The following is a 72,089-nucleotide window of genomic DNA, read 5'->3' as shown; positions in this document are numbered from 1 at the left end:
TCACTGCACGGTCATATATTTTTACCTCTCGTATAAACGATGATGTATTTTGACAAGAGACGGAGAAAATATACTCCTCGTTGTCTCCTTTTTGATCCGAAACCTGATTGACGTTTGAGCGGCGATTATGTTTTTGTTGGTTTTGTGACTTTTGCTTTTTTGTTTTGGTTATGCATGCTCTCTCTATGTTCCCCATTTTCTTACAGAAATAACATTCTTCGTTTTTGAAACGGCATTTATCAGCAGAATGTCTACCATGACATCTAAAACATTTGTTTGTATCTTTTGCGATTTTGCTATGTATTAAGTTCACAGCTTGTACGTTGTTAGTACCTTTCAGCGTTGTTAAATTTTTCTGTGCTTCTTCATTGGCTATTGCTTCATTCTCCGCAATTTCTAATGTCAGCTTTTCGTTAGCTAACAGCCTTTTCTGAACATTCGTGTCTCTCATTCCACAAACCAATCTGTCTCTCAGCATTTCATCCAAATCTTTAAAATCACAGCTTTGACATAATTTTCGAAGAGCTGCTAAATACTCTGGAATCGATTCACCTTCAAGCTGGTCTCTTCTGTAAAACTGAAATCGCTGGATTATTATATTTGCATGTGGGCAAAAATGTTTTCTCAATAGCGTTACTGCTTTTTCGAACGTGAAAGATGTATCAATGATGTTTTCTGGTGTCGCAATCCACTTGAGCAGAGCATATGTCTCTGTTCCGCACGATGACAGAAATATAGCCTTTTTCACTTTATCATCGACCATCCCATTGGCCATGAAGAAAAACTGCATTTGTTCCTCATAAGCCTGCCATTTACCGCCAGTGACATTAAAAGAACACAAATCGCCAAATTTTGTAGCCATCCTTTTTGTTTCTGGTACAGATGCTCTCTCCTCTTCCTGCATTTGACCCTCGTCGCCAATTAATATGATTATTTCATATGTAATTCATTTATTTATTTAGAAAATTAAAAGTATATTTTTTATTACAACGTGTGCTTACATCGATCACTAATTTAAGTAGAAAGAGTCAGATGCAACTTGACAGCTAATGATACTTTTGCATAGTTGCAATTTTTAGTACCGGCATATTTACACTATACTACAGATAACAAGTTTTTTTCTTGCCTAGATTTGAAGAAATAAATGCGGAGGGCAACGATTCTTGCATAGAATTGAGGAAATGAATGTGGAGGTCATGTGTTTCAACAAGACGGCGCCATATGTCCTACAGTAGTGCTGTGCAAGCATGGCAATTGGTGCCCTTGTTTACATGTATCAATAAGCTCGTTCTCTACGTTTTCTTTTAGTAAGTCATTTCTTATGCCGGTTTCTTGTTTACTCTGAGCATTTTCTCTCTGTACACCTCTGTCATACGACCCATGATGCAATAATAAGACGATGTATCAAAACAAAAACCTTTGTTTTTGTCTCGATTATCTTTCAAATTTTTCCTTATAATATTTCACATGGTTGGCAACACTATACAATTCAAGTAGAAATTACGCACTTTGACAGTTAATCGAGACATCAGCTGCTTTAAATGGACTACCTACTTATTGTACCATGATACAGCCATTGAAACAATTCAATTGCTGCATCAGTCATTTCCCGGTCTTGTTATTTCGCCTATTGGAGACCAGAATTGACAGCTAATATCGTGTGACCTAAACCCCTTAGATTTTTTTCTTTGGATTTTTTAAATTCGAAAAAACGTGGAAATTGGACGATACATTAAAGAAATACCGCTACATTTATGAAAAATGGTCATTGAAATTTTTATTAAAAGATCGTGCGTATGCCAACAAAGCCACTGCGGCCATCTGCACGATATCTTATTTCATACATAACCTCATTCTGTCAACTTTACGATATAATAAAGTTTCAATTTTTTTTTTTTAATTTTCTGCGATTTATATAATTTTTAAAATAATCGTTCTACTTGGGACACCCTTTATATATAGTTAGTCACAGTCAAAAGTAACCACTTGGCATTTTCATTATAAAAATGGCATAAGTGCGTGTTAATTACACTGTGCTACAAAATAACAAAAATTTTTTTCATGGGTTCTATTGTACCAATTCAGTTTAGTTGGAGTCCCTGGATCACGAAAATACCTTTGGTTTTTCTGGGTCACTTCGAAAATTAATTTTATAACGGTAAATATGGAGAAAAACGTAGTTTCATGGATTTTCCATTTGAAAATTGAATAACTTATTTACTTTATAACGGATTTATACTATTTTGTATTGATTCTATGCATATTCTTTTGTATTGATTCTATGCATATTCTCTAAAGGAAATATGGGTCTGTATCGTTTCCTGTTACAAACCGTTATGTTTGCAACAGGCAAAGGGAAACGAGATAGACCCATATTTCCTTTAGAGAATGCATAGAATCAATACAAAAATGTGTATAAGTCATTCATTTTTTAACCGATTTTTTTGATTTTTAACATTTTCGAAAGCTAATTTAATTTTCTTCCCCGTAATATAATAAAACTTATATGGCTTGATATCATAATTTCATCGTACAGTCCGAAGAAAAATAAATTTTGTCATTTTATGCGTATTTTTCCACATTTCAACCGCTGTAACTCAGCCAATCCTCAACCGATTTACCAAATATATATCTTGTTAAAAAGGAAAAATTGTACTCTTCGAAAGAATAGTATAAATCCGTTATAAAGTAAAGAAGTTATTTAAGTTTCAAATGGAAAATCCATGAAACCGCGTTTTTCTCTATATTTACCGTTATAAAATTAATTTTCGAAGTGACCCAGAAAAACCAAAGGTATTTTCGTGGTCCAGGGGCTTCAACTAAACAGAATTGGTACATTAGAACCCCTGAAAAATTTTCGTGTCGCACAGTGTTATTGAATACAATTTCATTATTTTTTATATACTCACATAACCTAAAATTGAAATAAAAATAGACAATATTTTTATAAATTCAAAATAAAAAAGTAATTATAAATAAAATTGTTAAACAAAAGAAATTATTTACAACTTCGAATTTTGCACTTTATGCGGAGTTTACTTATTTGGATAGCCATCGTGAGAATTTGAGACCATGGGACACCACACAATGATTGCCGAGACGAAATAAGTTCTTCACCATGCTGAACTAGGAAAATCTCAGCGGAAAATAGCGGAAATACTCAATATTACTCGATCTGCTGATCAAAAAAGTCATATTGAGGCACAAAACCGGGATTCGCATTTTCAACAACCGAAAAAAATATTCAATATAAGGGTTCTCCGACAAGTGGCGATAATCCAAAGCTAAGTGCACCTAAACGTGCTGAAAACGCAGTGAAATATCTAGAAATGAAATGTAACCCAAAAACAATTTGAAGAATTTTCCATAAGCATGGTAGAGAAATACTGCAAAAGCCATACATAAACCCCATAAGTCGGAAAGTCTAATAGAAGTTCGTTCAAGAGCATGAAAAAAATGTTTAGTTTGAATCGGATGGGTCAGTTAAGGTATGGTGCAGGGTGAATAAAGACGTGGACCCTAAGCAAACAATACGACTGTATAATATAAAATTTAGAGCTGAAAATTTGGTATCGGGGACAACATTTCAATTTTATAAAGATAATGACTCCAAACACAGGTTCCAGGTCGTTCGAGAATGGATGATTTATAAGTTAAGATGTTCATGTTCACTTATAAAAAAATTAATAAAATTTAATTCATTGCCTAAAATGAAAATGAACCAAGAACTTGAAATGTTAAATTACAAACTCATCAGACGAAGAAATAACAATCTATATGGGCATTTTGAAACAATTATTTTAAATCTGGCGATCTCTTTAGTAATTTTAACAGGCTGGCATTGCTTTCTTCATAGAATAGTGGATAATGCAGCCACACGATCTAATAGTGGTAATAAGGGATTTCATAGAAGTCCACACACACACACTCACAAATATTGGTGCGCTCATTTGTTGATGTAAAGAAATTGACGCACTTATCTGCAGCGACAAAACCAACCTCCATGGAGTAATACTTGAGGAAAATATTTTATAATAGAATTAGTATTGAAATTACAATCAAATAATTGGAACAACCTTACAAATATACACTACACCTTATGATATACAGCATATACAGTAGACCACGGATGTGAGAACATCCAAAAAATGTTTGGGGATGTTATACAAATCCGATATAATATTCTTTGCATACGATATCACTTTAAAATATCACTACTACAATTTATAATTACCACGATCGGCCAATGAACTTCTACGTCCCAAAATCACACGCACTGTCTCCAAAGAACAATAAGCCACAATCATAACCATGTCACGTATCAATATTTCTGAAGGATATGTTAAATTTATAGCCTTCAGCAGACTCATGGCCAGTTCGCAGAATGCGAACATCCCAAAATAGAATGAATTCAAATAGATGAGCACTTCGTAGACCATGCTGGGGTTTGGTTTCTTTGGTACCAATGGTGGTGGACGTTTTGGTGGCATTTTTTCTTCTTCTTCTTTTTCTTTAGTTCAACATCAAAATGGTGACAGATCAATTATTTCCGCTCCGTTCCTTTTGCATTGACAATTTTACATTTTGTATTTTCAATATTAATTAATTTATTTGAATTGGATTTTGTGTAGAATGCGTTTCACATTTTCATAGTTTTTGCCTTTAAAAATAGCCCCCGATTGCACTCGACTAGAAAGCGTTGACTTGTTTGTTGCGTTCGACTTGTATTTTTAGACTGATCAGCGGAATGCGAATCTCATTTGCGAATCTCCGTCTTGTGTAGCAATTAAATTCAATTCAATTGTGCTCGTCATATTATGCTAAGGAAGATATAATGGCAAAAACAATAACAACAACAACATTATGAAAATGTTGTCTTTTTCGTGTGAAAACCTTTGTTGTGGTCACAACTTGTTAAGAGAAAAAAAGAGCTGGTCTTCTTTGCTCATGATCGTGTCTAATATATTTGTGCTGAATGTATTAGAGTACAACGAACTTTCAGATGAATTTTTAAGAATTTTTTTAAAAATGCCAAAGTTATTAAGAGATTTCATGAACAAACCATGCAAGCAGATCCATTGAATCTTCCACAGTCTAACATAGCAGGATTTCCGGATTTTATTTATTGTTTAGCTTTTTTGTGGCTAAGGCACTGATTATTGGGTACTCAAACTTTTCGATATCTATTTTGTATGTATCGAATGTCCATAAAGACGAATATTTTTTTGAGGTAGCTTGGGACCAGATCGGAAAATACGATGAATCATGCAGCACATATTTTTACCCTCTGCATTTTATACAATGAAAATATCGGTTTTAGGTCTCAAGTGTCTTTGGGCAAATTCGTTTCAGACCATTTGTTGTCGATTAGTCGAGGAGCATGGCTATATTTTAGCAGATTATTTAGAAGTCAAGTGTCAAGTATGTATTGGGCATATTTGTAGATTTCAAAGGTGCGTTTGACTTTCTATCCTGAGAAGTTAGTTGCCGTGATCTAGGGCTTTGACGTAGTTATTCTAATAACAGAAAAGCATATGTTGTAGCTGCCAGTGCTACAGTTTGGCGTGATATTGCCCGTGGCTGTTCTCAGGGTTCTATCTGTGGTCCATATATATGGTCCAACGGCATCGTTCCAAGTGTGTGCATATGCGGATGACCTTCTAATTCTGGTCGAAGGCGAATCTCGTCTTGAGTTGGAGACTAGAATTAAGGAGGCCATGCGCATAACGGCTGAGTGGCGTAGTCGAGTTGGTGTGGAGGTGGCGTTCGACAGGACTTCGACAATGCATCTCAAGGGAACTTTGTCACGTAGGCGTCCACATATTCATTATCTTAGAGATAAGCTATTAGCGATTGCAGGGAATGATAGACGTATACTTAGAAGTGATTGGGGCCTTAGCATACGGAAAATAATGGAAATACTCAATCTTACTCGATCTGCTGTCCAAAAAATAATATTGAGGCACAATACCAAGAATCGAAATTTTGCAACAACCCGAAAACTAGTGAGAAAAAAATTCAAATAATAGCCGAAAAGTTGTTGCTTCGACATGTGGCCGATAAGCTAAGTGCACCTAAACTTACTGAGATCGCACAGAAATATCTTGAAAGAGATGTAACCTAGAACCAATTCGAAGAATTTTTGGCAAACATATCTTTAATGATAGAGTTGCACTGAGAAAACCATTCATAAACCCCAATAACCGAAAGAATCCGATAGGACTTACTTCAGGAACATGAAAAAAGGATTTTGTGACTATAGAAATCTGTTATTTTTGGTGATAAAAGAAAATTTAACTTGTTTGGGTAAGGACGAATAAAGCCGTGGTCCCTAAGCACACAACTCCGACCGTAAAGCAGGAGGCTCTGTAATGGTATGTCGAAGTAGGAAGTTTCGTTTTTGTTGAAGGCATTATGGATAAAATTTATTATTTAAACATTCTATAAGATAATTGGAAATGTAGTGCTAATTCGGATTGAGGACAAATTTTGAAAATTTCAAAATAATGACCCCATACACAACCCCCACATCGTTCGGGAATGGATTCTTTATAATTGTCAAAAAGCGATTCAAACATCTCCCCAATCACCGGATTTGAATCCTATGGGGAACCATGTGGATGCTTTTGACTGTGACTCACTGTACGTATAAGATATTTCAAAATACCTGAGACCAGTGTCAAAACATGAACATTGTAAATTTTCTTCCGGGATATTTATATGCTATTTCCTGCCAACAAGTTGTTTTCCCTTCAACAGCCTTTAAATGGGTCGTATTCCATCTTCAAAATTTAATTTATTACATTAAATAAATTTTATTTTTACACTTATAAAGACTCTACTGTATGTAAATTTAATATTAAATTAAAATTAGCATCGTATTAGTGTTATCGGTGTCGACATGAATCATACGACGCACGGGTACTACATCAATAATTCACCAACACGTCGCTGAAGAAGAAAAAAATTACGACGATATCATGAAAAGCGCTACATTTCTTTGTAGAATAAACTTAAATCGACACATCATTTACACACTATTCTTCTTAAATACTAGCCACCAAAACACTCCGAAGGAGGTCTATTGTTTTGTGTTTAGTTTCTTTATTTCATTCACCCCTCTCCCGCAAATGCAACATCGAATTGCAAGTCGTAAATTTATGATTTACACCAAATTTAAATCCAGACATTGCCAATAAAAAAATTTAATTTACGAACTGTGAATGGCGTCACAAATTCGTATGCAGTGTACTGCGAGCACAACGATACAAACAAAGCCAAAACAAAAGAAATGAATTTGGAATGATGTGCCGTTACATTTCAAATTAAATATAAATTTAATTAGCGCTCATTAACTCACTATGCCAGTCAATGGGAAGGTGGGAAGGTACTAGAGACGATGAAACTATATAGCCAATGATTGCAGTAATTTTTATTTAGTATCAATATGTAGGTCTGTCGCGTAAATTACAGTCGAAATCGCTTATAATATTTGATATCGTTAATAACAATATCAAATAAAGGACACTGCTTTTCTCGTGCCTTTGGGATAAGTAGTTATAAATGGTATCGTAATAAACGATTTCGATTGTATATATTTTTATGAAAGAGTTGATCATGTGGATTTATCATCTTCGGATATAATGTAGATTTATAAGATTTAAACATTTTCAAAACTCTTTGTGGGGGAGGTACTAGAAGGAGTGCACCGATAATATTTATCCAACATTATACAGGCTTGGTTAAGATATTAGCTTGTGCCAAATTTGGCTTAAATCGGACAATACGTTCGCATAATATTAAAAAACCACAACTACTGCTGTAGTTTAACTATGCGGAGCTAAATCCAGAGCCTGGGCAACATTTCCCGATATTTACATTCCCCGTTGTAGTAATGACAGTATTTAGCCATAAAAGAATGCGTATAGGCTTTTGAAAATTTCTGTATATCCGCATATCCGTCCTCTGGCATCAATAGATTTGATATCAGATTTTTTTTTGGGATCACGCCTTGAGCTCTGCGCACCAGCAAACCAGACGGAGCAGCTAATGAGGGTCGGATTAAATACATATATTTCATCCTGGCCTTGATCGGCCAAAAAAATTTCAGAGCCTGAATTGATTTGATAATGAAAATTGATTGATAATGAAAAGAAAAAAAATCCTTGCGAATTTTGTATTCATAAATGGGCTGATTATGTTTTCACCGAAAACTGCATATGTCAAAACTACCTCCAAATCTCGACACTAGACACCAATTTTGGCCGCAACAGAAATCATAACTAAATTGGTACCTTTTATTAACTTTTGTACTCTTGTAGTACTTATTTGCAAAACTAATTCCAAATTTCATGATTCGAACTCCATTGGTTTACCTAAATCCAATTTTTACCAAATGTAGTATCTTTTAGCACATAATATAAATTTCCATAAGTACCACCCACAACAATTTAACAGAAATTATAATTCCCAATTTCAAAATGCCAGCCTTATCGGTTCATACATCAATTCTATAGTGTAGTAGTAATCTTATTTCCAAATTCCAGTTCAATCGGATTACCCAAATCCAAATTGTAGCAAAGTTAGTACCATATAGTATTTTTCGTATACATAAATACAAATATCTAAAACTACCTACATATGCCAATCCTGCACTATTACTCCACTTGGGGCGCTGACAAAGAAACCTTGTTGACCTCTTATAAAGCAATAGGTCGGTCAGTGGTAAGGTATGCGGTGCAAGTGTGGTTCATGAATGTAAGTGATACGCAGTGGAAGAATATCCAGACCTGCCAGAATGCTGTCCTGGAACTGCAACATGGTGTCTCCTCATGACTCCTGTGGACCATCTTCATGAGGAGACGAAGATCTTACCAGTCCATCGACACAATTACATGTTGTCGATGCAGTACTTGCTTGGGTGCTATCGTCAGGAACACCCCTGTCATAGTCTTATGGACAGGACTCCCCCTCCCAGGCACTTCAGGAAAGATCTTCATGATCTAGAGAGAGAGATCCAAAGATATAAGACTGAACCCCTAGATCAAGAAGACTATCGAACAGGTCTGAATTGTATTCACACGGGCTCAGTCGCTTAGGCAGTGAACCTCCCATCCATCGCAGCAGAGGAGAAGCAGCTGCCCAGGCATACTTGCACAAATTTTGCTGTCATACTTGCACAACCTATTGTCTTTCCCAAGCCTAGATAAAGTCCGAAGATGGGGCCCATTGGCCCTATCCTTCTGCTATCTCCTCCACAAATGGTCAACATTTTCAATATTTATAAATAAAATATCAGGTGAATGGAATGTCCGATTTGAACCAAACTTTGAACAATCTTTATCCTGCCTGTATCCAGCCTGAATATGGGACCCTTTAGTCCATTCCTTCTGGTAAATGTCCCACAAATGGTTAACATTTTCAATATTTATAAATCCAATATCAAGCGGAAGGAATGTCCAATTTGGACCAAACTTTGCACAACCTAATACATTTACCTAGCCTAGATCAAGTCCGAAGATGGGACCATTGGTCCACTCCTTCTGGTACATCCTCTACAAATGGTAGACATTTTCAATATTTATAAATCAAATATCAGGTGAATCTTGTACGTCAACCACATAGCACCAATATTTTATAAACTTGTATATTTAATATGCGGCGAATTGCCTCAACATTAAATCCGAAACCTTTTTCATAAAAACATACCTTATATAAAGCCAATAATAAAACATGTGTGTAATTCCGATGTCATCCTCAAACCATAGGATCAGGATAGATCAAACCATATCTGACTTGTTAGTATCTAATTTGCCCTGAATATTCTATCGCACGATTTTCGCATTATTTTCACACTATTAGAATTCGTTCTTTTCCTCCAACCAATGCATCCATCAGCTCCCGCTGCTTATGGCATATTCACTTTTAATTAAGTGCAAATGCATCTGCAGCAGCGGCGGCGGCACCTTTTGGCCTACCTTCAGATAGACAGACAAAGATTTTTGCGCGCTTTCTTGTTTGGCCTCTGTACAGTCCCATTCTAGAGATGTTAATTTAAGAAAAAATCTATTTTTAAAAATGCATTACCATACCCACAATCCGATGCAGAAAAATATACAACATGCACAAATGTACAGTATGTATGTATGTACGTGTGTTTCAATGTGTCTGAGTGTAAATTAAAAAATACTATACTTAAGTAGCAAAATATGTAAATTAGCTATTCTTTATTCTATCCATCTATGCATTCATTCGCTTTACTCATAACATTGCATCTTGAAACGCATTTAACAAAACTTGGGCAATGTCCGAACTCGAACATTAGTCTTTAACAAAACGTTGTCGGGTCATGATGAAAAGTTAAAGTCGTGCCGACATATTTTTTAAGACACGGGTCAATGGTTAAGTGGAAAGGCCTCGTAAACGACCTCTCTAAACAAATTTAGAAAGTGGCGCTACAATTAAAAAATGGAATAAGAAATCTACTTACCTTTAAAATCCTACCGATAATTACTGTACACATGGTGTGTTTTGTTTCTATATATGGAATCTTTTTTCGCGATCCTTCAATTTAATTACAATGAAAAATGAAATTTTCAACTGACAGCCACAGCCACTCTTCAACTTGTGGGCTTAACATCCTTTGATGTCCTGCTACTGCTATGGGCGCTGTTGCAGGTGTTTTGGAAAACTTGGTAATTGTTTGGTACAAAATATTGGCATACGTTGTTGTGGTTATTGGTGTTATATATGGTGTTGTTGTTCTGTGTTTCATTGTTAACTATATTACAAAATGTACGTTGCTGCTTTTGCTGTTGTTGTTTCTGTTTTTGCTTTGGTATACAATGGATACGTGGACTTTCTTCACCACACATCGTTGGAGTCACAGATAATGTGGATGTGGTCGTTTGCAGCAAATACAAATCCATACGTGTATACGAAGGTGTAGTTAATGTTAGTGTTGTTGTAGGTGTTGATGTCTCCGTTATGGTCAGGGTAATGTAAACTACTACACTACTAAAATTGTTTGATTTGGTTTGTCGCGCTCCACATAGTGTCGGTGTCGTCATTGCCATCGGGACAGCCAACATCAACTGCTAGGTATAGGTCACCGGTCGACACATCGTACAAATGAACATGCTGGCGTACACAATTTCAGCTACGTGTAGGGCTATCATTAAGGCACTCATGATTACTTCAAGTTTGAGAACAGCCGTTTGGAAAAAACATAAATATATAACAAGAACGAGGCTGGGCAGTGTTAATACTACAGATGCTATCGCCTGCCATGCTGTAATGAAATTACAAAGAAAACAAGAAGAGAAGTCTAATTAAAAATTTGAATGATAGGATAGATTTAAAAATAGTATACTAAAAATACATCCACGAGTATGACAAATATAGAAGTGCTGCACTTCACAGAAGATGGTCCTTTGATGTCCCCATACCCACTGTTTTGTAGAACTTTTATTTCCGCAAAATATTTACGAATTTTAAAGAAAATCTGAATCAGCATTGAAACCAATACGCATTCATGGTTAATTTTATATATTAGTCGGGCAATTAAGTTGTGATATTGGACTTCCGTTCGATAAATTCAAAATATAATGTTGATTGTTCGCAATGAGGTTAGATATTTATCTATATAAATAAAGGAGTAAAGCGATTGACTGACGTACTGACTGACTTAACGATTTATCAACGCCCAGACGAAAAGGCTCACTTGTAAAGGGCCCCATACACTATACATCATGCCGTACAGCATTTATCATAGTATGTGTTATTTTTTGAAAGTTTATTTATGTATGTGTGACACACACAATGCATGAAGAAAATCAAAATAGTTTTGATTTTGAAAATGAAACCCTTTCAATCTGGTGAATTTTATTCATTTTCAAAGTTGACAGTAAATAATTTTGAGTGTACAAATAATAAAATTGTGACGAAATAAAAAAGAACTGAATTTACGATTCAAAATGTGATTTTTTTTGGACAAAAATCAATTTTTTGGAATAGTGATTGAAGAGTTTGCCATACACTAGTCAATCTCACATATACAAAAAGGGGTTCATCGGCATGACGGCATGATGTATAGTGTATGGGGCCCTTAAAGGGCCCCACACACCATAGGGCATGTATGACAGCATTTGAAGTAGTATTAGTAATTTTGTGTCACTTTCAGAATGTGTGTGTGAGAATTTCATGCAGTACGAAAATCAAAATAGTTTTGATTTTCAATCCGAAGAATTTGGTTTTTTTATCAAAGTTGTCAGAAAAAATATTTGAAATAAAAAGTGTATGTGTGTGTTGAAATAAAATAAATAGAAATTTAATTCTGTATGTGTGACACATACAATGCATGAAGAAAATCAAAATAGTTTTGATTTTGAAAATGAACCCCTATCAATCTGGTGAATAACATTCATTTTGAAAGTTGTCAGTAAATAATTTTGTGTACAAAAATAATAAAATTGTGACGGAATAAAAAAACAACTGAATTACGTCTCAAAATGCAATTTTTGGGACAAAAATCGATTTTTTGGAATAGTGATTGAAGAGTTTGCCATACACTAGTCAATCTCACATATACAAAAAGGGGTTCATCGGAATGACGGCATGATTTATAGTGTATGGGGCCCTTAATTCATAATTTCGTTTTTTGTGAAATTAAAAACAATTTTTTGTAATTTTGATTGTAATTGATATTCAAGTACACACGTACACAGGGGTTCATCGGCAGTAGCAGTACGGCAATATAGTGTGTGGGGGCCATAAGGAGAAAACAAATATGAGGATTCAGGCCTGGCCTCTTAAGTTGGCTTTGTATGAAATGTCAATTTATAGAGTAATATCAGAGTTAAACTTGAATTCCCGTATATTATTTTACAATAAAACAAGTAAAAAATGCCAGTCGGTGTTGCCGACCTCAGCCTATGTGTTGCGGAGGTCTTCGGAATTACACACAAATTTTATTATTAGCTTTATATAAGATATATGTCGGACGGACGGACATTTCTAAATTGACTCCAAATTTTCTGAAACGAATTTGGTCCAAAGAAACATGGGTTCTAAAACCAATATTTCGATGAGACACATTTTCAACGTATCAAAGTGTATATACCCTCATTAGTCATAAGGCTGAGGGTATAAAAGCCAATTTAACGAGCCATGCCTGAAATTTTTTGTGTTTCCTCTTTACTCCGATGGTGTCAGATAAGGCTGGGTTTTTGGAAATTCAAACTAGAATGACACGAAAAGTACCATTTGTATGGTACTGTATTGGTAACTGAAATCTTGAAATTGGAAATTAAGATTACTGTTGGAGTGTAGGATTGGGGTATGTCTGTAGTTTTGGAATATCGTAATTATGTGAACTAAATTTGGTGCAATTTGAATTTTTTAGTGGACCGATAGAGCTTGTAGAAGTTGATTCGATAGTGCTGGAATTAAGATTACTGTTGGAGTCTAGGAGTGGAATATGGATATCGTTTTGGAAATGTGTACTTATGGTTTTGGAAATAAGAACTAAACTAGCAAAAAGAGTTATAAATGGTACCAATTTTAGTATATTTTAGTATTTCTGTTGTGATCAGAATTTGTGTGTAGTTTTGAGATGTGGAGGTAGTTTTGGAAATAATTACTATGAGAGAACCAATGTACTCAAATTTTAATTATGGTCGATATTGGTGTGAAGGTAGATTAACCCTTTTGAAATATGGACAGTTCAGGCAAAAGGTAAACCAAAGTCGAAGAATTTCTTTCTTTAATTTTTATTAAATATGTTAAGTAATGGCAAAAAGTACAAAGAAAGACCACATTACCATTTTAGCATAAAAACTAATTTAATGACTATAAATGCAGATACTGCAGAAATAATAACTGCAAAATCACAAAGTCGGGTGAGTGACCCAAAAAAGTCTTTCGCAAAAAAGGACAGGTCAGATTTTGAAAGTGTAATAATAATGCTAGATATTACTTATTTATGTAAGGGATATTTAAAGCTCAAAATGTTCACACAATTCACAGAGTTTTCCCATTATCAGCAATGATGTCTAAAGACATGTATATTTGAAGTCGTGTGAGTGACCGCTCTTTTTTGTGGATTTTATCTCAAAAGATTCTCAATTTTTAACCACTGATAGAACTCCTAAAGTACTACAAAAAAGTATTAAGGATGAATTGTAAAAATTGTAATTGTGTTTGATTTATTTAACATTTAAAGTTTTATTTTGCCTCCAAAAGTCGTGTAATTTCAATACCAAACAACCTAGGGTACTACCAATGTATGTGTGTACAAAATTCCAGAGTTCTATCTAAATATTGCAAGCTCTCGAATATTAAAAAAGAAATATATATAAGAACGCGAATAATATACAAGGAATATTTACTATTCCTTGAACAAAAACAAATTAAGGGAATCCGAGTGAAACAGGGACGAACTAATCGTGGTGTTGCATTCGAATGACAAAACTTACATCCATCTACTATAAGATGGAAGGTATAGATTTGACCATTTGAATCGTTATTATAAAAGCGTAGCTTTCTATACCGCACATAAGCACTCGCAGCTTTACTTAGTCGGAACCAAAAATCTTCACAAAAAGCTTTTTGGACAATATAGGAAGATGAGTGATTTTGGAAATCAAAATATTTTCATTGGTATGTATACCGGCCCATGAAGCGTATACGTTACATTTCTGTTATCATAATAAAATAATGATTATACGTCCGGTGATCATCATTATATTGACAAAAAGAGTAAACGCAAGTTACTATACTTTTTGTTTTGATACTTATCGGGATATTCCAACGGATTATGAAAAAGGGACCAAAAGATAAGACGTGTGGATTTGTGTTAAGAAAGTTTACCTTGGCAGGTGGCCCAAAAAAGCGGAGACAATATTCCCCCTTTTAAAGATATTTGAAATTCTTGGGGTCTTTGGTAACATTACATATGTTAACCACCAATCTTCTACGAAAATGTTTGTTTTTAAGGAGGGGAAACATGTCTGGCTCTCGTATGAACTAGGATTATTAGCTTCGCTCAAAAATCAACAAAATGGCGGATCTTTAAAAAATATTTTTCAAAAATCGCCTATTTTTTATCACAAACCAAGTTAAAAAATAAGGAAGATCTCGACCGATTGGTTTTAGTTTATACGATAGCTATACACTCACAGAGAAACGGTCCAAAATTTGGAATCGATCGGATTATTAGGTTTTGAGTTATCGTGCCCGCCATTCGTAAAGCATTGATTCGGGAAAAATACATTGCATAAAACTATAATACCCCGACAACATAATTGTGTAGGGTATAAATATTGAAAAAAAAAAAACAATTCAATTGTTTACGAAAATAGTGTGTTGTGAACAATTTGAGTTGTGCGCGCTTAAAAATGTGGAAAATAAACAATAATTTCCAAGTAGGATTTTCACTCCAAGTACAACCTTTGACAATTGATATGGGTTGCAGTTTTGTACTTTTGAACTAATTCGCACATTGCATAACCTGATATTTGGCCCCTTATTTTAGGATGAAAATCGAGCTTTTTCCGACTTTGTACCAATTATCCCCCCAAGCTATCGTGTAAGATGGATGGTGTAAAGGACAAAAATATTGTCCATCAAATGTTAGTACAAGTCACTGAATAAGAGAAATCTGCATAGATATTAGGTTGGGGAAAAAGAAATCCATCCATGTTAGCAGTCGTAACGTCGCCCATGAGCTAAAAATCGACCATAAAACTGTATTAAACACTTACACAAAGCTAGATTCAAATAGAAGCTCAATGTTTAGGTGTCACACCAATTAACAGAACAAAGTAGGATGGATCGAATTTCCATCTGCGAAGCCTTGGCCAAACGGAATGAAATAGACCCATTTCTTAAATGGATGGTGACTGGAGATGAGAAATGGATTACATACGATAACCCTATGCGAAAACGATCGTGGTCAATACAATACATTTGGTGGGACTCGAAGGGGATTATTTTATTATGAGTTGCTTCCATATGGCCAAACGTTAATTCTGATCTCTACTGTCAACAACTGAACCGTTTCAAGATAGCAATTGACCAGAAACGACCAGAATTGACCATTTTCAAAAAAATCGACTTTTTTGTTTTCGTACAACAATAATGATTTTTTGGTACACATATATTTAAATTAATGTCAGAGCTCTCATGATAAGGTCCCGACATATTTTAGTTATTTAGAATAGTGAAGGATATAAAATGTTCGGCATGGTCGGTATCGTCTAACGTTGCTAAAAATAATACTTCCAATGACAAAATTCATAACCTGGTAAAGGTATATTAAAGCAATAACTACCGACTATGGGCCATAAAGACTTTAAAAAGTTAATTTGTATTAAATATTTTATGAATACATATTAAGGAAGCTTCTGGCATAACAGAGGCATGTAAAGAAAAAAACGCCAATAAGTCAAAAACAAGTTCTGGACTCAAAATTATATTCCATATATGTTTCCATTTTATATAATTGTGATAAAGCGTTTAAAAAGCTTATCACATCTTAATTTTTGTACAAGTATATAGATGGGTGTACAGACTCTGTTTAGATTTCCACCAGCTAACAATACAATTTACATTGGTATTTATAGCTGTACAGGAGCTTCTGGGCTGTTCCTGTAAGTAATATTCAATCATATGTTCCCATTTTATATGGACAAAAACCACTTCGAGTGGAGTGTTTGTCCTCAATTCATGATACACCTTTAGATAATTTAAACTAACCTACACCAACCCAAACTTTGTGAGGAAGGTGTAACAGGTAAACATATACTCCCAAAGAGAAGCGTGAGAACTCTACACCTGGGGTTTGCTATGTCGCACACAAATATTTATAGTTTGTTGACCTCAAGTTAACCGAGGTCCTCTTTACGCATAAATATATAATTTAAAGTGGGTAAGGACAAGTTTTGCTAAAGTAAATCGTATGCGGTTACTAACATTTGTCCTGAAAACATAAAATATATGTATATTAATTTTCCCAAAAAAAAAATATTTTTCTACAAAATACTTACCACGAGCACTTAAACTACTACGACGGCCCAATATGATACGCACCGTCTCCAGCACACACATGGACAGCAATAAAATACCTTCTCTCATTACGGCATTCTCGGGATACGTTAATAGAATAAATTTCAGGGTACTGACACACACCTTGAATGCAGCATACAGACCGAAATAGAACGAATTCAAATACATGAGGATTTCATACATGAGACTGGCTTCCATTTTTTGTTTTTATTGTGACGATGTCACCGATATATTCTGCTGCTGCTGCCGCTGTAGGTTGGCGTTGTTGCTATTTTCGAAGCTATGCCGGAACGGTGATAATCTATGGACGCCGAACTGAAGTGCCGGATGAAACAAAAGGTTGGGGACTACTGGGTGTTGAATGTTAACAACGTTGCTGTTGATTGCTGTTTGCTCTGTAATTGGTCAAAATGGCACTTGTGTAAGACTTGGGGCGGCGAATGGTAAGTTGGTCGGTCGATAGACCTCTCCGTTTGTTTGGGACGTTTAAAGGTCCATTGGTGATACTTAACTTTAATGTTGTTATTGTTATTTAGCAAATGTGGTTAGGAAGCAGGCTACATTGTTCAACACACTAATATCCTTAGGGATATGATTAACAGCAAAACGAGAAGGCCGTTAGTGTTTGTGTGCGGTAAGGCATTTGAATGATGGCCACAGTAAGACGCACCTCTATCGAGCACTTGTGAAGGAGTGTGTCACCTTGTGTGGCCTTAGAATTTCCAGTGATGACATTAAATGCGTTAATTTTCATGTAATGTTGTTAGTATTATTGTTGTTGTTGTTATTATATTATTGTTATTATATATTTTTGCTATTTTGTTGTAATTAATATATACTGGTGGGGATATTTGTGGGATGGAAGGGGCAAGATTAGTAGTAGCCTCAGTGTATTTGATAGATTAGTTGAAACCGATAGAATTGTATTTTGCAATTGTTGTAGTAGTATTTTCAATCATAATATTTAATATCAATCTTTTATGGGAGATATCGAAAATTAATATATTTTTTTTTTTAAATAGAAAATTAATTTTCACTTAATTTCACACAATTAAATATACGTATATTTTTAGTTTTTAATTTATTTTCCGGGGGAAACATAGGCACTTTATTTCAGGGGGGTTTTGAAGAACTCTTTAATGATTAGTTTTACAAAAATATGCTATTGTAATTTATTTTAAAATAAATATTACGTTTCGATTATTTTACACTGTCAGTAAATTGCATGTGTATTTATTTTTCACATCTTTCGCGTATGCCATGTGTGTTCTTTGTTTTCTTTTATTCCACAAGATTCTTTCAACATTTTCTTTTTTTGTGTCGGTATTTCATAATATATTCGACTGGATCCATGGTTTCCATGCTGATGTTATTTTGATTGTTTCAGGAGTTTGTTAATAATTTATCCAACAAAAAATCACTTCTTGCTCTCTTAATAGTTATTTTAATTATTTATTATTTTCCATTTAAAATTTGTGTACTTTTTTTAGAATTATTTTGTGCAGCGTTATTTTGTTTTCACCTACATTTCTATAGACAGCCCGTTTTACTTTATGGATTTGTTTCTTCTGACTTCATTCAATATTTTTGTTGAGAAGTACAAAAATAGCAAGGTTTTGTTGTTTTTGGAATTTCTATATATTTTTTCTTTCTATTTCGTTCACGTTAATGTTGCTGCCCCAGTGCCTCAGTAAAAAATAGTAAAATTACGCGTCGTCTGCTTTTATTGTTTTCATATTTTATTCTTCTTCATACACATTTCCGTTGTTTCTTTCACCGCAATATTCTTTGAACATATTTCGTGTTGTCTGTGTGTGTGCGCTTTTCTTTTCTCCATTCCAAAAAAACACACAAAAATGTGGAAATAGTTTGTCTAGTTTATGGATTGTTTTTGTTTCGTTTCCCTTTTTCCATCTTTTGTCTCACTCTCCAAAATGTTGTTTTGTTATTCAGTCTGATACTGGACGGACGAACGGACTGGCAAAGTTGTTTGGAAATTTTGACCACTGACACTTGCTAATAGCGTTGTTGTGTATAAACTCTTCGATATTTACACACAATTTAATTGATTTTCATTCAACGGACACACACACACGTTACATACGTATTGCTCTGGAATATTGTATATCTCCCTCTCTGGCCATGTGTGCGAATGAGTGTTTTCCCTCTCTCTCTCTCTCGATTAATCATGAATTTGTCTGTCACCTTAATTTGATGAGAATTTTTCTTTTGTTTCCATTGTGTTCGTTAATTAATAACGGTTTTATTTCTATGTCATCATCTGTGTCAAAACTAAGTTACTATTACTACAACAAAAACAATCAAAAAACCAGCAACAACACCATTACCAATACAAGGATGTCACTAACATGTCCATGTGATGAAATGTCACCAACAAGCCAACCAATGTTTCAAATCAACACACTTTAATGACCAGCTGGTAGTTGAAGTGGCTACTGAGCGCACGTTACTAGTATTGACAGTTACTAGTAACCGTATTCTAATGCGTTTAGTAATGTAATTGTGATTTTAATATGAAATAGTTATATTTAATAAATAACCAGTATATACAAGAGGTTCTCCTATTTATGGACCACAATAAATAAACCGACCAAATATCATGTCAATAGGATCAACATAGGGATATCGGTATATATGAAATCGGACAAAATTATATATTAAAAGTCTAATCGTACTACCATTAGTCGATGTATTTGAAATCGGTCAACATTATATATAAAAGCCCCAGTCGACTACCATAAGTCGACTTTTCTTCTGGTCGAAGCACAGGCTGTAGCACTAAGGGGGCAAATAATAATGAATTTAACTCCACAAAAAGAAAAGTTGACAAATCCGATGATATATGTTGTTTTTAAAATTGCTTTAATGCATAATGTTTATTATTCAGAAACGTTATTACAAGAATAAAATGTTATGACTATACTAAGAACTTTGACATCTAACTGTACTAACATTCTTAGTAAGTAATTAGTTTTATGTGCAAGGAAGCGTTCATAAAAATCTCCATTGTAACAAGAAAACATATGCAATTTTGAGCTAAACAGGAAGGTAAGAGGGTGCAAAAGCCACATTTGTCCAAAAACATATGCAATATTTTGTACGTACAGCAGTGTACGATTCAATAGCAAAGTGTTTCACAAATTGTGTTTTTAAATGAGGATAAAATTACATATTAACAAAACTGTGAATTATTTTTGCTGAAAATCACAGTAATGATGATAGGCCGCAAGATGCAGCACAAAAAATTGTAATTTTCTACAACTTCATTGTTGTAAGATTTTACACAGAAAGTGTCTTTGTTGATATAATGAAAAATATTTAATTAAATTAAAAACTGCATATTTCTTACTGAACAAATATATATGCTGTCTGATTTCTTATCTTCCAATCTGTTTGACACTTTAAGAAAATGTCTGTAAAGTGATTTATAAGAATTGTAATTGTTGTACACTTTATTAGTTTTTGGCATTGCTTTGGCAAATGCAAATTATATTCAAAAACATATTTTTAAACATTTTTTTTACAAAAAACATATTTGTTTATTATTTTTTTTATTTATTATAAGTTCTCAGCGCATAACTGCCAAACTAGCTCTCTCTCTCCACTCTCTTTTACTAGACTTTGGAGTAAACAGACACAGCTATTATGTGTTTAATTTTATGCATATTCTGTTGAAACAATACTTCTTAATATTATTTCTACACATTACACAATATTTGGTTGGTTATAAAAAATAAACAAAAAATCACAACATATAACATTCTGTTATATGTGAAAACATACGCAACAAGTGGTTATGTTTATTTGGCATTTTTTTGTCAAAATGATATTATTCATAGCAATACATATACACAAAATATGTATTTTGATTTGAATGAACAAGCCACCTTGTATCCTACCATGGAATAATTGTACCATGCATGTGCTATATTTTTTAACACATGCAAATAAACATTTACCATTTTTCTATCCCGCGCATATTTCTCTCATTCTCTACTTCTGTTCTTGCTGAAGACTTCCACCTGAGTGAATGTTTTGTTGTGGTATTACCCAACCAAAACACACACATATATACAGGTGAAATGGGAAAACACTTCTCCCCTCGCCACACAATATGCTTTCTAAATATATTTTGTTTTGAATCTGTTTTATTGAAGTTTTTTTACGTATTATTCTTTGCTTTTCTAAATTTTTTTCATTGACATTTTAAAGGACATGCGCATTAATTTATTTATATTACATTATTTGGCAATTATTTGGTTCCTTTAAGAACCGTTAAAATTTGAATACATTGTATAATACAAACATTTTTTTTTTTGATTTATAATAAAAAATACTATAATTTAAAACAACAAAATTATAGGCGCGTTTAGACCACAGCTTTTATAGTGATTTACCTCGTTTTACAATACAAAATTAAATCCAATCAATATTTCAATTTGCTCGAAATCGTATGTTTAATTGGGATAGTTTCAAAAATACAACCACAAAAAATAACGATTTTTCCTTAAAGTATGCTACAAAATATGTCACAATTCAAAATAGTTGACTACCAAAAATATGACAACTGATGACAAAATGAGAAAACATCAAAAGTTTTTATGCTTTTATAAAAGAGCTATTCCAAACACAGTTATGAAAATATTGATTGAAAATGGCACAGAAATTATGAAACCAGTGATATGTAATTGATACTGACAAATCAATTTTATATCATTTTAAGACTAGTATAAACTGCTAGGATTTCGTACGGCGATTGACAAATCGAGTCGATTTATAAGGCATAGTCAAAATGTGCCTTTAATCCACTCAAATTGTTTTCATTTAAATTTTGAAAACTACAACAATCATGTTTTTAAGATGCATGGTTGTATATATTTGATAGGATAAGGCACAAAATGCGCAATGTCGTTTCTAAATTTTTGAAATGAGACTACCTTTATTATTTTGCCGAGAATATATTATTAATGGAAATTTAAAACCAAAATATATCTTCAGATTTGTCTACATTTCATTTTATGGAGTTAACCGTTATGTGTACTGATCGGCTGAAATTATTTTGTCTCTTTTAGGTGATTTTCATTTAAGAGAAAACCGAAAATATGTATTTGGGAAAATAAAAAAGATAAACATATCAAATTCCAATAAAATTTTGAGTTAAAATCTTATTTTTTATTATAAAATTCGTCATAACACATTTGAACGAAAAAGCCAACAACACAGAGTTGTATTTTTGTTTATTCGCCATGACAGAATTATAAAAGGTAACTGCAAAACCCAGCTGATTCATTCCAACGTAATGGTCGTGTCAGTATAAAGATGAAGGAAAGATGTGGAAGCGATAGAAAAATAAAATTGATAGATTTGCATGCATTTTTTTTCAATTTTATGTTGAGGATTCCAAAATATTATGTTAAAAAAATAAATAACAATGTTTGTTACTTTGTATGTTTGGTTTACATTTTTCTATTAAATGACATTGACACTAGTATTAATTACAACAACAAATTTCCATGTGGTAGTTGTATCGTTTTTTGTACAAGAAAACTTAAAGGTCGTTTACATTGAACCGGATTTGGTTAACCCAGTGGGTTTAAATTTTCAATTCCTTTGAATATATGCCAAATAAAACCTTATAAAGTAGGTTAACCCGGTAAAAAGTTATAATGTAAATGCCGTATTATTCCACCTTTTTATGGTACAATAATACAAGTTGATGAGAATAATATAAAACAGCTACTTATTTTGGTTTTTAAATATTTTTCACATTGCATACCAAAAAATTCAAGCAAACACGATCAATCGATAAATTCGACAGAGCAAAGTGAACTAGTTGAACTAAAGATACGAAATAAACGAATGAACGGGAAATCGTTCCTATCGTTCATTACACGGAATCGTTCCATTGAACTAGTTCAGGTAGTCAAAAGAAAGGAATATCAACAAACAAAGCAACAGACGACGCATTAACCAATTGAAGGAAAGTAAACAGTTCAAGTATTTAAATTAAATTTAAATAAACTTGTTGCAAAATGTCGGCCGATCAAATTCAATATTCGGAGAAATATTTCGATGCTGTCTACGAGTATCGGTAAATACATATCTACGTTGTAAGACAAAGGAATACAACGACACATTTCATTCGCATCGCAATACAAAATATTTGGGTCATTTAAAAATACTTTCATTTCTTTCCTCCCGTTTTTATTTTGCAGACATGTTATTTTGCCGGCAGAACTGACCAAACTCGTACCCAAATCACATTTGATGACCGAAACGGAATGGCGCAACTTGGGTGTTCAACAAAGTCCTGGTTGGGTACACTATATGATGCATGCTCCCGAACCACATGTCATCTTGTTTCGGCGACCACGTACAGATTTGCCTGATCCTGCAACAGCGACAGCAGCCTCTACATCAAACACAACCAACAACGCAGATGCCTCAAAGATTACAAATAATGTTTCAGTTCAAGGTTAGAGCAGTTGTTTTTTCTGGGAAAGATGCATCCTGATGTCAGCCATTTCAAAGAAGCAAATCATTTACGTGTGTTTTTTATTTAAAATGCGTTTCCATGTTTTATTATTATTATTACTATTATTATTCATATAGTTGTGTTAAGTTTTTTTTCGTACCAGATCTTACCTCATTTTTGTATTTGAATATGCATTCATTGGTAAAAACGTTTTAATTTAGTTTTGTTTTTGTAGTAAACAATGGAATTAATCCATTAAAAAATCCACACACATACCTATACCTTTATACGAGAAATCAATTTCTTGAAATTTATTACAAATAAAATATGAAATTTCAGTTCTTCTGAAAGCATGTAATTTTTTATACCTAATATTTAGTTGTGTAAAACTGTTTTTTTGTAAAAATATAATAATACAATAAAAATTACAAATATATATTGATTATTTTTTGGGTTTGGGATTTTGAACTTCTTTAGGCTATAATTGTAGTAGATGTTAGATAATTGTTTTGTCTGGAAAAGTCAAAAAGAATGTTGAAAATTATTTGGAGATTAAACCACCGAAAGTCCAATACATATGTATGTTTCCTTCGGATTGAAAATATTTCAGACATGTCAATGCATTTCTGCAAACGTTGGTCTTTCCATTCGAAACGACACGATTTACATTAACAAAGTGTTGTCATCTTAACATATTCTGTAAAAAAATTTGGTTTGTGTAATGAAGGTATGCACGACAATACAAAACCTCTTAAGGGAAATGCCCAAAAAATGATATGGGAATTAGCTATCACCCCCATTATAAAAAAATTGGGAATGTGAATTTCCAAATAAGCAATTTCCCCATGGTACTAAAATTTAATAATAATATTCATTCTATATGGGAAATATGTATTCGATTTTATACTTTTTGGAAGAGGTAAATCACGTTTTCCAACTCCCAAAATATTTATAATCGATGTCATATAGTCTGACTATAAGACTAATGTAAATATGAAATGTCCAATTAGTACCTTTCAGAATTTATATGTGTTCTTTTTACTATTGGTCTGTTCCTGTACTGCAAGAATCTACGAGTTTTTACTATTTTTTTTTCGATATTATTGGTCTGTTCCCGTACTACTTTTTACTACTTTAACTAATTTCCCTTTATGTTATCGAAGAAAATAGTAAAGTCTAGTAGATTCTCATATAAAGGAAAAAAGTTTTATCGGAGTAAAAAATAGTAGATTCTTGCAGTACGGGAACATTCCATATTTGAATTTCAAGATTTTTTTGAACAGGTTATTTGTAAGCAAGGGTTTCAGAAACTCTTACAAAAAAGTAACGGTTAAAGGTAGAATTTTGACATTTAACTTAGCCTGGAACTGAACCTTTAGATCTATAATTTTGAATTTTTATTGTTTTTTAGTCATATATTATAACTGGGGTGTTCTATATTTTGGCATAAATATTAGACTAATAAAAATATCTTATTATAGCTCTGTGATGATAAACTCATAAAGTTCTGACATCAACCATAAAACTTAATCTTATTAAACAATTTCGTAAATAAAATAGTTTCTTCGTTTCAAATCCATGTTTTTTAGATCAAAGCTCATGAATAGCCCATTATTATAGGCATTCTGAATGAGTTTAATATGGAAGGATGAAAATCACGCTTCCTAACTTCCAAAATTTTTGTCATATATTCTGACTTTATGGCTTCAAGTAAGGTGACCATACATCCTCTTTTTTAGAGGACAACCATATATTTTAATTGACTGTCATCTATAAAATTGTTGTCCTCTATCTGTCATCTATTTTTATAATCTGTCATCTTTGTCATCAATATTTTTAAAATCTTTATCAATATTTACTTTCATAAATTAAAACAAATTAATAGATTTCATAGATTTAATGAAATTTCAGTGATATATTTAGAAAAGATATTTTTAGGCATATTTTCCAACAGAATTATCTGTTATTTCATATTTTGAGTTCTAATTGGGTAACACATTTCCATAAATAACTATTATTTATTAAATTTTTGTAATTTTAGGGTTCATAGACACGTTTTGCAACTGAATTGGCTATAATTTTATATTATGGGTTCATGGTACAATTATAAAAGGTAACAGCAAATCCCAGCTGATTTGATTCCAACGTAATACTAGTGCCAATATGAATTTGACAAATTATGTTTTAAAAAACCACACAATAGGAAAATTGGGAACGCATACAATTTGAATTTGTTCTTTATTAAATGTGCTCATGTATTCAATTTACTCAATCTGCCTGCTGGGAAAATTTGAGGAAGCAAATCTTTCTTCAAGAAATAACTCGCTATTCCCAGCATTTTCATATGTGTTACACATATATATGGCAATGACTCAATTATAGGAAATATGTGGAAGCGATAGAAATATAAAGTTGAACGATTTTCATTCATGTTTTTCAATTTTTATTTTGAGGATTCGAAAATTTTTCATTTTCAAAATAAAAATAATTTGATGAAAATTTGTTTGTTTGTTTACATTTTTCTGTCAAATGAGTTGACACTAGTAGAACTTACAACAACAAATTTTCATGTGGTTGTTGTATCGTTTTTTGTACAACAACACTTGCTGTTACCTTCTCTTATTATACCATGTTATGGGTTCTATGTGTCTCCAATATAAAGAAAACCCAACTGTTCATTTGTCGTTGCTATGTTCCTTATATAAAGACCTAATTAGAACCTTTTTTAAAAAATTCGTATTAAAAGGAACGGTAAAAGCTAACAATTTCGAATGCTCTCCTAGTGTGATTAGATGTCCAAGATTTTTAATAGAATCGACTGGTTTTAAATTTTTAAACACACCACCACATAATGCTCTTCGGAAATTTTATATCAAATTGTAATTACTGTGTACTGGTTTTATTTGTAATTTTTGTGTTAAAAAATTTGGCATAATGGTCACTGTTCCTAAATAAAAAAAGGTATACTATTCGGATGGCCGTAAAAACACTCCCAAGGAATTTAGAATGCTCTCCTAGTATGATTCGATGTCCAAGATTTTTAATAGAATCGACTGGTTTTAAATTTTTAAATGTGGTCGAAGTTGGTTGCCACATAACGGGCCTAGCCACAGTTATTGATTTTTAATGCTGTTCAAAAAACACCTAAAAGCACGAAATTCAAAAATACAACATTAGCACAAAAATAAGATAATCCGGATATTGAAATATTCGTCTACAGTGAAAGCTACGAGAGTATGGAAAATAAAAAAAGAATTCAATGTGAGCCTTTGTAGAAATTCACCGAAATAACAATTGCTTTATAACAGTAATGTTAAAAATACAGTCGGAACTGTAACTTTAAGTACCTACATTTAGCTCAGATCCTTAAATACCAATTTACGAAAAAATACCAATTTTTAATGAAGTACTGCGCTAAATTTAGATGAGCGCAAATATACAACGGGCTAAAGAACAACAAATATTGTCAATGATACCTAAATATTTCTCAGATCCCTAAAAAACTATTTAATGAGTTAATGAAAATATACCATTAACCGAAAGCTAATTTTAAAATGAGGCACCCCTCCCTATTCGTATGAAGTGGCAAAATAAGATATTGTGGTATATGCCGTACAGGATGTATTTAATAAAACATTGTATAGAGTTTTATCCTAAAATAATTTCTTCTACGAATTTGCAATACCAATACTTACGAATCCAGTCAAAAATTACAAATAACAACAGTAATTTATTTAGAAAAAATTGCGAATTTTATTATATATCTAAATTTTCTTATTTGTTTGCTGTGTAAAATAAATGATTTTAAAAGCAAAATTATCCATTTGCGCAAAAATAAAGAAAGATAGAAAATAAGATCGAACAAACAAAAAGATGATTAAACTGCTTACAGTGATTAAATACTGATTTTGAGATATTCAAATGATTTGAGTATTACAAAATATGTAAAAAAGTGTTTATATATATGTATGTATATTTATTTGTTGTTTGTTTGTTTTTGTTTATGTTTATGCATATCTATGTGTGATTCAATAAGGATTTCAAAATTTTTTTATAGTATGAATTCCGAAACGTATTCCGCCGATACGTATACGATCATAATTCGATTATTTCGTATACTCCGATTTTACCATACTACTACTACTACGGCTGTGACAACATTTAAGCATTTTCCTCGTTAGCACCACCGGCAGCTTCCAGCTCGCCGCCATCAGCGGCAACAGCATCGTCCACCGCACCGCCATCGATCCCGGCGTCGGCATCGGCACGAAATGCAACAACATTTTCTGGTGGCGGTGGTATGGGATTACCGCTGGCATCCAATTCCAAAGGAGGATCCGCCGTAGCTTCAGCTAAATTGGTAACCGATTTCGACTTGACACACTGAAAGTCAACATGACGGCTCTTGGCCTCTTCCTTTTCCCAGGACATGTGTATGAAGGGTCTTTGAACATAACTGTAAATGACTTCGGCACGACCTCCCGGGCGACGGCGTATTTTTTCTTTGTGTGTGGGATAACCTTCGATACCACAGCGTATCTTCTTCAGGCCACGATCTTTCATAACCTGTTTGGCCACATCTCGGTTTTCAATGTATTTGAAGAAACGATGCATTGTGGTACTGTGAATGGTCTGGCAGTATTCTTCACCCATTTGGGGCGGGAACTCTTCGTCCCAATCGACAACATCGTCGTCCAACAACACAACGACATGACATTCACGGTCACCCCTTTGTGCTGCCGTAACCATGACCGGCAATATGAACTCTTCCAAAAACAGCTCGAATTGCTGGCGAGCTCCCTCGTTGCTCAGTTCGTGTAGAAGGCCACGTAAATTTTGGCAGCGTACTGTGGTGGCATCGAAGGGGATCAGTAAGTAGTCGCACGCCTCCTTCAATTCCGGTACAGATATGGTGGGAGGACACTTTATCAGCCCAGTCTTGTAGTAGTCAAGAATTGCACGAAACAATGTGTGCGAGATGCCATCGGCCACCTCGTATTCACCTCTTTCGTTGGGATGGACAAACTGGAAGCCTGTGCTGAACATGGTGCCCAACATTGTGTTGGGATGTGCAGTCACCAAATCCTTCTCGATGATGAAACGAACATTGTCCACCAGCAATGTAATACGTTCGCCCGGATTGTTGTTACGCACCATCATGGCAGCGGCTCCATTTCCATTGGCTATGTTGTTTGATGAAGTGTTTTTTATTTCCTTGGGTATTGCTCCGTTCATATTCCTTCCTTTTTCTTTATTTTATTTATTTTTTTGCTTTTTGTTACTGAAAGAACCGACCTAACTTAAAAGCGTTTACATGCAATTAATAAAAGGGGAAGATGAGAGAACATGCAATAAAATACGAATACGAAGTAAAATGACCGATTATTTACGAAGGAGGGTGACGCATAACGCCGATACCCTTTGTTTAGAAAGAGACATGGAAGAATTGATGAAGTTCAAAGGAAACTGAACGTGAACTAGTGTTTCAGTGCAATGTGTGCAATTCCCTTTTTCGTCTAGTTCCATTATTCACTGTTCTTATTCGTTCTCTCGTTTTGCAAATGTTGCCAAATTGTACAGAACATAAATCTTATAGCGCATTTACATACACACGTATATGATGAGGATTTACGAAATGCTGAAAATAAATTAAGGTTATTTACACTGGCTTTGAGGTCATTTCAAATGACTGTCATCTGACAATTCTTCACATATATGCACACACATACCAAAACTTGTTTGCAAAAAAAAAAAATTAAAATTAAAAATTTTAAAATAAAAATAAGATTTGAACTCAATTTTTTGTCAGAATTTGGAATTTATAATTTTTGTATTTCCCCAAAAACGTATTTTCGGGTTTCTCTTAAGGGAACCCAACCCATTCTCGATTTTAATTTTTCAAGATTTTCAATGGGTTGGTAAATCAATACCAATACTTGATAAGGTTTGTAACTTTGCACATATATAATTGAAAATTTAAAGAGAAGAAAAATAATTTACAAAAAAATTTTTGTTATTGTTTTGTTGTTGTTTTTTGTAATTAAAGAAAAGTCCTCATTTTTGATGGCGGGCATGATAACTACTCACTGTAACATCGGAATCCGAAAATTCCAACGATGTTAGGAAGAGTACATGTCTGGCTCTCGTATGAACTAGGATTATTGACATCGCTCTAAAATTAACAAAATGGCGGAGCTTTAAAAAAATATTTTTGGAAAATCGCCGATTTTTGACCAAAAAATAAGTTAAAAAATAAGGAGGATCTTCACCGATTGACTTTATCCTAGTTCATATGATAGCTATACACTCACAGAGAAACGTGTAAAAATTTGGAATCGATCGGACAATTAGTTTTTGAGTTATCGTGCCCGCCATTCGCAAAAGAGAAAAACGCGTTTTTAAGTTTGAGAAGTTTGCTGACACAATAAATCGGCTATATTTTCAAGAGTTCTTGAGATTTTCACTTGAAATTTTGTAGGCACATTCTTAGAGATGGGCAGTGGGTAAATACCCAAAGGGTAAATACCCGGTAAATTGGGTAAATACCCGGTAAATTGGGTAAATACCCATTTGTGGGTATTTATTTGGGTATTTACTATATTGAATCGGTAATACAACATCTTGCACCCTATTTCCGGGTTTCTGTTATCAAATCGATTTAGAATGGATAGTTTTACGATACTTTAAAGACGTGGGTAAATACTTGGGTAAATACCCGAGTTTTTACCCAAAAATTGGGTATAAACTCATTAACTGCCGAACCACTTGACGTAGGCGGCCAAAATTTTGCACACATGTTTCTAATGACAAAGCAAATATAGAAATCCAACATGGGGACCCTGGGTCCAAGTTTTGATATAGCCCCCATATAACCGTATCTCCCGATTTAAGGTATTTTTTGCCTATTAGACACATTTTAAGGCCAAATTGGCTGTAATTTGGCACAGAGTGTTCTTTTTGGGTACCAAATGTCCATGCAAAATTTTATGTATGTAGGTCCACGTTTACTGGTAGCCCCCATACAAAGGCACCCCTATTTTGAGTATTTACCCAAAAATTGGGTATAAACTCATTAACTGCCGAACCACTTAACATAGGCGGCCAAAATTTTGCACACATGTTTCTAATGACAAAGAAAATATAGAAATCCAACATGGGGTCCCTGGGTCCAAGTTTTGATATAGCCCCCATATAACCATATCTCCCGATTTAAGGTATTTTTTGTTTATTAGACACATTTTACAACCAAATTGGCTGTAATTTGGCACAGAGTGCTCTTTTTGGGTACAAAATGTCCATGCAAAATTTTATGTATGTAGGTCCACGTTTACTGGTAGCCCCCATACAAAGGCACCCCTATTTTGAGTATTTACCCAAAAATTGGGTATAAACTCATTAACTGCCGAACCACTTAACATAGGCGGCCAAAATTTTGCACACATGTTTCTAATGACAAAGAAAATATAGAAATCCAACATGGGGTCCCTGGGTCCAAGTTTTGATATAGCCCCCATATAACCATATCTCCCGATTTAAGGTATTTTTTGTTTATTAGACACATTTTACAACCAAATTGGCTGTAATTTGGCACAGAGTGCTCTTTTTGGGTACAAAATGTCCATGCAAAATTTTATGTATGTAGGTCCACGTTTACTGGTAGCCCCCATACAAAGGTACCCCTATTTTGAGTATTTACCCAAAAATTGGGTATAAACTCATTAACTGCCGAACCACTTGACGTAGGCGGCCAAAATTTTGCACACATGTTTCTAATGACAAAGCAAATATAGAAATCCAACATGGGGACCCTGGGTCCAAGTTTTGATATAGCCCCTATATAACCGTATCTCCCGATTTAAGGTATTTTTTGCCTATTAGACACATTTTAAGGCCAAATTGGATGTAATTTGGCACAGAGTGTTCTTTTTGGGTACCAAATGTCCATGCAAAATTTTATGTATGTAGGTCCACGTTTAATGGTAGCCCCCATACAAAGGTACCCCTATTTTGAGTATTTACCCAAAAATTGGGTATAAACTCATTAACTGCCGAACCACTTGACATAGGCGGCCAAAACTTTGCACACATGTTTCTAATGTCAAAGCAAATATAGAAATCCAACATGGGGACCCTGGGTCCAAGTTTTTATATAGCCCCCATATAACCGTATCTCCCGATTTAAGGTATTTTTTGCCTATTAGACACATTTTAAGGCCAAATTGGCTGTAATTTGGCACAGAGTGTTCTTTTTGGGTACCCAATGTCCATGCAACATTTTATGTATGTAGGTCCACGTTTACTGGTAGCCCCCATACAAATGTACCCCTATTTTGAGTATTTACCCAAAAATTGGGTATAAACTCATTAACTGCCGAACCACTTAACATAGGCGGCCAAAACTTTGCACACATGTTTCTAATGTCAAAGCAAATATAGAAATCCAACATGGGGACCCTGGGTCCAAGTTTTGATATAGCCCCCATATAACCGTATCTCCCGATTTAAGGACATTTTTATCTATTAGCCAATTTGATTAGCTGGAATTTGGCTTAGAGAGTTCTCTATGAGTACCAATTGTTTGCTCTGGTCAACTTTTTCTGTCCTATATAGCGGTCCTGATTTTGGGTATTTATATATATTTATAAACTCTTTTACAGCCGAACTATTTGACGTGTGTTTTGAAGACCCCTTTTCCCATACAGGAAATAATATTGATTTTAAACCATGTGTGTCAAAAACCACATTTTGCATGAATATTTTGTGCAAAAAAAATCTCACTATGCCAAATTACAACCAATTTGATCGTAAAAGTACCTTAAATCGGTAGGTACGGTTATATGGGGGCTATATCAAAACTTGGACCCAGGGACCCCATGTTGGATTTCTATATTTGCTTTGTCATTAGAAACATGTGTGCAAAATTTTGGCCGCCTATGTCAAGTGGTTCGGCAGTTAATGAGTTTATACCCAATTTTTGGGTAAATACTCAAAATAGGGGTACCTTGGTATGGGGGCTACCAGTAAACGTGGACCTACATACATAAAATGTTGCATGGACATTGGGTACCCAAAAAGTACACTCTGTGCCAAATTACAGCCAATTTGGCCTTAAAATGTGTCTAATAGGCAAAAAATACCTTAAATCGGGAGATACGGTTATATGGGGGCTATATCAAAACTTGGACCCAGGGTCCCCATGTTGGATTTCTATATTTGTTTTGTCATTAGAAACATGTGTGCAAAATTTTGGCCGCCTATGTCAAGTGGTTCGGCAGTTAATGAGTTTATACCCAATTTTTGGGTAAAAACTCGGGTATTTACCCAAGTATTTACCCACGTCTTTAAAGTATCGTAAAACTATCCATTCTAAATCGATTTGATAACAGAAATCCGGAAATAGGGTGTAAGATGTTGTATTACCGAGTCAATATAGTAAATACCCAAATAAATACCCGCAAATGGGTATTTACCCGGTATTTACCCACCCCTTGGGTATTTACCCGGTAAATACCCGGTAAATACCATCTCTACCCAGAACCAATAAGAGATGACGGTATAGAGTGTATACCAACTAGCCAAGAAGAGGTCATAAAATCAATTAATCGGCTCAAGAACAATAAAGCAACAGATGTTACTATGGTCTAATGGTGTTTTTACACGATATGTATTTTACATATGTGCTGTCACTTATTTCATCCATATGTAATTCCTTACGTGTGTCAAAATTAGCAGCGTACACAAAACTTTTATGTTTAGTGTTAAAATCTGCATTTTATTTTACATATGACATAACCTATAAACAAAAAAACCCTTTTATTTTTTCTTAAATCAACATAATTTTTTTTTATTAAACACCAACAAACGAAATAGTAATTTGTAATTGTTGCCTTTTCATTCTTTTCTTTGACTTGCAATTGAAATATTTCTTTCTAACAATATGTTTCATTCAAACAGCTGATTTCCTTATGTTTCACATATGAAAATAGAGCGCGTCCTATTCGGAAAAAATACATATGTTATTGCATATCGTTTTGACACACTGAAATTTCCGTATGTTTCACATGACAAGTTCGATTTCCACAAGAAAATAAAGTGACAGCACATATGTAAAATACATATCGTGTAAAAACACCATAAGTAAGCAGTTTAGAAACAAGGCCACCTTGTTTGGTGGCCTTGCTCTTATATGGATCTGAAGCATGGGTACTTGCACAAGCAGATGAGACAGCTCTTGGGGTGTTTATAAGAAAAATTCTCCGAAAGATCTACAAGCCGATCTGCGTCGACGGTGAATATCGGCGTCGAATGAACCACGAGCTCTACAATTTATACGCGGACATCGACATAGTCAGTCGTATTGAGCTGCAGCGACTACGGTGGCTAGGCCATGTTGTGCGAATGAATGAGAATGCCTCAGCTCAAAAGGCATATAAAAGCAAGCCTACTGATGGTTCCCGTAGAAGGGGAAGGCATCGAATTATATATATATATATATACAATTGCTTTAATAATAAGAATTCAACTATGTAATGAAGAATGTATAATGGCGATTATTTATATTAGTCAGAAAAGTTATTATATGTATATAAAAAATTGACTATACTAAGAACTTTGATACTTAAATGTAATATTTTTCAAAGAGTGTAGCTAATCTATATGCACCGAACGACTCACTTAATGGCACAAAAACAAAATGGTATACCCTTTGTGCGTTGTTTAAAATTATTAAATAAATGACGCTGATTTTTTTGTATGGTGAATGACGCAAAATTGTGCCGGTTTTAGGAAATAAATTACGCAACAGCCCTAAATCCTGATTTTTCTATTGTATGTAAATGTGCTTTAGACCACATTTACGCCGACCTTGTTTTATGATAAATCATAATTTAATAATTTCCTTTGTTTTCTATTTATTTGTTTCCTTTGTTATATATACATATGTCAAATATTTCCGTAAAAGTATCGTTGAGACGCGTTTGGATCTTGATCGATTTTAAGTACATTAGAACATGGTATGTTCCCATACTACAAGAAAATATATATTTTTTGATAACGGCTTTTTACTGGTTTCAATTCACTTTGCCCACGAAATAACTGATACTTAGTCTGTTCCCTTAATGCAATAATCTACTAATTTTTTCTATTTTCGATATCATAAAAGAAAATTTGTCTACTAATTTGTATTATTTTTTCCAATATCACATAAGCTCCTTTCCAGAAGCTGCAAAAATTTACAAATTTTAAAAGTTTTGCAACTTTTTACTATAAAACCATTCCAAAACCCACAAAACTAGAAACAATTCAAACAAATTTAGGAGAATTCAAAACAAAATTACTTTCTCTTTGCAAACTTTTAACTCGAGAAATTTGCGCGCTTAAAAATGGTAATAGGAATGCTAACTTCTTATTAGCAGTAGTGTTGATTTTAAATTAATGTCATCTAATTTTGGAATATTTACCAGATTTTCTTTCACTTTCTAATTATTTTGTATTTTGAGAGTGATATTGTTATTATCTCATTCTACTAGGACTCATGGTACAAGGTAGGGTATCTTTTGTCAACAAAGAGAAAATACACCTCTACCTTATGGGCTACAATGTTAGAATAAATAAAAACAAGTGCAACAAGTCGTTCTGTTCTTTTGGCATATTTTTAAAATTTTACTAAAACGCCAAAAATGAAAATTCGAATTGGGAATATGATTTAGATATTTATTTGTCCAGAAATCATAAATTTCTTCTTTACAACATGTGGTCTGTTCCCGTACTACAAGAATCTACTATTTTTGAATACGATAACACTTTTTTCCTTTATGATATCGAAAAAATGGTAAAATCTAGTAGATTCTTGCAGTACGGGAACAGACCAATGGGTTGTAAAACTCGTCGTTAAGCAAATGGATTATAGAATACATTTTATTTTCTTTCAAACAGCTGATTTTCTTATTTTTCACATACGAAAATAGACGTTCGAAACAAATACATATGTAATTACATATCGCTTTGACACATTGAAATTTTCGTATGTTTCACACGACGTGTTCGAATTTCATATGTAAATAAAGTAGCAGCACCCATGTAAATAAGATATTGTGAAAAAGAACCTTAAGATCTATTGGATTTCAAAATCCAGTACAATGTGAACGTACATTTTATGTAAACGCTTGTTTATAACCTATGAAGTAAGCAATCACAAAAGCTAAAGTCTCTTCAATTACGATTAGCTATTATCGATGAATCATCATTCATTATCGAATGTTATCGAAATTGGAATGTTGTTATCGAAAACAATGTACCATCTCCTACGAAATTTTCCATGTCACAATTCTTGTTGAATCGTGTTGAGAACTTTTCTTTGTCCTCGTTCAAATTAAAAAACCAAAAAAACTGATTCTAATTGCAGAAGCATCCGGGTAAGTGTTATTCCATTAAATTCTACAGCAAAAACCATACAAAATGGTAAAGAAAAGGTTAGATTTAATTGAAAAAGTGAGGCTAAATAAGGGCAAAATTAATAAAATCAAAATCCAGAGTGTGTTGGTGGTGTGGTGAATTCGGACAGCATGCGCATTTCATTAAAAAAAAATTATGCACGACGACGACCCAATCAGACGTCAGAGAGCCGTCGCTCTGTTGCCTATCATGAATGAATGTGAATTTGTTGCTGGGTGACTGATTGTTGTATATGTGAAATTGCGTAGCAGAGTCATCAGCCAAAGTTTGCCAGCCAATTTTTCTGGGGCATGTAATTGTAATGATATTGTGTAAATGGAGTTGGAAATGCGAATGATGTTAATTTCCAGAAAATTCCAATTAGAGAAATTTCAGGAATTTACGTAGGTCTTTTAATTGATGTCGTACATACGTACGTACATATATATTTCACCATTGAGTTGGGTAGTATTTACGTCATTTCTTTTCACCATTCCCATGCAGTGTTGCTAATTTTAGTAGTATGATACACAAAAAATTTTTGCAAAAACAACATAGGTGTGCGGAATAATAGGAATGTTTTTACTTTTGGAAATGTAAAAAAATTGTTGCATATTTATTTGTAATTATGTATATCGTTATTGTGAATTATTAACATCAAAAAATTAATGTGATTTTGAGATATTTTCATAACATTGTGAAATATTAATTCAAGGTCATGTTGAATACATCTTTGAACTCACAATAAAAAATCATTTTAAATAAAGCATAAAAATAAATATAAGATAATAACACAAAAATATAAAAACAAATTTAGTAGATCGTGGAGAAGTCCACATGTTTACTAATATGTACATATGTCCAGGTAAACCACTAGAACATATAGGAGTTCAATTTTCATTATTCATATGGTAAAAATTCTATGGCATATGATAGCATATCGGGCCCCCCGGGCCGCCCCCCAGAGTGCGTCCTTGGTCGTAGATGACACTGCATTATTTACTTGCTTTCTAAAGGATTAACTTCTCTAAGAGCCATGACGAATTTTCTCCAGGTAAAAATTTTTATAATTGTACTTTTACATTATAACCTTAATGTTATACGATTAACTTTATCATCATTTCAGAAAATGGGTTCCAAATGATATATAATGTACCTGGATTTTAAGAACATCTGTTATTTGCTTTGTTCCGGACGATGAAATTACATAGTTTAGTCGTATGGAAATAGGTGCAGTTTATAGTCTTGAACCAGCAGTATCCTTGTATATATTCCTTGTTAGTAAGGCAATTCCTTCACTGGTTACGGAATCGAATCATCGATAGGAAACTACTATGGAAGGATGCCGATATTGGTTTCGCAATAGCTTGTGTTTGAGAATTAATTGATCACTGCCTGTCGCCGAACTCCATGCAGTAGAAAAATTAATGTCCAGGTTTGAGATATTTTTTTAATTTTAAATCCAGCAGCGATTGTGACCCCTTGAGCCGAATCTCGATCACAGCACACAGCTGTGAAGAGAATGAGGTCCTTGGAGGAACAACAACCTGCGACGAAGTTGATCGACGGATCCTTCGGTTTGGCCAGATCACCTTATACAAAGGTGTCAAGGTTTTTAATTGTCGAACTAAGGAGCGGTCCACGAGATTCCAAGCGGAATGGTAACCTCTGTGTGGATCAAATCACCTTTTAATGGACTAGATAACACACTAGTGGAAAAGCAGAACGACGGCCTTCAGATGAGGAGGTGGAGAATCCCTGCCTCATTTGAAAAGACCGGCGGTGTAGTCGCAAAGCTTGCTACCGACTCTGCTGATGAGCAATATTTGAGGAAGAGTTGTTTTATGGGATGGGGAAACTTTATTTCCATCTCCCGCCATTAAAACAATAGGCAGACAGCAGCAAGCGCTAAATATGTGAAATTTGTCTGCTTGAATCTCCAATTATGCTGTTCTTATTTCCAAATAGAAGTATATACATATTTTCCTTTCTATTTATTATTATCAATATCTTGAATATCTGACGGGTCAAATGTTAATTAAAAAAACCCATCCAAGTCATCAATACACCATTTCAATAACTAATTTTCTCTATTTCATTTTATTCTCTAGCATTTCCTCTTTATGATTGTTTCATTCTATGAATAGCAACTTGTATTTCCAGCTGTAATCTATCTCAGCTGCTGCTATAGGTCAAGCAACCGAACAACCAGCTGTTCTTTTGTATTACCATTATTATGTGTTGTTCCAATTTCTTACAATATATCTTCTTGGCATCTTCTCTTGGTATTGCAATTTCTCTTTTGTGTTGTGTATTCTTTAATATTCTTACGTACATTTTTGCCACTTAGTTATTGTTGAGTATTATGTGTTTATTTTGCTGCTAGTGAGTGTGTGTGCGTTTGAGATTTCAAGATTTCTTCATAATTGCCTTGCAGTTTTGGATGTGCAAAAAAATGAAAAAATACATTAATTTTGCCTGAGGTGGTACATACAAAGAACGAACATCATCATCGTACGGTCGTTGGCTATTACGTGAAGGTCAATGTTAAATGAGCTATAGCGTCTGTGTGGATATACATATCTAAATTAAATAATTTTGTTTTATTTGGCTCTGACCAACATCATGATCACCATGAAATGCATCTCCTCTGCTGTATGCATAAATCATTATTACTTGAAATTGTTTATTATGATTTTCGCATTTGTTTTGTCTTGAATAATATTTCTTCAGTTATTTTTAAGTCTATTTTGATTTTTTGTTTATAAATTAAACAAAGAAGAAATATATTCTCGAATTTTTTTCATATTTTGTTGTTGTTTGTTTTGGCTTGCACGTAATAATAATGCTTAGGTAATATTGATATTTTTGGTATTTCTTTCTTCTTAGATAATATCACTTCAATAGATTTCCTTTTCAAACTTGAACTTGGCAATACGTTTGTTTTTTGGCCATCACACATTTCTTGTTCTCTTGTGCTGTGAAGATGGTAGTCAAGGTTTTTTGCCAAATACTTACGAGATGCTATTTTTAAAAGAAAAATTTCCCTCAACATATTCTTTTTGGGGGAAAAGAAAGTTCTGTGTCATTACTATTTCCGCTAGAAGACAAAAATACATATATAAATACATAGCATTGTTGCTGTACAAATTACTGTGTGTATTGTAAACAAGTTTTCATTTGACTAAAATAAAATGTAATTCACAAAATTTCATTACTTTCCTTTTTTATTTAATTTATGATTACTTGTGCATTATATCATTTTATATCAGCTGGGCCTGATAATATCAAATCCGAAGCGAATCTTGAAGAATACCCCTACGGATATAAAGCAGGAAAACCCACTAGCAGATACCTGGATAACACGACTGAGGAACAATCGCCTTCATAGTCAAAAGCGTTATCTATTAGTTAGATGTCATTCATCTGTTAATAAAGTCGGAATCTGACCATCCTCATTAGGTATATTCTGAAACAATCTGTCAACTAGGAAACTGTTTTTATACTAAGTCCATCTTTGGCATTTGTGCCCTTCATATCAGAAAAAAATTTATGAGAATGGTTATTTAAGGTTCAGTTTCTGAGATTCTACGGTCAATTTAGATTTGTGTTGAAACCATTTTTACAATTTTCTGAGAAAATTAAAAAACATATAGCTAAAATGTTAGCCAAATATTCGATAGCAAATTTTAATTAAATTTATAGAATATTATTTATTGTAGAACTTTCAGAACAAGGCTTATTAACTCATTTGGCGCCACCGTACTCTTAAAACAAATAACAGTACCACTGTTAGAAAACTACCGTTATTTCAGTTAATTTCTATAAAATATTTTATTTTTGTGTCTTGTTTAATACTATATTTAAGATTTAAAGTTAATCTTAAGATTTGGAAAAAAATCGTTGGCTTTATCTGGGTTAATATGCTGCAAATTAGCTGATTCGTATATATGCTAACATTATTATTAATTGACTTCACATGATGAATACGTAAACAGCGTCTAAGTTTTACACTTTAAATTTATTAAAAAGAAACTGTTATTTTGTACTTCTTGCGTAGGAGACCCTGATTCTGAATAAAAAGTTACTTTATTAAATATAAATATACTTTTATAAATTTATGCCATGTCCTGACGGGCATTCGAACAACGTAGTTCGCTCTCAGAATTACGTACATGAATTAACCCGTTCATACAACACTACTCCTAATTCATGTCATCAGAGTTTTTTATTTCAAACTTTTTGTTTCTTGTTTTACACCAAAATTCTAACATATTTGCATGAATTGCATATGGATTTGAATAGAAAAATTAATTGTCTTTCTCCTGACTATATTAAGAACCCATATCTATTTACTTTTAATTCATGTTTTCCATTTTTCTGAAAATATTGTTGTTTTCATACATTTTTATATTTTCTAAATTCAAATGTCACATATAAAAGTTTGGAGAATTTTTTTTTGAGTGTCCCCAAATTTGTTTCTTGTTTTGTACGCTAATTAGAACCATGGGGAAAGAAATTCACATTGCATTATGTAGATAACAAAATTTACATCCTGCTGCATATATAAAAACTAGACAATTTTTTACTTTTCATTCATCATTTTCAATATTACTAAAAAAGGTTGAAAATTTTATAAATATTTTCAAGCTGTCAAAATTAATTTATTTTCGATAAATGCTCTCAGTTATTAGGGATGGGACAAATTTCTTGGTGATTCAGAGAGTGATTCGAATTGAACAACGTACAAAAGTCGGTGTTCGCTCAGACAATTTTGTATGGGGAACTAAGTAATTACTTCATAATGCCATGTTCTGACGGGCATTCGAACAACGTAGTTCGCTCTCAGAATTACGTACATGAATTAACCCGTTCATACAACACCATTCTTAATTCATGTCATCAGAGTTTTTTTATTTCAAACATTTTGTTTCTTGTTTTGCACCAAAATTGTAACATATTTGCGTGAATCACATATGGATCTAAATAGAAAAAATAATTCTCTTTCTCCTGACTATAATATCAACCCCTATCTCTTTACTTTTAATTCATGTTTTCCATTTTTTCTGAAAATATTGTTGTTTTCAATACATTTTTATATTTTCTCAACTCAAATGTCACATTTAAAAAATTGGAGAATTTTTGTTTGGGTTTCCCCACTTTTGTTTCTCGTTTTGTACGCTAATTAGAACCAAGGGGAAAGAAATGCATATTGCATTTCGTAGACAACAAAATTTACATCCTTCTGCATATATAAAAACTAGAATTTGGGTTACTTTTCATTCATCATTTTCAATTTTACTGAAAAATTTTGAAAAATTTAAAAATTTTTTCATGCTGTCAAAATTAATTTATTTTCGATAAATTCTCTCAATTGTTAGAGATGGAACAACATTTAATTAAGGGTCGAACAACGAATGAGAGAGCGAACAACGCTCGTCTGTACATGGCATTAGACAATTATCTGATTAATATTTTGCAGACTGAAAAGAGAGCTAATTTTCTTATTTTTTACTTATTTTCTTTGTCTATCTCGGTGTAAATCGGTAGAAAATTAAAATACAGAACAATTTCTAGTTTCATCCACCTTTTAAGATCTCAATAGAAAGATTTTGTTACATAGAACTTTACAGTGAATACCCCTAATTCGTATTGCTGTTAAACTAAATAAAATAAGACACACACACCCACCCATACTAGACTAACAACAGCTATAGATACAAATTGTTGTTGTGCTCTAAGAGAAACACAATGGCAAAATGAAACATGTTTATATAGCAGACCAATGGTGGAAGCCATATTTGTTTCGTTGCCATTTCGGTGCGTCCATTTCGTTGACAGACTGTGAAATTTTCACTTTTCAACTAAACTCAGCTGCTGGCTGCGTTCTGTTGTGGTGTTGTTGATTACTGTTCATTGGTCACATACACAAAAGACAACAGACGACACACAGCTGCTACTGTTTGTGTTTCACATGTCATTGCGTTCCTTCATGGTCAAATCAGTTGAAGAAGACAAACACACACACATATTCAATTCAAATTGTATACGAACGGGGGTCTTGTTGTATATGAAACATACTCTTGAAGCAACTCTGGAATACAGTTTAGTTTCTGTTTAACAACAACTGAGAAAGCAACCAATCTAGAGAGGAAGCAAAAAAAAAAAGAATATTAGTCTTTTTAACAAAATATAAACAAAGAAAATTGAAAATTTGAAACCCAAACAATTTAATCAAAATCTAAATAAACAAAACAAAGTTTTTGTGTGTCTTCAAAAAAATTAATGTCGTCGTCCAAACAACATTATTAAGCAATTTTTTATGTGTAAATGTCGTCGTCTTCTTCGTATGTCGTCGTCGTTTTCTAAACCCCGAAAAACAAACAGTCTACAAATGTTACTTTAAATCAAAACCCGCAGAAAAATCGATTTCGTTTGCCCACAGAGAACAAAAAATCCAGAAATCATGAATTGTTGAAACAAATTTTTTAAACAAAATTTTGTTTCACAGTGTCCAAGAAGAGAAATTGAAACCTGCTGCAAAAAACAATAATCATCATCGTATAAAAGTTGCATTTTTTGCGTAACATTTGTGATAATTACAAATTAATTTATTAATTTGTTTAATTTAAATTATAAATAAAAAATATTAAAATAAGTTTTTTACAACAACAAAAAACAAAATTATAAGTACAAATTAGTTAAAAGAAAAACTCTAGTAGGACTTAATAAGACAATACATTTTGTACTATTACTACTACTGCAACAACCACTCATACACCAACAACAAATACACACAGAAGAAAAAGAAAAAAAAAAACAGAACTCTCATCTCTCAATGGCACAGATTTGATATGAACTCCCCAATCTTCGTTACAATAAAAGTGCAATAATCCAATAAAATCTGAAAAAAACGTATTTCCATATTCCCTGCGCGTTATTAAAAATGGCTGTCAAAATGTAAGATCATTTTTTATATATATTTAAATTTTATATTAATATTGTTGTATAATGAAGAAGAAAAAAGTATTCGTCGTCAAAGTCCGTTTTAAGCAAAAGTTTTATAAAACAAATTTTTAAACAAAGGCTTTTTGTATGTATTTGTTTATGAGAAGAAATAGTACTGCGGGTATGTGTGTGTGTGAAAGATACTTGTTTGTCTTTCTCAGACTGTTCCTCTGTTGATTTTATGACATTTTCACTAAAAAAGCTTTTATATTTTTTGAAAAAAAAAAGTTTGTAAAATGTTAATATTACTAGATTTTTAAAATAATTATATATAAACAAATATATATTGTTTGAAAATTATGTTACATGAAAATTGAGTAGTGACAGCTATTTCAGCTATTTAATTGCCATGTAAATATTACTGACGTCTAAAATCAGATGATTTGTTGTATACAGTGATGTCAATTTAGTGATTTTTTAATCAAAGTTGCTATATGTGTTGAAAGAGAACCAATTAAGTTTTACTAGATATTAATCAAAGTTTATTTATTGATGCTTTGAAAGAATTTACTGGAACTTGGTGTATAAAAAAAAGCTCCATACTAAACTCTTTTGAATATCTAGCCAGAGTTTTTGATTACAAAATAGATATTTTTGTATTAATTTTCAGTGTAAGAGGATTATTTCTCAGTGCCAATTTTTATTTAACCTCGGCTTGAGATTCCCTTCTCCTTAATTTTTTTTTCTTTTCAAAAGCCTATTCAAATTTCAAGTTAGTCATCATATGACATCAAAGTAAGTTGGCAACACTTGCTCTTTGGCAGTTTTCTTCTGTTTTGCCTTTGTTTATGTTTCATTTCTAGAATGTTACTGTTGTTTCAATTCACATTTGTTTCAGAGGTATAGCAAATTTGTTTCTTTTTGTTGTTTCTCTGTTAACAAAATTATTTCACATAAACAACAAATATAAATGTTTGTTGTTGGTTTGATTTATAAAACGAACGATTATGGAATTGTTATTGTTTCTCTTTTGGGGTATATGTACATAAACAAATACAAGAGAAAAAAAGTACAATAAAAAATACTATTTTATAGGCCTAAAAGTGCCAAAGTATGTGTTGATTTCTTTTTTATTTCAAACACCCGCTGGCCCCATCCCCCTTAGTTTAGTAAAATATTTTTTTTTACTTTGTTACTGTATCCCTCACAGTATTGTATATGAACATTACCAATACCATTACAATTGTTCACTCTCCACTGCGATCTTCAATAGCAGCAGAAACCCCCTCTTTTTCTCGCTCTTCTCTCCGCTCTCCATCACTACAATAAACAGGTTTTCTAGAATTGCGTCAGCCAATTTTTGTGATTTGTATTTTCTATTTATTTTTCTGGTTATAGTAAGAAAAAACACAACAACAAAAAATATTCTAAAGATTAAAAAATAAGGAAAACAATTCTTTATATAAAAATATTTATTTAAAAGAAATGTTTAATATTATGTAATCTAAAAATTTTTAAATTAAAAAATAAAAGCCTTTGTTTGTTGGGTGTACATTATTGCTGTAAATTTTTTTTCTAGGTCATTTGTTGTTTAATGACAATATTTTTCATTGTTAAATGCTTATATTCAATATTTCAACGTAGCAGCAGCTAACTACTATTGCATTGCTATGCATATTAAATAACCTACTTATTTTTCAACAGAGCTTTGCCTAGAATAATATTTAGGTAACTTACAAACATAGCTTAGTCTTTGTTTTATAATGTTTGTTGTTGTTGTTCAACCTTCAAACGTAACCTCAAATAAAAAACACAACAGTATTTAAATTTTATGCCTTTAAATTACTTCCTCCCACTACATACATACAACCCCCAAAACCCTACAGCCGATATAATATCAATGGTAATTCCAGAAATTCATTGAAACACAGAATATTTACATATCAAAAAAAAAAAAAAAAAAAAAAACAGCTGCCTTGGCATCGTAGGTGTTGGATTAGAATAATTAACAGCATACTGTGTGTGAGTGTGTGTGTTGTTTTTGTTTATCACCTTTTTACAAATCAAAAAAGGTGGTAAACAAACATCATTCCTGCATTCATACTAAATCTAGTTTTTCGTTTATTTTTTTTTTTCTTAATTTCCAATAGCCAGAGTGTTGTACACATAAATAAATATTTGTCTGTTTTTTTTTTTTTCGTTGTAACCGTTACATCTTAAACCAACCACTTGGTGGGTGTTTTATTAGATGTTAAATGTTTTTATTCTCATAATAATTCACAACCCACCAGCTAATAATGGTAGTGCGTGTGTGTGTCTACGCTTTCCTCTTTTACCCAACAATTGCTGAGGAAACATTTATTTGTTTAGTGGTTTTCTCTTTTGTTGGTATTTCTTGTAATGTTTTTGTGTTTCATAGTTTTTCTTGTTTTGTTTTGATAATAATTTTCGCTACCTACATATGTTAGGTGGTAGTGTACAGGTGATATATGTTTTAATGTTGTTGGTGTATTGGCGGGACACCACCGCCACATATTCTTTCCCAAAAACGAAAAAAGGCGCGCATAATACAAGTCATGACTTTTTCTAATATCTTTTCAAATACTCGCTTGTTGTTTGTGTATATCTTTTTTGTTTTCCATTGAATTTCTTTTATTTCATTCATTCTGTTTTGTATTTGTTCCCATAATTTTCTTTCTCAGCCAATGACTTCTATGCATTGCGCTTCCATAGTTTGATGGATGTGTGAAAACGGCATTCAATCTATTCATGTTTAGTTTCTTTTGTTTTAGTCTTTTCTTTATTCATTTTTCTTTATTGTTCCCATTCTCTGGATAACCAGTCGTTTGTAATTTCTTTCTTTCTTTTGGTTGTTATTCTTTAATAAAAAGTATTTGATGTAGAGATGCCACAAAATTGCATCATGTTTTTTAACAATTGCAATAAACACATAGGAATAGTGATAGAGAGAGAGTTATTATGGACAGGCTCACTCTTGTCAGTTTAATGAAGTTTCATTCTAGAGAAGCAATTTGGAAGCAATATGAGAATGACATTGACAATCTATTTGTCAAATAACTTGGCATAACGAAATTAGTTGGACGTAATTTCAGTGTATAACGTAAAAATGATGGGGTTTTTATGCATAATAGCCTTTTTTACAGAAGATTAAATAAAACCTTACAATTATGTAAAATAATGTATGCATCAACAAAATGAGCTCAGTTTTTCAAATACCCAATACATTTTTTTATTATTTATGTAATAAAAAAATTCCTGTATTGCTTTTGTGTAAACAACCCCCAATTAAAAAAAATAGGTAAAGCTAGAAGGGTGTATTTCCATCAACACCTTGTCTTTTTTTGTATAACAAACAAATCTAAAAATTGACTGGTGCGCTTATGTGAGATTTTTCATTCTTTTGTAAAAATACGTTTATTTCTAAAACCACCCCATTTGTGGTGTAATACAGCAATCTATATAAGAATAAATGGATGGATATCACATAATGTCACTCGTTCGCCGCTTGCCCAGTAACACAAAAAAATCCGAACCATAGCAGGGTTTATTTATAACAAAAATATATATTCTCTATTTGATGAACAATAACCGTCCGTGTTTTCTTGTTTTGATGCAATGCAAAAAACAACCACCCTATTTTTGTGTGGTATATGATAAGCTTTAGCTAAGTGTCCCTCATAAATAAATTATATACTTTTTTAAACCAATGTAAGTCGTTATTCTAATATCTGCATATCCAGCAGTGATATTGAAGCTTAAATAATCACTCACACACAGGCTTGTCGTGTCATATTTTATTTAAATACCAGCTATACAACAAATTAAAGCTTTGCATTATATATGATGTGAAGGGGAAACTCAATATTAGAAACAGATTTTCATATTAAATCCAACACCTGGCTCATAATATACAAGAATATATGATGTCACTTATTTATGGGTTGGCTGGCAACAGCTGTTGCTTAAATCATATGGATAATAAGGCACCTACATACTTTTTTAGGGCCATAATATAAAGTTTTGTTGTCTTTTTCGAACAACAAAGAGTAATATGAAACCTGTTTCTAATTGCTGTTGCTTGGCATTTAAAAGTATTACATTTCAGCTTAATCATATACAACTTAAAGCTTTGGCAATTTAAGTTTCTAAAATGTTCTTTGTTTGGCAGCAGTACACCGTTTTTGTTATCAGTCCAATGTTCAAAAATACCAGCTGATTTAAATGCACTTCAATTACATCGCCCCCAATAAACAATCAGCTGATACGACGATACTTGTAGTGTTGGATGAGTTTTTCTTCCTCCCCATTATCTATTGCCATTTGTTTTTGACAAAATGCATTACCTTTGCAAATTTTGCAAGTCACTTTCTCGCCCACTGATATTTTATTTATGAGTAATACAAATTTGTGATAAGGTTCTCAAATATTGATTACAATTGAAAACTTAAAATAGTGCATTTTGTTTTCGTTTTCTTTGTTCTTTGAACAAAACAAAACAAGTCAATGAACCCTGAATATTTGTGATTAAATTTCCAAAGTCTAAAAATAAATGTAGTAGTAGGTTTAGTTTTGCTATTTGCCTTGAGACAACAATTGACCCTAATATTATTGTCAAGTACTTGTCGCCCTGCTTTGTTTTAATCTAGGTAGGGTGGGTTTTTTACAAGTCTTGATTGCTTGACTCCTGCCTGCTTGATGACATCTTTTAAGAGAAAATCCAAAAATACACTCTCTTCTGTATTTGTCATCTGCTGCATAAGCAGCAGCTGTCTAGACAAACCACCTAGCTCAGCTGTCTACAACATTTGTAATTGTTTTTTGTTTTTCTCGGTTTCTTGACTTTTATCTTTTATTTTTATCTTATTATTTTGTCACCATTATTCTTTTATGACATTTGGCATGCGCCAGTTTTTCTTTCTCTCTAGGTCGTAGTCTGTCTGTATGCATTGCTGCTCATATTGCAGGCTCTGCTGCTGAGTGACAGGCATTTCCTTTTGTAATTTATATTGGCTTCCTTATAGAAATTATTTATTGGGGGTTGTTTTCTTCACCCCTATTTTTAGGTGGCGGTGGTGGTTGGTTACAAAATGCATCTTGAATTCGTTTTGCTGCATTTGTTGTAGTTTTTTTTTTTCTTAAGAAAGCCCACCCCTCTTTTTGTAGGATTTTCGGTAATTATTTATGTTTGATTGTTTTCGTAGACAGACGACACAATGTAAACAATCCTTGCTAGCCAGCCAGACATTTGTTTATTTTGTGGCATTGTATTTTTTAATTACTTTGGTGCAGGATGTATGTGTATGCATGTTTGTGTGGCGGGTGTTACTTTATATTGTAACAGTTGCCATCATTCGGTGGTGGTGGAGGATTTACAGAAAAGGTTTCTTCTTAAAAATAATCATATTTTTTCACAGTTAATTGCTAAAAACTTCCTTCCTGAGAAATTCGGCGACTTTTTGTTCACTTATCTTTATCTGAAATTATAAAAGAACATTTTTTTAATTATAGGATGTTATGGGATTAAAGAAATTTCCTTAAACATGTTTATGAGGGAAATTCTTCCAAATAATAATCTTTTCCAGTTAATCTGGTACAAACAAAATTGCGCCGTTTTTCTTATTTTGGCAGCTTTGGTTTCCTTATTGACAATAACAGCTGCGTTTGTGTTCTTAACTGACGCATGGTTGATGTAACTCAGTAATAATTTATTTACTTCTCTGATAAAGATGCTCCCAGTTGCCATTTGTTATATTTAAATAATTTAATATAATTACTTTTTAAATTAATATTAGAATTCTTTATTGGCTAAATATTAACCTTGCTCCGAGAAGTTAGGCCTCTTTACTGCTTTGATTTCCCAAATATGTCAGATGAGTCGTCTAACAGTGAGATCAAGAGAATAACATCATTGAGAACTCAAGAGAATGATTTTAGTTATGAACGGTTATGCAGGTGTTAATTGTCATTCTCTTTTCATTTCTCACTAACATTTGACGCACTCTCCTTGAAATCAGCTGCTGTTTATGAGGCTTATTTACAAAATAATTTAAATATTACAAAAAATTAATGAAAGAAAATGCCAAATGAATGATTAAATAATTCCAGCTTCCAACAAACATTTTAACAAAAGAAAGTTGACTGAACTTTGTTTATAAATTGAAAATGTCATAATACTCCATATAAATTTCAAGTCATGCTGAAACTTCCGGAATGGGATTTTTTACAAAAAACTGAATTAAGTATAACACTAGTGAGTCATAAGTATATTGGAAGTTTCCAAAAACTAAATTAACATAGGTTTTTTATAGTTTCCGCCGAATCATGACGCAATAAATATGTTATCTATTGATAGCACATAAAAGTAACCAAATTGATATAATCAATTCTTTGTCATTTATTTTCAAAAAATATATTAATAATAATACGTCATTGTGTAGTACCACCACTCATAAAGTAAAAATTGCAATCTATGACCTTCAGAAAAACGAATATTCCAGTATACCACAGAATGAGTGAAATCCGACCAAAATAAACACTCAAACAAAGCCTTATGTTGGTTGATATTAATACAACAAAGAAGAAGTATGAAGTATACAATGCAATGCATTCCCCTGTCGAGTGTCATCCATCCGGCCTACAAGAAATTTTCAAGGCAATGCAGTTGAAAAGCAATATGATGAAATATTTTGCAAATTTCAATAATGTTCATGTACTTGTTTTTTATTGTATGCAGAGGTGTCATCTTCATATACTTCACCACAAAAGGGGTAATTATTTCAATACGAATGTGATTCATATTGTAATATAAATAATGTTTTCTTATAATTATACTAGATTTTCATCAGTTCTTCTTCACATTAACCCATTTATGTGGCGCCTAAACTAAAGTGAAAAGTGGAAAATTTCTATTTCGAGATTTTTTCAAATTGTTTCCCTTGATTTTTTTATTACATACATACATGTATGCTTAACCTCAATTCAAAAATGTCTTTATATTTTACTACACAAACCAAGTACTACGTGCCTATACTCCTCTCATGGTGTGGTGGATGGGGTATGCATGTCTGTGAGTGTGCAATATTTTAAAACATAATATTGTTTATTTTTTTGTATTTTTTTATTTGGGTTGGTACAACAAACATTCCATCCACTCCACCCCGCAAACCGAAAAGGAAATATATTTTGCGTAATAAAAGCCAGCGCAATGTAGTTGTTGGTTGTTGATTTCTGTGTGTGTCAAATTCGGTTGACGACAGACCAACAAACTTGGCCAAAAACAAAAAGAGAAATTCATTTATTGTCCAAACAAAGTGCCAAAGGTATTTGAAATATAAATAAACAATTTATTTTGTAAATTGGCTAAATAAATGTTAAGTTTTTTTTAGGAAACTAAAACTGACAATAGACAATAGGAAGCTATCTTGTAATCGTGTCAATATTCAGCTGTTAATTGCAGCCACTTGAATTATGAAAATAAAAATATTTGTTTAACGGACATTTGGCAGTTTGTATTGCAGTAGACTGTAGGAAGGCCATTCCCTCCGCTTTTATATTAGAAAAATCCTAAACAATTAAAGATTTCAAATTTTATAAATTTTCCAAATTTTTTCAAGTTTCTTGTATTTTCTTTAAACATTTTGTTTTTGATTCTAAATAACAACAAATCACCACCACCACAAAGTAACTCCAAAAACAAAAAAAAAAAAAAAAAAAAAAAAAAAAATGCTATTATCTCTTGTATGTTTTATTTTTGTGATTCATTATTGTTTAAAGTGGTGGCAATGACAATTATTTAACATGCAAGTGGTATAGAAACTTCCTTGATATCATTAAAAATCGTTTAAACAAAACAAAAATGTACAAAAATAAAATAAAAAAATACAAACATACCATAAGACAACGACCGAGTTTTGGCTTCTGGTATTTAAAACATAACCTCAAGGTTTTCACAAAAAAAATCCCAAACCTGACTGATGCTATCCAGCAAGAATTAAAACATTAGTATTTGTGCTACGCAGTTTGGTGTACATGAGCAATTAACCAAATACAATAACAACAAGTATAAAGTTCAATAACAAAACAAAATTAAAATTTTGGTATTGTCGTTCATATCAATATATGACCAATTTGCCCGAATGCATTATTGTTATTATTATTTTTATTTATTTAGCTTAACCGTAAATAATTCATTGCCTAAAAATATTTTGATTTTATTTAAAAACAACAACACCAGCAGCATTTCCAAAATGTCAAAAAACTTCTGAACTTGACTCTGTTGAACAGCATTTAGATGAAGGTTATATTAGCATTTACGTTTACAGAATTTTTAATTGTATCTTTTTTGTGAGAGGAGAAGAATATGGGTAAATATATAGAGTAATTAATTATAAAATAAATGTTTTCATACATTTAGTTCATTGCAGGTTTTAATATCATTTTCATGCGTAGAAGAACTTTGGAATATCCAAGAAGAACAATTTGAATTACAAACACGAATTATTTCCTCGATATATAAATCATTATGTTTTTCCCTTCTTTAAATTCCAAATTTAAATTGATATCTCTATTTTTAAAGTGACGATGATGGATAATCTGGTCTTTCCCCCTCGGTCTCTTGCTGTATTTACCACAATTTATAGACGATAAAGTCATTAAATTGAATTTTTGCCCTCAAGACCAAACTATTCATTGGAAATTGTTTAGTCATAATTATTATGATCGTCAATACAAATCATTATAATCTATTTCCGTTTGGACTAGCAGTTAATTTACATAATAAAGCGGCTATTTTTGTGTTTAAAAATAAAACAGAGAAATATTCAAAAAATAGGGCATACTAACTAACGCTTTAATGGAATTACACACCCATTCCCCGTCAAGCTTAACCTAACTTAAGCTAACCTTTCAATATCTTAGCATAACTTGTTGATCTGGTATTCTATGTGTAAGGTTATTTGCCTCACAAGCTAAGTTATGTATAAGGTTATTTGCCTCAGCTGCCTCAGCTATCAAAAATGATTTTTCATATTTTGATTCTGCAGAAATAATATTGATAATTTTCAAGAAACAATTTAAACGATTAGTAGACTGTACTCTTCTTATTACGTCTTTGCTATTAAATTGTTTTGTTTATTTAATGTTTTGATGATGTTTCGGCTAAAGGTCAATTTTTAAAAATGCAAACTATACGTTATATCTCGTATCCCTATTAATCCAAAAATAAACCAACACCATTCCTCGCCGTGAAAAAATACAACTTAGAAATTTGAAATTCATAGCTGGAAAAAAAACTGCGACTTTGAATAAATAACGGCCAAAAAAATAAACTATACATCGAAGCTGTTTCAAAGTACACAGTGGAGGAGATCTGTGTGTTACCATACATAGGAAAAAAACATATTGTATGATGGTATATGTAGAAATAAATAAAAAAATACATTTATTTAACAAAGTTGTGGATGTGGTGGGGTGTTACCCCTCTCTTCTCTTCCCCGCCGCTCCTCACTTTGTTTGTGCATACATTTATGGTTCTCGAGTCAAAATAGTTGGTACGGTTGTGATCTTAACACCACACAACAATAACGTTATAAAAATTGACTCAATACGCATTTGTCCATAATATTCATACGACTGTTTTGTTGTTGTTGGCTGTGTTTGCCGACTTCCCCGCCACTTCTCAATCTCTTTTTTGGATTCCCAACTATGATCGTTGTATTTGCTTTGTTATATAGTTATGTGTATGTGACCGACTCCGACCGTCTGTTGTGTCGTCTATTCCTCTTCCACCTCTATGATATGCTTTGTTTGTTTTTATTTTTTTTTTTTTTTGGTCTGGTGTTTTTTTGTGACATTGTGCTTTGATGATAACAGCTCTGCTCTACACCATTTCCGAATTTTAACTAACAAACTATTAGGTTTTGTATCTAAAAATATATGTTTTTTGATTATTTTGAATGTGGAAATAGAGACCGTAGTTATTATTGCAAGCTATTTGCGTATGAAAATATTCCCAGAGATAGTTTTGTCTGTTCTTAACTTTTTTAATTATTTTTCTGTTATTTTTTTTCAAATTATATTTTTATTTTCGTTTTGAGAAAGTGTATTCAGCTCTTATTGTTTTTGTTCATTATCTTTGAATTTGCCAATACCAAGACAATGATGTGATGATGCTTGTCTCAGACACTTGAGACATCTATGCTCATGATGATGATGACGTTGTGTGTTATCAAAAATTTCATACTGGAAATTTCTGCCAAAATTTCTTTTTTTCAACACCAAAAAAAAAAAAAGCTCATAAACCAATGTTATTGAAATTTGTTAGGAGGTGTGTCAACTTTTTTGTTTGAAGGCTTGAAAACAGTCTTGGATGTCTGATGGAATTAGGTCGCCAGGGAGAGAAAGAGAGGAGGGATAAGACAAATTATGGTATGGAGATCTGTTTAGAATCATTACATTAAATACATAAACCTAAATATTCTGGATAAAAGCGACATAAAAAGAGGGGTACAGTATATAGAGAGGATCGACATCGTTTAAAAACTCTCTTTAATTAATGATTTTTGCGGGAAAAGTTCTACCAATTGATAGACCAAGAATGTCTATTTACAAACAAAAGCTTGGAAATTCTGTTTAGATCTTCTCATTCCTCTTAATTGAGGCACTATGGTCTTATGGGGTCTGTAAGATAAACTGGCCCTATTTTCATTTGGTTTTATACCCTTATACTTTTAATTGTGTCGGATTCCAAATAAAGGTATTAAAAATATCAGAAATTTTAAACTATACTAAATATTTTATTTAAAAGTGAGTTTTATTCCCCACTCATTTTCATTACCAAGCAATTTGGTTTTTTTAATGCTGTCAAATCCATAAAACTTGTGAGATATAAAGAACACACACACACATTACCTTTTGGCCGCTATATCAAATTAATTTTCTTTTGAGGAAAATCTTCAGTTTTATTATTTCACGTTCAACTCATCAATGGATTTCTATTGAAATGTTGTAAAAAAAAAGTTTTCAAATAAACGTTACATTGGAACAACGAACCCCCTGACTATATGAGTTATGGCCTTAACGTTACTTCTTAATTGCCTTGCTACATGTTACTTCATGTAGCAACAACTTGGAGCCACAGTAGCGCTGAGTTTCTTTAATTTTCTGTATCATCGTTTTTCTTAAGTATTGCTGTTGTTATTGTTGTTGGATGCAACTTGTTTCATTGACCGAACAGTTTATTTTTTTAAACAATGCTTTTCATTTATGATGCATCCCATTGCCTTTTCTTTTTTCCACTTCATTGTCGGTTTCCCCACTACTCTATCACAATATGCCCCTACTTTATGTGTGGAATAGAGTGGTGTTTCTGTTTTTTGGCTGGCGTCTCTGTCTGTTTGTTGCTGCGGCGTACGTGCTGAAAATCTCGTTGGCTTTGTTGCTGCTTGGTCGGTCGGTTGGTAGTTTGGTTTATCGTAAACTGCATTTTGTTTCTTCTTTTTTCGAATATTTCAACGTTTTTTGATGATATTTTATGTATGTGTTGTTTATGAGTTTCCTGTGCCCAGTTTTTCTCCACAAAACAATTGTTTACTATTTTATGCACTTTTTTTTTCATTTTTTCGGGATAAACTCTTTCATTGTTCTTTTGGAACAGGAAATGGGCCAACAATTGAATTTGTTGTGTGTGTGGTTTTTATCAAAACATATGACACCTAGTTTGCATAGATTTCCATTTTTCTGGTTTTTGTTGTTACATTGGGTTTTTTTTGGATGGAGGGAGGATGGGGGTAAAATTTGTATAGTTTTTGTTTTATCAGTTTACATTATTCAGATTTTGTTGTTGTTGTTGTAAGCTCAACACGTGCCTATTTTGCCCCTGACACTAAAATAACAGCCGCCCCCTCAATTACCACCCCAAACCATACTATATCAACCATTTAGGTTTTGTTTGGAACACCACCTTTTTATTGATAACAACGAAAAACTAAACAAAAATCAATTTTAATTTATGTATGTTAACAGTTGTTGTTGTTTTTAGAGGCAACAAAGTGTTGCTGTTAATATTATTAATCATTATTGACAAATGTTTATTTAATATCACCAGACAGACAAATCACTCAATTCCTCATCATCACAACTCTGGATTTTGTAATACATTTTTATCCTGTAATCTATTTGGGAAATGTTGACGTATTTTAGTTGTTATAATAATTATTTATAGATATGATATACAAACATAGAAGATATCTTAGTCATTTGTCTCATTTCCCTCAATAATTATGGAGAAGAAGAAGAGCTCTAGAATCTTTTGTCGTCACAGATAAATGAACTTTAGTTTTTTATAACCTTGAAATATTTTAAAAATAGACAATATCATTTTTTATACTGTCCTATTTTTATTTTGCCCTTAACATTTGTTTTCTTGTGTCCTACAGTCTCCCATTAAATATATAATGCATGATATTATTATTAAAATAGATATTAAAAATTAAAACAATATATATGGAAACGTGTGAATATAACTATTCAGCCCCATAAGGGGATATTTCTTTTTCGATTAAAGAATTTAAAATGAATTTTCACATCCTAGTAATTTTTAATTCTAACCTCCATTATATCTCGAGACATTATTGAATTCTAAAAATTTTTAATTTCAGTATTTTATTTTTCTCAGTGGATGAGAAATTTATTTGAAATACAAATTTCAATTATTCAATTTTTAAAATTATTATTTCAATATTTTCTTTTTCTCAGTGGATGAGAAATTTATTTGACAAAAAATTTAAAGAAAAATCCAATTTCTTAGAGATTTTTTTTCACACGCTTCTCAAAAATTATACCTTAAAATTAATAATTTATTTGTTTATTTTTAGTATTTAAAAAATAATATTTAATTTTTTAAAACCCAATTTTTGCACTCCCTTTTCCAACCCTTAATTAAAAAACTAAATTATTTAATATTTTGAGATTTTTTTATTTTACAGCAGCATTAATAAACCATTATCCACAATGTTTATTTTAATTACTTTCTTCACACACACATACACAAAAATAATTTTTTATACACATACATACACAACATCTCATTTTTCCCCCCTTGAAATTATTGTTATATGATTTTTTATTTTGTTTTCAAAACTAATCATTTTTATTATTCCTCCCATATTTTTCCTCTATACAGACCTGTAAGTTAAAACAAATTCAGGATAAGCAAAAAGCAAAATCATTATCATTTTACCAGAAAAACAAACAAAATTTTGAGAACATCGTTCATCAATTTTCTACTACAACAAAACCAAAAAAAAAGAGATAAAACCACACATATAAACCAAAAACAGATTTTTTGGTGTGGTATTAAAATAGTAAAAACAAAAACTATTACTCAAAGCACAAGCGTTTATTATCGTTATTAACAATAACAACAACAACAACTACTACAAGGAAGAAAAACACATAATAAACCACATATTGTGCTTTCGATTTGAAATATAAAATCTCAAATCAATCATTAAATTTCTTCCTTTTGGAACGAAATTATTGTCTATATAAAAAGCGTACTTTTTCGAAAAAAGTTTCTTTTGGGACATAAAACAAAAAAAGAGAATTTTTTTACAAAAATCTCTAAAACACAAAACATCAAAATACATATCTACGACGTGAGGGTTCAAATTGTTTGTTGTTTGCAAATTGTTGACAAATTTTTGGTTTAATTTCCCAAAAAACTAAACCAAAAAATTAAAGAATAGTACTAAGGTTTTTGGACCATCAACGAAACACGGCTAATATTTTTTTCCTAAACGAAAAGAATATTGAAAACACAGCAAGTTTCGTCCATTTAACCGGTGTGTACAACACAAGTAGCAAACAATAAATTTTATTTTCGGTATACATTTTGGGTATTTTCTTATTTTGAATATATATTTCTTTAATATTATTTTGATAAGTAAAAAAGGTCCTTTTTCCAAAAGTTGACCTTGTTGAATTGTATAAACAAAAGATTGAGAGTTTTATTCGTAAATAGAACTCGCTGATATCGCAACTCTACGTTTCATCTCTACTACTACTCATATATACAAGCTGAAAATAAAATCAAACAATTTTATTTTTCAAAAAAGAAATTTTGAAAAATAATCTACAAAAAAAACGGCCTAGAATACTTTTTTCTTCAATTTATTTCTCTTGTGCAGTTTTCTTGAGAATTGTCGCTGTTCTGTCGAACGGATTCTTGAGAGAAGCCAAAGCTAACATTTGAAATCAAATCAAAAAAATTATTCCTATTGTAAAATTTACACAAATAATAGGTACTAGGCCAGCCCTCACAATGTCTGTCCCTGTACGCTACTCTGCTGCCGCCAATTACGCCGTCGCTGATAGTGGTCTAAACAATCAAGAAGAGCAATATCATCAATACTCTGAACAGGATTTGTATAACCACCATTTCAACAGCCACTTGAACAACAACATCATCTACGGCTACAACAGCGTTTTGGAGGAGCAGCAGCAGTTGATGCAGCAGAACACATCGATGTCTGTGATGGTGAAGCCTGAAGACCTGGTTGCGGTAGGAGCAGGAAACAGCAGCAGCAGCAACAACACAATGTCGTCGACCAACAACATCGCCCCCTACCATCTTCAACATCACATGGATCAAGAGCAGGCCACAACATCGGCCAAGGCCCGTGAATTGTTGATGGTCGGCCGTGGTGGCTCTGATAATACCGATGTTCCCACAACATCGGCGATGGCGGCGGCGGCAGCAGCAGCTGAATCTGCAAATACTGCAGCCAATAATGGCAGCAGCCGTACTGCAGAGATGCGAACTGAGTGGATGAGGATGTCTGACGAGGGCCGGTATGGAACACCGGGTGCTGCTGGCTTGGATTATCAGAAATTTGAGCTGGAACAACAACAACAAACACCTAACAATCATATGGACCAAACCATGGAGCCTTCGTTAACGGACAATGAGAAGAAAACAACAACTAATAACAATTTGGAAGATCAACTGGTATCGCTATCATCTGAGGAGCTTTACAATACTCTTAAGGAATATGATGCATTACAAGATAAATATCACACCGTATTATTGTTGCCGAAAGAATCAAGGGTAAGTGTTGATGAAGTGTTTTTTTTTTAATTAATCTAACCAAATAAAATTTAATTTGGTTAAAAACAAAATTATTATCGATAAAAAAGTTTGTAAGGAATATTGTCGTTTTCTAAGGGAAACATTGTTATCAGTAATATTCTCTATAGAGAATGCATTCTTATCAATAATCTCTACTGGAAAATATGGTTGACTGACAATATTTCCTTTAACAAATGTCTTAATCGATAAAATTTTCCTTCAGAAAATATTGTTATCGACAATGTTTTCTATAAAAAAATATTCCTATGTTCACTCTCTAAGCTATTCCCCAATTTAATTTAAATTTTCTTTTTCCGTTACAGCGTGAAGTTACAGCTGGTGGTCGTGATGGCTCCGCTTATGTTTTACGTTGCCTTAAAATTTGGTATGAGCTGCCCTCCGATGTCTTATTCTCAGCCATGAGCTTAGTGGATCGTTTCTTGGATCGCATGGCTGTTAAGCCAAAACATATGGCCTGTATGAGTGTTGCCTCATTCCATTTGGCCATTAAACAATTGAATTTGAAGCCTATACCCGCCGAAGATTTAGTTACAATCTCACAGGTAAATTTCCACACCATATTATATGATTAACATCATTTAAATTCATCAAATCAATCCTAAATAGTCAGTAATATTAAAATTTGTAATAATTTAAATTATTTTTCCCTTAGTGTGGCTGTACCGCTGGCGATTTGGAACGTATGGCTGGTGTCATTGCCAATAAACTGGGCGTACAAATGGGTCATGCACCCATTACCTCGGTCAGCTATTTGCGCATCTACTATGCCCTGTTCTATAATCTTGCCAAGGAGATTGGCGGACAATTCTTTGAATTCTACAAGCAATTGATAAAATTGGAAGAATTGGAGAATCGCTTGGAAATTCTTTTGTGCGATGTAAAAACAACCGTGATAACACCATCCACATTAGCTTTGGTATTGATATGCCTGCATTTAGATTTCCATATTAAGGAATCATATACCCGTGGCAGCCCCGAATTGAAGCATGTCTTTGAGTATATACTCTTCTTGCAACAATATATGAGGGTAAGTAAAAAGAAGAGAATGGAAGCAATGAAGAACTTGTTTGTAATTATGTGTATTTTTCTTTGGCCCTTAGATTCCCGATCGTGTATTCACCTGCGGTTTTAGCATTGTTTCGGGCATTTTGTCCCATTACAATGGACAAAATAAACAGCCCTACAAGCAACGTTTGGTTTGGAAGCTTTCCAGCCGCACGTTGCGTGTATTGCGCCCAACCAATCGTTTTTCAACCGACCTGCCCACCATTGATGAAGGCATTTCTAATGTCATGGACGATGGATGTCGATCGAGGTAAGCATATTTTTTTTAGTTTATTTTTTAAAATTTTGTTTGTTTTTGTTATGCCAAAAATACAGAGAGGTAGAGAAAAGATGTAGTGGCAAAGTTCAGTTTTTAGATAACGAACAGATTTTTGGTTAACCCTTGTTACGAGCGATGAAACTAATTTATTGGCGACGGAATTTTGTTAATTTTAACGGTTTTTATTTTGTTTGAGGTTATGTTTTGATAAACATTGGTAGTCCAAAGAAAGCTTTATTTTACATGATTATTGTGGGATCTTTTAAAATTATATCCTGTTATTGCTCCCTTTAGTCCTTTGAATTTATTCAAATTTTAGCCTTTAGAAGGTTAAATAATTTTCACACGCACAATTTTGCGATTTTTGTGTGTGCGTATGTTGTGCTTAATTTTTTTATATATTATGTATGTATATATTTCTAAATAGAAATGTAAATTGTTTTTGCAATTTTTTTTACATACACAAATAGAAATCTGCTATATAAAATAAAAATAAAAACATCACCATATAAACTTGGGCGTAAACAAGTTTCTAAATTATTCGAAAAAAACAAAAAATCAACAAGAGCAACAAAAACGCAACACTTAAAAAAAAGCTTTTTTTGGAATATGCTTTCGTCTATTTGTTGTTTTTTCAATGATCACGAGTCTTGGCAAACAGCACACATGCACACACACACACACACCCGAACTTCTCCTCTAGCCCATTCAGACAGTCAGTAAGTCTATTAATGAAAATTGTTGTTATGTCTGTCTGAATTGTATTTGAGTATGTTTACGTCTGTGTGTACACATATCATACTTTTTGTCTTGTTTGTTTTTATTTTTTTCTTCTTCTTCGTGGGCCTAAATCAGCTACTACAATAACATATTTTTTTAGAGGCACTTTGGCCAAAATGTTTATGCCGTTTTGATATTGGGTGATGATTGCGATGGTGGCAGTGTGTGTGTCTGCTTGTAGGCATAGTTTGTGCCTTGTTGATTATTGATTGACTTTTAAACTATGCCATGAATTTTCTATAAATTTCTGTACCAACAATTTGTTTGATCAACAAATTTACGTCAACAATTGTAGGAGAAACATATTTTTTAAGCGAAACAAAATGTTGGCCAAACATAACCTCACAATTTTTTTTTGGTTTTTAATGAAAGTGAAAAAATGATATTGCAAATTTGTATTTAGAAAATAAATTTTTAAAGGAAATGGGTATAATAAGATGTAATGTAAAGGTTTTCATTTCTCATTTTTTTTTTTTTCATTTGGACAAATATTTTTCAGATATTTCATTGATAACACATTAAATTTATTATATATATATATATATATATATGTAGTTATATATACAAATATATATCTGCTTGATATATTTTATTTTAAGATTCCTTGGGGTTCTCTTTCCTTATTTTTTGGAAGGCAATCAATCATATTTGTCTAAGAAATTTGTCCATAAACATATTTTCTCTAGAAAACCCTTTTTCAATATCATTTTGTTTGTTGTGTCTATCATGGTTTTTATCTAATCATCTGTTAATTTCCAAAATATTATTTTCTAATTTGCCAAATTAATTTCTTTGTTTGTCGTGTGACACCAAAAAAATACAACAGAGTTCGAATATTCTGGGCAATAAAAAAGAAGAAAAATAACAATTAACGTCATATGTGGGCTGTTTACGTTAATGCCACCTTATATACGAAGAATAAATACACACACATATGTATATAAATGTGCGTATGTGTGTACTTGTTGAATACAATTTTGCAAAATAACAATAACAACAAGTTTTTCAAGTTCATTACTCTGCGCGGTTTATCATTTTGAAATAACATTTGTTATAAATAAGGCGACGACGAGGGGTTTATTTAACAAAAAGAGCGAGAGAGGAGGGTGGAGAGGGATAGTATGGAAATATACACTTGGACTTTAAACAATGTTAAAATTCTCCAAGGGGGAATTTTGTTATATAATAACTTTAGAAAAAAGGGGAAGATTATTTATTTGCAAAAAATATTTTCCTCCTCTCAATATTTATAGAGACTTGTGTCATGATTAGCTTGTCTTCGTCAACATGTTTACTTTTTTTTGCTTTTCTAAAAAATTGTTTTGACGAGAATTTTATTTACTCATCTATGCCATTGATTGCTTGCTAATGTTGTCCCCAATTTATGGGCATGTGTTAGTTTTGACGCAAAATAAATTAACAACAATAACAAAAAATAGTTTGTACATTATCATTAAGAGGTAGTGGAAATTTAGTTTTTTACTTTTTTTGAAGTATTTTATTTTGCATTCACAAGTTTAAAGCTTCTTGGAATTATTTTGTTTATGTCTGCTTGAAATTGATTTCATAAATTATGATAATTTTCATTTCGTTATCATAGAATTATTTGCTTTTTGCCAGACACCACATACTACTCTTAGGGGTGTGTTTGTGTGATTTTGTTTTGTTTTCTTCTTGACCAATCCACTATTTGCTTCCTTGTTCTCTGTGCGTTTTGCATTGCCGCCGCCTGTCCGGCTGTGTCATATGTTTTTATACAACTTGCACTTGTTGTGATCGTTCGATTGATGATGATGGTGATAACCCATTTTCTTCTAATCTTGTTTGCAAAGTGGTGGTGTGTGACCATCGGCATACATATATAATATATTATTTTGTTTATATTATATATTTAGACATTTATTATTGTTTTTTTTTGCACCATTTTCAAATGACCTTTAAATACAAAGTATTGTGTTGTTGCAGTCATCAACCAATTTTGTTTATCTTTCAGTTGTATGTCTGTCTAAATGTGAACAAATATTTGTTCTTGATATTGCATTAGCACTGTTTTACAACTATTGTTCAAGTTCATAATTGCATTATTTAGAACGATTTTCAAATTCTTATCATACTATGGATAACAAATATTGAGGGGGTATTTTATGATAGAAAATTTATTTATCAAAGTAAAAAAAACAACATTTTATTAGTTTAATAATTGTTATTGCTACTTTCTGGTTTCTTTAAAAAATAGTTGCACAATAATTAAAAACTAAAATTATAGACTTCTTCTTTAATATATTGACATTTAAAAAAACAAAAGGATCCAAATAGTCTTAGGAATCATATAGGACATCAAATATATAATCTTTACATTTGAAAGCTAATTTTACATTGTACTATTTAAAATTATTTTATTTATTTTTATCTAAATTAATTTTTTTGCATTTCTTATATTTCCAATTTTAGAACCGAAAGTGTTAGTTCTGAAGAAGAGGAGGACTGGCCAACTTCACCCATTATTCCAATATTCGAGCAATGTTAGTACGAGACCAACAACCGGAAACAAATATAATCTACAAAGTAGCATAACAGGATCAAAATGTTAAGCCAAGATTTATTTTTTATTTACTTCAAAATGTCGTGTCGTCGGTATACCCAAGCCAACAACATTACACAACCGTCCATTTAGTGCCATAATGCAGCAGCAATTGCGAAGCAAAACGATAAAACACATCTACACCAATAAGGATAAGTGATGGAGATGATGGCGACGTTATAGCTAATGTGCCCTAAAAACAAATAGGAAAGAGACAAATCCAAATGCAGATCATCATCATTAAGGAAATTTGAAAATATGTCACAATGAGAACAAGCACAACACTCTTTCTTCATTTAGCACTAAATGTCGGTTGGTAGTGTTTTATTTGGATGAACAAGAAAGCAACATACAAAAAGAACAACATAAACATATCCTGCATATATACTGCACATTGTAATGTGATGTTAAAGGTTTTAATTTCGTACTAAACAAAAACATTTTAAACAACAACCATAATATCAATTGTGGAATATTTGGAATAACCTGCAGCTAGCAGCAACCAACAACAACAGCAATAATAAAAGAAAGAAGATGAGTGTATATTTTTGTGCGTAGCAATATGACAAAATGCATCATAATTTAAACTTAAGTTATTACCCCCCGCCCTCTACCCCGCCACATTTCTGGTTCTCTCTAATTGTCTCTAAAATGAAAGAAAATTATGTAAAGAATCCTCCTCTACTATATTTCCAATTGGATGGATGATGAGAAGATGAAAAAGAAGAAATCACGCAATGATGAAAACAAAAATATTGGAAGAAATTGCAGAAGAAGAAGAAAAATAGCAACCATGATATTTTAAGATGATTAGAAGATATATTCATAAGTTTAAATATCCAAATTTTATTACTTACAACAATAGCAACAACAAGAAGATATGAAAGCAGAAAAAATCCGAAAAAAAATCTTAAAGAAAAAAAAAATATAAAAAAAAATTAAAAAAAACTTAAAATATGAAAGCGGACCATCATTACCAAGATTGATGCAGTTCCGGACCTTTTTGAAAGCGGTTGACAACGAACAACAACGACTGACTAATATATGTCATCAGCAACCACTAACGAAAGAACGAAAACTTAAAACCACCAAAAACCAAATTGAAAACAACAACAATTATTGGTAACAGCTTAAAGCCACCGGAAGACAGTATTGATTTGTTTGTCATCATCATCGTCGTTACGGTTTTGATTAACAAATCATTTGCTTTTGGGCTTTGTAATTGAAATGCTGGGCGTTTTTTGTTATTCCATTAAGGTCGTGTCTCTGTTGTGATGGAACAAGGAAGACGACGTGAGTGATATCCGCCAGGATGTCACCGCTCACTCACTACTCACCATTCAAACAAAACACTCTCTTCTTGAATAATTTGGGTTCGCGCTCAACATAAAATATATTAATTTTAATAGACAGTATGAAAAAAAAGAAAAGAAAACCATAAAAACAAAAAAACTTCTTAGCCTACAATTAAGTGGAAAATCGTATAGAATGGAAAACCAACAAATCCCCCTTATATACATACAATAACAAAAGATATATGTGAAAAACAAAAAACAAAAACCCAAAAAAATTACAAAAAATCTAAAAAACAAAAAAATCAACATTTTAAACTACCAACAACTATCCATTAGAAAGAAAAGAAAAAAAAACAGAAGAAAAAAATCTTAAATTAACTTTAAATTTAAATTACCAAACAAAACAAATCATCAACAACAAATAGTTTCTGTGTGTATCAATGTTAATTTCAAAACCTCCTTAACAAGAAAAGAAAATATTTCAAATCATTTTTTTGTCCTTATTTTAGTTTTGTTTTGTAAAGAAGATGAAAACAGGATAACTATAATTGCCCCCTAATTACTTTATAAATGTTTATGAAAAAATACCGTAAAACAAATTGACCTTATAATTTTTTTGTTGTCTCCAAATATATAATTTAAAATTTATTTAAAAAAATTACCAACCGAAAATCCAATGTTTTCTTTCCAAAAACAAAACAAACAGGAACAAGAAAAAAAACATACAAATAAACTTTAGTAGAAGTTTTAAAAGTACAAAAGTTCTAGGGAAGAAGAAACAAAGGGGAAAGGTAAGCGTCCCGTATCCTTACCTTTCCTTTTTGTTTTTATAATATTTTTTAAATTTAATTTTAATAACATACTATCAAGCAAACAAGAAAATACTTCAATACTCGTACTACCACCATTGTAATGAGTTTATTTCCAAACGAAACTTTTTGTTTGTCTGCATCGGGCTTAAACAGTTCTACAAAAACAATTCAAATTGTAAACTTAATTTAAATTACTTAAAGTTTATAACAACGAATCTCTTTTTGCTATTTTGGTATATGCCAAAAAACTGTTTTTGTCGCACAAATGCAGGCAACAACAAGTTTCGTTTATATTTTTCGTGTTTTGTTTTACAAAACACAACAACAAAAACCAACAAAACAAAATGTATTCAAGACTGTTCCTTTCAAGAACGCATAAAAATGTCTTAAAACAAAGAAATCCTTAAAAGCCTTTCAAGTGAAAAAGAAAAACAGAAAAAAACTGTAACTAGGAGGCAACTGTTTGTAAAACTTCTTAGCAAATTTTGCAAGTGAAGCCAGCTAAGCCTACCAAGCGAACATTATTTTTCAGCAGCAGTAGTGGCAATTTCAAGCCAGCCAGCCTTTTATACTGCTGCAAATAGATCTCATTGAAAATATCTATATTCGTATAGAATATTTTTCGCAATCAAAGTAGATTTATTGTGTAATTAAAAAAATATTAAAGAATTGTGTTTTTTCTTAAACACACGCCTATTAACGCGCTTCGAACAATTCCAGCCTTAAATTTCCCAAAGGCAAACGCGTAAAACCAACAAAAAAAAAAAAACAAAGAGATTGTCAAAAGAGTTCCTACACTCTTTTTTCCTTGTGATTATCGTGTGTGATATATATATTTATCTATCGTGTACACATCATCCATCATTTATTAATCATCATAACGAGTTATCTCTTTTTGTACCAAAATTCGGTTTACTTGCAAAGTTTGTTAGTTAGTTGGTCTTAATAAATTATTGTAATGATGTGAAATGAAAAGAGAAGAAATGCAATTTAAAATTTATGTATTGTACACAACACTCTCTCAGCAAATCGAACACACCCGCCCTTTAAATAAATTATTATTATTAATATTAGTAGAGTGATAAATTGATAAACTCACCTGCCCCCACAAAACAAAAAACCAATTACCCCTTCCCAGAAACCAAGAATTTTTTCTTTGTAGCGGTATTTTTTTATTTTTATTATTATTATTTTTTTTTGCTTTTTTGTTAATCTAATTTTATTTGTAAACTTAGTTATATTTACCTTACCCTCTACACATTATATATAGATATACACAATGTTTTTTTTGTAATTATAAAAAATAGTGATTTTTTCTCTCATATCATCTGTTTTTTTAAATTATACACTACTCTATCATTAATAATATTTTGTACAAATTTCAATTTAATTATTAGAAAAAACAAAACACCACTATATAAAATTAAATATACAAACAAAAAAACAAAATCAAAACAATCTGGAGTTTTCTCAATTTTTATTTTATTTTATGTAATAATGAAAAAAAGAAATGCTTTTTGTTGACATTTTTCTTCTTTTAGGATTCGCCTTTTATGGTATTATGATGCATAACAAAAACAAAAAATGTGTAATGAATTATTCTATTATATTTTTCATATTTTCTTTTACTCTTTACTTATTTGGATATACACCCATCTTCTTGGGAAATAATTGAATGCATTATAAATAAATGAAACAAACAAAAACAACAACAAAACAAACCTTGAACATCATGAAATACAATATTTTTTTGCATTAGAAAAAATATATATCAACAACAACAAGAAGAAGTATAATAAAGTTGGCTCGTATTTGAAATATAACTATAAAGGAATTTATTCAACAAATTCCACTTTTAAAAAAATAAATGTCAAGTTGTTTTTCTACTTTTGGTAGGGGTGGGGAAGCAATTATGAGACTTGTTGGTGAAATACATATTGGCCATATATTCCAATATATGGGATAGGGTCAAACATATTCGAGTAATTTATCGATAACTATTGACACATTTTTGGTATTCTGTAACAAAGTTTGACGACGACGATGTCGAAGATTCTTCGTCATTATTTTTGTTGGCGAATGAGGTGTTTGAATAATTTTTTTAAGAAATTAAAAAAAAATATGACTGGTCAAGAAGAGAATAAGTCATTTTCGACTCTATTCAATAAGTTTTGGAAAATTTCGTGTGAATAAAAAACAAAAAATATATGGTAGGATCTGTATATAAATCTGGTCAATATGAATCTTGTGCCACAAAAAAAAAAAGGTTTCGTCCCATTCGGATCATAAAGGTGAACTGTAACTTTTTTAAAATAATATATGTACGGAGGGACAGGCATAAATGGACTCAAAAAGTAATTCGATGTATATACTAAAAAGTAACTATGGGTCTATCTCGTTTCCATTTGGATGTTGCAAACACATGTACCAAGCCATAATGCCCTGTGCCACAGTGTGGTGAAGGATGCAAACACATTTTTGCACAAAAATATCAAACAAAATGAACAGCTGACTTCAATTTTAGAGATGTGTATTTTGTTTTATTGATATTATCGAAAAATAGTCGACAATCGTCGCATGAGTGTTACAGAATACCAAATCAATGTCGAAGTGATGTCGATGTCGAAGCGAAGTGATGTCGACAAAGAAACGTCGTCGACAACGACGACGACTTATGGAATAGGGGTGATTCTTATCGACTCTATACATTTGTATTGCTACAGTATAAATCTGAAATGAGTTTAAAGTTATATGTCAGATTTTGTCACGACAACCGTGATATGGATGAATATAACTAACGCTTTGATGCAGCATAGTTATTTAGTTTGAAAAAGAGGTCGATGGATCAAGATTTTGGACATTGACTTTTCCATATGAATATATTTTGTCGTGTGCCCTTTATTATATGATGTCGACAGTGTGTTCCCTGATTTTGAGCTAAAAGGATGTTAGACTGAATGGTCGTTAGTGTTGGAAGATGTGCATCACGAGTTTATATCCTTTTGGAAAGGCATTATTCATAAAATAACCAGTAAGGAAAGTAGTAAAGTCGGACGGGGCCGACTATATGATACCCTTCACCACTATGGGTATAAATTGGATGAAATAATATATGTGATATTTATCTTAATGTGAATCTACCTAGATATATCCATAAAGTATGTAAATCGACTTCAAACAAATATAAATAGGTCATATGTTGGGATATGTCTGTACTTCTAGAAAACGCAACTACGTAATTCTATGCTCAATTTTGTACGTTGTGCAAAATTTGATGTGAATCTGACTAGCATGAAGAGTTTGATGCGAAAATATATGGAAGCTCCATCCAAATATTAAGCGATTTCAAGCAAACTTGTCACAGGTTAGGTTATACTAATTTTAGAACGTTTTGTTCCTATTGGTTCCTTGGTGCGTCAATTACTTAAAATATGTGAGATATATATGTGCGAGCTATATAGAAATCTGGACCGATTTTCTCGAAACTTGGCAGACATCACTCTATGCTCAATTCAGTACGTTATGCCAAATTTCGTGCAAATCGAAGAATATATAGGGACTTTGGTGCACCATTTACAAGAAATCGGACGAAACTATATATGGGAGCTATATCTAAATCTGGACCGATTTTCTCGAAACTTGGCAGACATCATTCTAGGCTCAATTTAGTACGTTATGCCAAATTTCGTGCAAATCGAAGTATATATAGGGACTTTGGGGCACAATTACATGAAATCGGACGAAACTATATATGGGAGCTATATCTAAATCTGGACCGATTTTCTCGAAACTTGGCAGACATCACTCTAGGCTCAATTCAGAACGTTATGCCAAATTTCGTGCAAATCAAAAGATATATAGGGACTTTGGGTCACCATTACATGAAATCGGACGAAGCTATATACGGAAGCTATATCTAAATCTGGACCGATTTTCTCGAAACTTGGCAGACATCACTCTAGGCTTAATTCAGAACGTTATGCCAAATTTCGTGCAAATCGAAAGATATATAGGGACTTTGGGGCACCATTTACATGAAATCGGAGGAAACTATATATGGGAGCTATATCTAAATTTGGACCGATTTTCTCGAAACTTGGCAGACATCATCCTAGGCTCAATTCAGTACGTTATGCCAAATTTCGTGCAAATCGAAAGATATATAGGGACTTTGGGGCACCATTTACATGAAATCGAAGGAAACTATATATGGGAGCTATATCTAAATTTGGACCGATTTTCACGAAACTTGGCAGACATCATTCTAGACCTAAATGATTAGGCTGTACCAAATTTCGTGCAAATCGAAAGATATATAGGGACCGTTTACATTAAATCGGTTAAATATATGTATATATGGGAGCTATATCTAAATCTGAACCGATTTTTCCTATGCCAAATTTCATCCCATTCGGATCATAAATGCGATCTGTACTTTGTTTACAATTTTACATCTACAGACGGACAGACGGACGGACGGACATGCATAAATCGACTCAGAAAGTGATTCTATGCGTATTCTCAAAAGGAACCATGTGTCTATCTCGTTTCCTTTTGCCTGTTACAAACATATGCACAAAGACATAATACCCTGTACCACAGAGTGGTGAAGGGTATAAAAATCAGAAGATATCAACAAGTTTTGAAAGGTAAGTTTATATATTATCACATTATATCGAATTTGAGACGGAAACTACTGAGAATCAATTAGCCTTGTTCTGGATATTAGCCTGGGGGGAGATCTCGCTTGTGAAAAAATTTCCGCTTTCACATTCTCGCCTTATTTGGAATGAATAAAGAGAAGCAAAAATGCGAGATGCGGATTGGAATATTCGAAAATGGTGGTTGAAAAAAGATTCGTGTTGCCATATTGTAATTTAAATTGTAATGTGTTTATATTGATATTTTGTAAATGTTACTTTTTAATCTTTATAACAACGTAAATGTCAAGAATTCGCTGTAAAACTGTTTTGTCATTAAAAGAAAATAAATTTAAGTTTGAAATATGGCAACATACAACGGAATATGAAACAGCTCTTTATTGTTTAAATGCAATTTGGTGCAACAACTATAACAGATTACAAATAAAATAACATTTTTTATGATGGCAAAAACAGTACTGAAAAATGTCAAAGACGCAACGAATAAGTTTATTATTTCACTACATAATTGTATGCCTTTTTTATTTATGGGTCGATTATGGAAAGCAACCAAACTCCAGTTGCACTATATTTAACTATTCTCAGAATGCCGAAAATTCGACGTAATGTTATATGATGGCTATACCTAAGGGTAAGGGGTCATGCGTGCTCTTTTTTAGAGGAGAAAAATCTACTTTAACTGGTTGATCTACACCTATTTTAGTACATACATGGCCCAAATATCAGGCCATCCAGGAGGGTAATTACTGGAAATGTAGAACACTGTGTCTACATTTTTTGTTAAAAGTTGTTTTTGTGGCGAAAATATATTTAAAAAATTAGTTTTATTTTGCACTTTTTGAACGCCCACAACAATATTAAAACAAATATTTAAATTAAATTGATTTTATTTTAATAAATAATTTCTTTTTCTGCACTTTTGATAAGCAATTTGTGTATTTTAGGATATTTTTTAAACAAATTTAACATTTTATCGCAGCTGGCCTTACTGGATATCTACATGGCCTTACTGGGTTTCAAGTGTCAATTCCTTCGCACATATGTCAAAGAAATCCTCATAAAGTAGGTTAACCCGGTAAAAAGTTCTAATGTATATGCCGTTTTATACATATACCATTTTAGTACATTCAATTTTAACAACGTTACCTGTTATCCAACGGAGCCGTATTACTCAAATACGTCGAATTCATATCTTCAAGCGAATAACACAAACCACAAAACAAAATTGAAAATGTAATTAATTAAACTAAATATTTTATGCTCACATTTTCATATTTTCGGAATGTTTTGTTTTTATTTTCAACAAAAGTAAAAAATACTTTTTGTCTAAGTTGAAATTGTTGAACTCGAAATTTTGTACGCTCGACGTATTTTGGTAACAAATATAATAAATATATGCAACAAGGGTTTGTGTTTAATTGACATTTTTTCAGCACACAACTAAAAACACGAAAAATGAATGAAAGGTTATGATTTCTTCCCAAAATCCAGTAGGGAATACCATCAAATGTTTGTTTCATCCATAACGAAGTAATTACTACCAGACGAACATGTTAAAAACATAATTTTCATTTCAATTAAATTTGAATATACATATTTAAATTTATTTTGATTTTATTTGACATAGTATTCAAAACAATACGCACACATACACAAAATATGTTGTTGTTGTTGTTGTTGTAGCAGTTTATATGTATTGAATGTTTCCTGTTAAGTTTCCTCCAGTTCTGTCTCCAGATTTAGGAATGCAGCTACCTCCACTGGCTGTAGCCACAAATCTTCCGGAGTAAGGTGAGTAGGTTTGGCTGGGCAATTGAACAAGTGCAGTGTGGTATGAGGGCCTGTACCACATGCTGGGCAGACATTTAGCACCTGGTCATCAATCCGTGCCCAATACGAATTGAGCCGACTGCACCATCCAGAACGTAATTGAGCCAAAACTACTCTGGTTTGTCTAGGCAGCTGACGTTCTTCAGCTGCTATGGGTGGGGGGTGAGCTCCGAGGACGGCATTCACTTTGTAACCGTTCAGCGCTGCGGCTACTGCATCTGTATGAATGCCATTCAGACCCGCTCGATAGGCAACTTGATCTAGAGGCTCCCTTTTGTATCGTTGGACCTCCCTCTCTAGATCATGCAGATCCTTCCTGACACGCCTGGGCGGGGGAGTCCTATCCACCATGTAATGGTTGGGATGATCGTCCCTGAAACACCCAAGCAGGTACTGCAACGAAAGCATATTGCTATGCTGACGTACGGGAAGGATCTTCGTCTCCTCATGAAGATGGTCCACTGGTGTCATGAGGAGGCACCCTGTCGCTGTCCTCAGGGCGGCATTCTGACAGGTCTGAATATTTCTCCATTGCGTATCACTGGAATTCGCAGACCACACTGGAACCGCATAGCTAGCCACAGACCGACCTATCGCTTTGTAAGAGGTCAACAAGGTTTCCTTATCTGCGCCCCAAGTGCTGCCGGCAAGCGACTTGAGGACCTTGTTCCTACTTTTCAGCTTATCGCAGATAGCT

At 32.5% G+C, this 72,089-nt stretch overlaps 5 protein-coding genes across 5 annotated transcripts in view; 2 read left to right on the top strand and 3 right to left on the bottom strand.

The window, feature by feature from the left end:
• LOC133335750 (transmembrane protein 216-like) overlaps nt 1-4,504 on the bottom strand; it is a 9,239-nt gene extending 4,735 nt beyond the window's left edge. The window contains exon 1 of the mRNA XM_061544048.1: nt 4,235-4,504. Within this exon, the coding sequence (XP_061400032.1) occupies nt 4,235-4,490 (256 nt within the window). The 5' untranslated portion in view covers nt 4,491-4,504. The remainder of the gene's footprint in view (nt 1-4,234) is intronic.
• A 6,542-nt stretch (nt 4,505-11,046) lies between these two features.
• LOC133335748 (transmembrane protein 216-like) lies at nt 11,047-17,268 on the bottom strand. The gene is made up of 2 exons (XM_061544046.1): nt 17,046-17,268; nt 11,047-11,290 (listed from the first exon to the last, which is right to left on the bottom strand). The coding sequence occupies exons 1-2, from the start codon at nt 17,260-17,262 to the stop codon at nt 11,097-11,099; spliced, it is 411 nt and encodes a 136-aa protein (XP_061400030.1). The 5' UTR covers nt 17,263-17,268; the 3' UTR covers nt 11,047-11,096.
• Nucleotides 17,269-23,117: 5,849 nt separating this feature from the next.
• LOC133335746 (cyclin-dependent kinases regulatory subunit-like) lies at nt 23,118-23,565 on the top strand. Its single transcript, XM_061544044.1, has 2 exons — nt 23,118-23,176; nt 23,301-23,565. The coding sequence occupies exons 1-2, from the start codon at nt 23,118-23,120 to the stop codon at nt 23,563-23,565; spliced, it is 324 nt and encodes a 107-aa protein (XP_061400028.1).
• A 4,144-nt stretch (nt 23,566-27,709) lies between these two features.
• On the bottom strand, nt 27,710-28,792 carry LOC133335747 (BTB/POZ domain-containing protein 10-like). The gene has a single exon (XM_061544045.1). It carries the CDS (start codon nt 28,718-28,720, stop codon nt 27,722-27,724), a length of 999 nt encoding a protein of 332 aa, XP_061400029.1. The 5' UTR covers nt 28,721-28,792; the 3' UTR covers nt 27,710-27,721.
• A 7,074-nt stretch (nt 28,793-35,866) lies between these two features.
• Nucleotides 35,867-62,778, top strand: LOC133335751 (cyclin G). Its single transcript, XM_061544049.1, has 6 exons — nt 35,867-35,973; nt 57,262-58,067; nt 58,412-58,651; nt 58,762-59,136; nt 59,210-59,424; nt 62,665-62,778. The coding sequence occupies exons 2-6, from the start codon at nt 57,282-57,284 to the stop codon at nt 62,738-62,740; spliced, it is 1,692 nt and encodes a 563-aa protein (XP_061400033.1). The 5' UTR covers nt 35,867-35,973; nt 57,262-57,281; the 3' UTR covers nt 62,741-62,778.
• Nucleotides 62,779-72,089: the final 9,311 nt, after the last annotated feature.

This window comes from Musca vetustissima, unplaced genomic scaffold, assembly GCF_032173495.1.
Source record: "Musca vetustissima isolate MV318-11 ecotype Yass unplaced genomic scaffold, APGP_CSIRO_Mvet_v1 utg8475, whole genome shotgun sequence".
Classification (NCBI taxonomy): domain Eukaryota; kingdom Metazoa; phylum Arthropoda; class Insecta; order Diptera; family Muscidae; genus Musca; species Musca vetustissima.
This window is presented reverse-complemented; position numbering and strand designations above follow the sequence as displayed.

Bases quoted from the DNA above. Each gene is read 5' to 3' on its own strand.
- LOC133335751 (XM_061544049.1), top strand. From the start codon at position 57,282: ATGTCTGTCCCTGTACGCTACTCTGCTGCCGCCAATTACGCCGTCGCT. The intron at 58,068-58,411 runs GTAAGTGTTGAT...TTTCCGTTACAG, and splicing joins TGTTGCCGAAAGAATCAAGG to CGTGAAGTTACAGCTGGTGG. The intron at 59,137-59,209 runs GTAAGTAAAAAG...TTTGGCCCTTAG, and splicing joins TCTTGCAACAATATATGAGG to ATTCCCGATCGTGTATTCAC.
- LOC133335748 (XM_061544046.1), bottom strand. From the start codon at position 17,262: ATGGAAGCCAGTCTCATGTATGAAATCCTCATGTATTTGAATTCGTTC. The intron at 11,291-17,045 runs GTAAGTATTTTG...ATTTCATTACAG, and splicing joins TAGTAGTTTAAGTGCTCGTG to CATGGCAGGCGATAGCATCT.
- LOC133335747 (XM_061544045.1), bottom strand. From the start codon at position 28,720: ATGATGGTGCGTAACAACAATCCGGGCGAACGTATTACATTGCTGGTG.
- LOC133335746 (XM_061544044.1), top strand. From the start codon at position 23,118: ATGTCGGCCGATCAAATTCAATATTCGGAGAAATATTTCGATGCTGTC. The intron at 23,177-23,300 runs GTAAATACATAT...TTTATTTTGCAG, and splicing joins GATGCTGTCTACGAGTATCG to ACATGTTATTTTGCCGGCAG.